General features: G+C 39.8%; 1 gene segment (V, D, J or C); it reads left to right on the forward strand.

The window, feature by feature from the left end:
• Nucleotides 1-32,756: 32,756 nt before the first annotated feature.
• Nucleotides 32,757-39,312, forward strand: LOC132646046 (immunoglobulin kappa variable 4-1-like). The segment is given in 3 exon segments: nucleotides 32,757-32,805; nucleotides 33,002-33,321; nucleotides 39,265-39,312. Coding segments are annotated over 3 exon segments (417 nt in total).
• The last annotated feature ends 32,777 nt before the right edge of the window (nucleotides 39,313-72,089 follow it).

A 72,089-nucleotide genomic window follows, 5' to 3' on the forward strand; every position in this document is an offset into this window, starting at 1 on the left:
GAGCCAGAAAACCATGAGCCTATTGAGCAGTAGGTCTCTGAGGCTGAAATATTGTATGTAGGCCTAGGTTAGCAGATTGAGGGTGGAAGCTGAAGCCTTCAAGTCTGGGCTTGCAGAATATCAGTTTGTACAGAGGCTAGAAGCTTCCAGGCCTAGGATAGGGACAGCCACAACACAGAAAGAAATTCTCTGGGCTCATCCCAAGCCATGTGTTTGCACAGATTGGGTAAGGCTTTCATCTCATTCCCACTTCTTAGGAAATAAACACATTTTCATCTGGCCCAGAAGTTTTACATACATCCATGCATTGTTTATGTAAATTATTGGGGGAAAATATCCAGAACTAAAATCCAAGAGCTACAGGAAAAAAATAAAATAAAATAGAAATAGAGAATAATACAAAAACTCAATGTAATTAAGAGTGGATTGTTTAAGAAAATCAGCAAGACATCAGCAAGACAGACAAAGACATATCAAAACTAACAAAAACAAACAAACAAAAAAAGAGAGACTGTCCAATTTAACAAAATTGGAAATAAATATGGGGACCTAACAAAAGACACCAAAGAACTCTGGAGAGTCATAAGAACATATTTTTAAAACATACTTTAACAAACTGGAAAATCTAAGACACACTATCATAGTGGGAGTGGTCATTCCACTGGGTTTTATTAGTTGTCCATCTCTTACCTGTTATTCTTCTAGTGGGTGTAAACAAGAATTTAGGATCTACATTTTATTATCACAAGGTATATTATTCTCAAGGTTTTTGAAAGGGTTACATAATGCAGACTGGGTGAAGTTTTAAAATATTAAACTCAAAGCTTAACTTAAAAACATTTCTTGGAGGTAAGGTAAAAAGAATTAACAGAAAAAATATTAAGGGATTCTACCTAATAAACTTACAGGCAAATACATCTCAGTTAACACAGAGGTTTAAAAACATAATAGAGTAGGAGAGCTGACCATTTAGTTAGATATGATTTACTCTATACACTTCACACATTACTTTGAAATTCTGAAGGATATTATTTTTCTTAAGTAAAGAAAAACTTTGGCAAAGAATAGTTGAGAACCACTAGTTTCTTTGAATAACTTTTTTTTACTTCCTAATACTGTAACCCTTTAAGTATAGTTCCTCAGGTTGAGGTGACTTCCAACCATAACATTGTTTTCTTAAACTTCATGACTGTAATGTTCCTATTGTTTTGAATCATAATGTAAGTGTCTGGTAATTCAGACGGTCCCAGGCAACCCCTGTGAAAGCGTCTTTGGACCTCAAAGGGGTTGGAATCCACAGTTTGAAAACCTCTTAAATAAACCCATTATCGTTAATCAGAATCTTTTAGTAAAGCAAGAGTTTCTACTAATTTTCCTTTAAAAATCTTTCTGTGTCTACTAATTCTTGTCATATCTATTGGGTCATAATAGCCACTCGTACAGAGAATAAAAGATTCTAAGTGCTGGAACAGAAAAGCTCTGTTCAGTCTCGTACTGTCTCAGGATAATTTGCGTCTCAGACTGATATTCCCTGGTTCTCCAGCCACAGTGGTGTCCATGGAAGAGGGTGCTGTGTTCCAGGAGCTGTAGGCTATCAGCTTCAGACTTCCTGATTACAAAGCTGAAGGCATATTAATCAGGAATGTATTCAGCTAGAAGGTATATAGTCCATTTCTAATCAAAGCTGCCTTGTAATCAATTGATTAATAATACACATTTTTGAGAGATTGTCTCCATGTATAGATTAGATTGGCCCAAAAGTTGGCATTTACTCCAGGCTGGCCTCAAACTCGTAAGTCTCCTTGCTTTTGTCACTCCAGTTCTAGGAGTACAGATGTGAATCTCACTCCTTCCCATGATATTTCACGTATTTATGTTTTTCTTGTACTTTACACATAATTCTGGCTTCATAATTTACATCTTATATATACTTTCAGATTTCAGTAAAATGAAGTCCAGGCAGGTTCTGTGATTTCTCTTATTGCTATTGATTTTTCGTTCTTAGCCAAACCAGTTTTTCACCATTTGGATAGCAACAAGCGCTGATGTACTGTTCTATTGGTGTCAATAAAGTTGTTATGTACATTATTGTGGCTGTGCCCACTTCTGGAGAGACTTGCCTGTTCATGATGTCAGAAGCACCTCTTAATCCAGTTTGAATACTGCTAATTTCTAAATTACATTAGCATTTGAATTTCTTGAATAAAAACTCATAGCACTGTTGGTGTACGGGAAAAATTATGAAAAATATCTTTTTCCCCTTTCATTTCTCGAGATTTAAACTCCTCTTTCAATTTCCTGAAGTTGTCGGGAAGATAATTGTAAGTTTTTGTGCATTTCATTTGCTTTGAGATTAAAGTTCCTCTGATCTCAGTTTTAAATTAATGTCTACCAGGATTTCCATGGAGTAAAGTCTGGGCTGCTCTTTTCATTCTAGTCCCTTGTTTATCTAAGAAACTAGAACCCAAAAGTTCGAGTCCCAGTCTGCGTCTTCAGTACAAGAGTGGCTTTGGAGATTAGTAATATTGAACACATTTAGCCTCAATTTTCTTTTTTTCCTTTCATCTTTTCTTTTTTCTTTGGTGTCATGTTTTCTTACTGCTTCTTTGTTCTTGTTGTTTTTGTGATATTTTTGAACGTACCCTATCATTTCCCTTAGACTCTAATTCTGAGATAACTCTACTAATGTTTCTACAAAAGTCAATTGATTTAAGTATGTCTTGGATTTTAACCCAGGCCTCCTATTAGAGCACCTAGTTATTTCCTGTTGGAGAACTATAAGGCAATCTTTTTCAGTGATTGCTCATGCTCCCCGTAATACTATTTTTGACTGTTGACTGACACCAGCTACACTCACAGACACTGCACAGGCATTTGCTTATGTATTTGCTGACCGCTTTGCATGGGCCTCCATAGCCCAGCCCAGTTGCTGAGAATTTATAAACCAACCTTTGCAGTGAGAACTGAACTGCATCAGACAGCAGGGGGAGCAAGATGGAGTCACAGACCCAGGTCCTCATATCGCTGATGCTTTGGGTGTCTGGTATAAAACTCAAATTATTTTATAATCTTTACAGAGTCACTTCTTTGCACAACAGAAATTTGAGTGTGTTAGGCTCAATATTTATTATATAATGATACTCTGATACAATAGTAGTGCAAAGTGCAAATGATAAATTTCAACTGTTTTACAATCTGTGTTTGTGTTCATATGCATGTTCATATGTATTCCTGATTGCAGGTGCCTGTGCAGTCATCGTGATGACCCAGTCTCCATCCTTCCTGGCTGTGTCAGCAGGAGAGAAGGTCACCATTAGCTGCAAATCCAGTCAGAGCCTTACTTTAGGAGGCTTAAACTTCTTGTCCTGGTACCAGCAGAAACCAGGGCAGTCCCCTAAGCTGCTGATCTACTATGCATCCACTCGGCACACTGGGGTCCCTGATTGCTTCACAGGCAGTGGATCTGGCACAGATTTCACTCTCTCAATCAGCAGTGTGCAGGTTGAAGACCTGGCAGTTTATTACTGTATGCATGGTAAAAGTACTCCTCCCACAGTGCTTCAGCCTCCAACACAAACCTCCTTGAGAGTCTCACCAGCTGCCTGCACCACACACAGCCCTGGCCCTGCACACTTCCCCCTCTGTGTGATAGAGGGTATGTCTGAGAAAATGATGAATAGTTTGCAGAGCCCAGTACAAATTATGGGTTCAAAGTCTCTTATATCTTTTGATATGAAAATACCTCATATGAAAATGCAAAAATGAACTCAGTATTTTCTTTATTTCTTTCCCTTCTGTAGAACTTGGAAGACATAAAAGAGGCCATCAAATCACTTTAAGAAATTTGGAAGCAGATGTAGATGTTTTTAACATTAAACTGCTCTTAGAGCACAAGGAGAATGACAAAGATAATCAAGATACTTAGTCTATAGAAATCCAGGGAGAGCAGGCTTTAAAGCAAAGTGGGCAAGACTCAACAAAGAACCAAGAAGGACCAAAAAGAGATACAAGATATTTTGTAAACTTGGTAGAAGCCTCAGAAGAAAAATGAGGCTGTTCAAGCAGAAACCCAAGAGCAGAGAAGAAACATATGCCAAAAACTCAAGAGAAAAGTTTTGTACTGAAATAGACGAAGTGCAAACTCCTTCCCTAGACCCCTAAAGAACCCGCTGTACCAGCCGCATGTCTTTACTGAGTCCCATATTTCACAGGTTTTATAAGAAAACTTCAGATTGAGAAATGAGCTAGAGGTAATGATTTTAGAGAAAAAAAAAGCTGAAAAGGGGATTCTAAAGCATCAATATATCAATTTGAAATCACTACAGATGTATCAAGGATGACACATTGAGCCCCTCAAAGCATTTCATCAAAAGGAAATGAAGGAACTCCTTTCCCAAAATTTCTCTTCTAAAGTGGCTAAACTGAGTTGCAAAAAATCACAACTCAATGAGTACTTATAAAATATTTCCACTGGGGCTGTTATGTTTTTAGGGGAGGGGAAGCTGAGGTGGTGGTAGGGTTTGTCACAGAAGCAGTCTATGTCCATCTTTCTCAACTGTAATTCAGTTGGACACTGATCATCGACTTCCCCTTTTTATCTGGTGGCAGTATGAACGATGAACATCCTCATGAAATCTTGGGTCAGTACAGGGCATGGGCCTCAGCATGATCTCCTGTACACAGCAAAGACACCAGCACTGCCCTCTGCCACAGTCATGTGCCACAAACACCATCAGAGCCCTTGGCAGCAGCACAGCTGAAGAACATCAACATGTCCTCAGTTAGCAGTGCAGACCACTCATGTCAATAGGTCCCCTGGCAGCAGCATTGAGGATGGGCATTAACATGGATACATGTGGGAGCTCAGACCATGGACATTGCCTTGATTATTCCCAAATAATCAAAAACAACAACAAAAACAACAACAACAACAAAAAAACAAAAAAAACCCCACAAGATCAAAATAATGAGCTGCAGGGTAAACAAGATCCCCTTGCAGTTTAATCATGTTCAGGAAGAAATCTTACAGAAGGAGATTACAAAACTCACGGAAGAATTGAAAGAAGAAAAAACAAAACAGACCCCACAAAAATATACTAGAAATGCAACATTTCATGAGATTAGAAAGAAAAATTATACAGGAGGAAATAAAGTATGCATAAACAGAGACATAGAAACAGGCAGAGAGAGAGAAAGAGAGAAACAGGCAGAAAAAGAGAGAAATAATGCAGGAGATTATTGAGCAAACATTACAAGTAGTAGTAACTGAGTAAAACAAAAAAGTTGAGAAATGGAAGAGCCTTGTGCAGTTAAAGAATTGGGAGTAGAACAAGTTCTGCACATCATTAGATTTCACACTAGACGTTCTGCTGTAGATGCACTGAAGGGCAGCATTGCCAGTTGCTTTTGCAGATGAAGGGAAAACATTAGAGTTTTAGTCTCAACTAGGATCTGAGTGACCTCATTGGAAGACAAATGAAAACATGCCACTCTTGGGACAGATTTTGAAACATAAGGTTCCACCACACAGCCATGTGCAAATACCACTGGAGTAACATGCCAGAATAAGCTGCTCTGATCCAAAAAGGAAAAGAACATACATTGTGCTGTATTTTGCTGAAAAACATTAACTAATCACATTCAAGATGATTTATGAACAGGCTCTATTATGTCAGAAGACCATGACTAGCAGGGTTTTCTGCAAAAGGACTGGTTCTCAGACTAGAGTGAAAGAAGAGAGATGCCCATCCTCAGTCACCTTTTATGGATTAAATGTGTATTTTCCATTTCCTGTTCGACAGAAAAATCAGCTCCTTTTCATGAGACTGGTGGTGAAAATTAAGTCTCATGCTGGGGACACTCATCAATTATCACCTGAGCTTCAGAGTAATTTAGATGACACTGATAATTTTTGAATAGGAAAACTACAAATTTTCCTGGGATTATTGGAGCTGATATAAAATGACAGCAATGACATAATGTATCTGGTACTGTAGGCCCAAATGAATGTCATAATTTTTGGCAGCTCTAACGTTATAAACAGTGTAAGAAGTTTAACCTTTTCTGTTGAAAGGGCAATATTATGTCCATTTACAAAAACAAAAATATGCACAAAAATGGCTAATTTAATTTTACAATACCAGTGTTTAAAGTAGATCACAAATGTGAGATACAAAGCTGCAGCCAGGTGGTTTTTAAGTTCCTCTCCCACTCTTTCTTAAAGCTCCTTGCTGGAGAGTGATCTGTCCATGGAGATACACATGTGTTCTGCACTGAGTGCTCCTGGCCATCCACGTGGAAGAGCCAGGTGATGTGAGGACACCTGGTTGCTCTTAGAAGCATGATAAGAGCTGCATAGGACATTGTAATTTTTAGCTGCTTTAAAATGTACTTAGAAACTATGAACTAAATCTTTAGAATGTATGTTACACTAAAAGCACAATTTTATATGGACTGCATTTTAATTGCCTGTGCCAATGAATGCAATTCTAAGCATCTGGACAAAAGGCTAGGAAAGTGTACCCTATGAGACTGGACCAGGATTTGATTCTGAGAAAATAGCTGGGAGAGAATAGGAGGCTCTGGAGTAGTCTGTGGTTCATTTGAAATCTCCTGGAACAAAGTTAAGCAGTTTAGAAAACAAAATTCTATCTTAGGTGTACATTTGAAACTATTAGGTTCAGTCCCAAGCACAGGGAAAGGGGAAGATATCCCATTTTTCAGAGTAGGCAACAGGCAGGATAATTTAGGCAGTTGATTGTCAGGAGTACTTATCTGGAATCTATTTGATAGTTCTTATGAGGAGCCATGAAAATTTAATTTGGCTATATAATGTTGATTTGGGAGCAACTGTAATCTGAAAGCAGGGTCTGGTTGTGTTGGGGAGAATATAATTTGAGAAGCTCTGGTTGTATCAAAATAGTCTTTTGCGGGTGTTGTTCAGGCAGGTTCTTAAATTGAGATATTTTAAGAACATTGGAGATTGGGGAGGGTCTTGACAGACAGTAAGAGGAACAGTCAGTAACAGTTTGGGGGAGTTTGGTGTGGACAGGTTGAGAGCACTTTGTTTTTGTTCCTAAGGATGTCCTTAGATGGTCAAGGATGCAAGCAGCCAGTACTGAGGATAGGGCATTGTTGCTATGGTATTGGTAGTGAGAGGAACTATACTTAACCAACGAATTTGAAGATGAAGCAGAAAGAAAACATTGGGAGGCATTTAAGTAGTTGTCAGAAGAGTTGAAGAGAGTTTGGTGGATGACCTTCACCCAAGTGAGGATTTAATCATGAGTGGTGTGTGTGTGTGTGTGTGTGTGTGTGTGAGAGAGAGAGAGAGAGAGAGAGAGACAGACAGAGAGACAGAGAGACACAGAGACACAGAGAGAGGAGATGGTTTGGGTTTGGTTACATCTTGTAATTGGGTGTGTAGGATTTATGGTTTCTTTAGTGTATCTGATGCCTGAGAACATCTAAACAGTTAAGTAATTTAGGGGAGTCAGTTGGCAGTAGATGTTTGGCAATCATTTGGGCAGAAGAAAAGTATGAGTGTGAAAAGAAAAAAGAGTTTTGTCGGAATTGATTATCTCAAGAGCACAGGAGCCTGAAGCTGAGGATGAATACTAAAGGAGAGGACAGTCTAATGTGCCTCTTTGAGAGGAAAGAGCTGACAACCATATAAAAATTGTAGCAGAAGTAGCTAGAAGACCATCTTGTGTGTGAAAGGGATGGGATAGGAGCTCTCTTTGTTCAGGGGTGTAGAGGATTTGAGAAATTTTGAGGCAAGGAGATTAAGTGTGGAATGATTAGGACGAGGACAGTAAAGGAATATTACTGGTGAATCTCTTATAAGAGAAGTTTAGAGAGAAAAAAAAATCGGAGAAGGTGAAAGGGGTGGTAGATTCCATTGTAAGTTAGGAGTTTAGAGCAACTGTGATGAAAATAGATTTGGAGAGGGGACCCTGGAGCTTCTGCCTTTACTCTCAGCTTTAGCAGCTGTGGGGTGGGATATTAGTACTCTGAGGAACCATAGCTATTTGCTAGATTTAGAGCTAAGCAGAGAGTCTGTGACAAGAGTGTGCAGGCAAAAAGATCATCTGTGGACTGTGTTGTTTAGAGTTGTGAAGAGATATGCGATGGGGCAAGGAGCAGTGTTTGTGTATTTTGGAAGTCCAAGAATGGAAAGGTTTCTATATATCTGGGATGCAGAAGGCTGGAGTAGAAAAGAGAATGTTTAATGCTTGAGGAATTGTTTGTGGACGGGAAGCAAGTGGCTATCCAGAAGTAACATGATATAGTGAAGAAATCAGGAGTATGTAGGGATCTATGATGGAGGAGGCTGTCTGAGACTGTATGGGGAGTGGAGATGGGCAAGGTGGTCTTAAAGTGAGGTGTCTATGGGTGGTGTGACTTGGGGAAAGGAGAGTTGTGCTTTGGAAGGTGAGAGCCAGAAACCTCTAAAAATGAAGTAATTGAGGAGTGAGTTCAAATGGGCTATTAGAAATAAAAGGACTGTGAAGAAGGAGGCTATTTATATATTGAAGCAGGCAGGAGGAAAAAGGAGAAGGCCAGCTAAGTCCATAGTAATGCTTGGCCAAGAGGATGGGGACTGTCTTTGAATCCCTGGGAAAGGACAGACAAGGTCAGTTTTTAGGATTTTTGAGTATAAGGATCCATATATGTGAAGACAAAGTGCTTTGGAAGTGGACATCCAGGATTATTAAGACTATACTGTCCTTAAGATTTGGAACTGAGCATATACTGTGTGTGTCTATCTGCTTCTGGGATATCTCACTCAGGATGATCTTTACAAGATCCCACCATTGCCTGCTCACTTATAAGTGGATACTATATATAATATAGGGTAAACCTACAAAAATGTGTGCACTTAAAGAAGCTAAGCAAGAAGGAGGGCCCTGGGTAAGATAATCAGTCCTCACTCAGAAAGAAAAATATTTTAAGAAGGAGAAAACAGGGAACAGGACAGGAGCATACCACAGAGTACCCCTGAAAGACTCTATGCAGCAGAGTATCAAATCAGATTCTGAGACTCATAACCAAACTTTGGGTAGAGTTCAGAGACTCTTATGAAAGAATGGGGAGATAGTAAAACCTGGAGAGGACAAGAACTATACAAGGAGAACAACAGAACCAAATAATCTGGCACAGGTTCTTTTCTGAGCCTGATACTCCCACCAAGGACCTTTTGTGGCTCTAACCTAGTACCCCTACTCAGATCTAGCTCATGGCAGCTCAGTATCCAAGTGACTTCCCTAGTAAGGGGACAGGAACTGTCTCTGACATGAACTCAGTGGTGGGCTCTTTGACCACCCCACACGAAGGTGGGAGCAGCCTTATCAGGCCACAGAGAAGAACAATGCAGCCAGTCCTAATGAGACCTGATAAGCTAGGGTCACATGGAAGGGGAGTGGACCTCCCCTATCAGTTGAAAGACTCCCTGGAGCCTATCTAGACGGGGAGACCCCGCTTCCCAAGGAACAGCGAGACCAGCCTTCGGATGCAAGCCGCAAGAGGTTTATTTTGATACACGGGTACCCGGGGCGACCAAGCCTATCGGAGGACTTGTGCGCCTCTCGGTTGGGGTGACAGGTTTTTATAGGGCTCGGGAGCAGGAGGCGCGGTTACAGAAGCGAGAAGCATAGTTACAGGGGTCTGATTGGGTGGTTGGAACAAAGCCGTAGTTAAGTCACATACCCAGAACAGGGAAGGCGGGAAGGCAGATTGTGAGCCCAGTCACGTACCCACCCGGAACCGGAAGGCGGGAAAGAATGCAGCGAGGTAGCTCTTGCTATACCGCACCTACTCTACATAGTGTTAACAATCGCTGCTTATCTTTTGGTCTTTCATTTCCCCCTTTCCTATGATCATTTGAAGACCCAATCTTGGGTCTTCCAGATATGACCCCTTGTTTCTTATAGATTTATTTTTTTATAATGGGATCTGGGGTTCCTTCAGGGTGGATATAGGGGTAGTAAGCCAAGGAGAACTATTACAGGATCTCTCTAGGCTTTTAGCCCAGTTGCTGCAATATTAGTGTCCATTTCAGCTAAGCAGATGTCCAAGACAATAGCTAATGCCAGGGAGCCCCTTTTGACTTAGCATTTCAGCCTGCTGGGGGGGATTTGGGCGTAGATCTGTCTTCTGGAGCTTCTTCGAGCTGACCGTTGGACCGTAGGCATCAGGGGCTAGGAAGGCTGAAATGCCAGTCAAAGGCTGGGCAATGGGGAAGTCCCAAGCATCTGCTTCGTTGATCTACCCAAAGAGGCAGGGAGCAATCATGTCAGTTTCCAGGAAGTCCAGATCTCAGCTTGCAGTCCACAGCTAATCCCGGACAGAGTTAAACAGGTGAAGATCTGCTGAGACAAATTCAGACTGGAGACAGGAGTTAAAATTTGTCTATTAAATGGGAAAGATCAGGGAAAATCTCATCTGCGATCCTTTTGAGCTATGCCAGATCCAGGTCACATCCATGAAACTCATATGAAATTTTAGTACACAAAAGGAAATATACATAATTTTAAATACTCAGAAAAGTAACATATCAGCAAATCAAACATTTTGAGAGGAACAGGTAAAACTGCATCCCACTGAATGAGTATCAGTTAGCTGTTTGTTTTATAACCTTTATACACAACCTAAGTGTGTCCACAGTAACATTTTTTTTGTGGGCATAGCTGTTTGTAATTAGTCATGAATGAAGCTTGGCCATTTTTATACACTCAGCATATACTTTTAGTTTTCACTTTTACTTTTATGTTTACACTGGAAAGTTAGGCAGAAATACATTACTGGCTTTTAGTGCTAAACCCTGGATGCTTGGACTTTCCTTAACAAAGCAACTAGAAGGAATAGGTTTAGGATATTTCTGTGTCAAAATCTACCCCAGAAATGGCAGATATTAAGAATACCATACTAAAAGCTATGACTTTTGGGTCAGATACACACATTAAACAGATGTTTTTAAAATAACGAGAAGCACCTTTAGTCTATCTTTAGAAGCCAACAAAGGAAATTAAAATCTTAACCTGGTGACTGAATAATAAGCAGTTATTGCTCCATCAACTTATCAGAACTCTATTGATCAATGCCAAAACTCTGAACTTTTAAAATTTTATAACATAAGCACAATAGTAGCAAAGAGGGGAGACATTTAAAATATTTCCCATTTTTAATCTGCTTTAAAATATTTTTATCTCTTTATAATAAAAAAAAACTACTTAGACTCTCCAATCTTTTGTATTTATCAACCCTGAAACATTTTTTAAACTAAATAATAACACTCTAGATTTTTACAACCTAAACTCCTATATTCTCAGACCCTATATAAGCTCCACTTATTTATCTTAAGACATGAGTCCTGTGAGCAAGGCAAACCTGTCTTTTTTTCTAAATAAGGTATCTAGTACTCTGTGGTTCTAGCTAATGAGCTGATCAATGAGCTAACAGTCGATCTAATTGTCTTTTCTCTAGCTGCAAAGCTACCGTAAGCTTAGCATAGCCGTCAAGGTGTTCACAGACCTGAGAAGGATAAATTATAAGCTAAATAAATACCAATCCATGTGCCAATCAAAATGACAGGGATGACTAGTTAGCCCATTACCTAGGCAGTGTCCCTGGCTCCTGTGTTTCAGCATCCTGAACAGACGCAGTTCTGCCAGGCACATAAGATGAGAGACTGTTTCTGTGGAGAAAGAAACGAGAGAATGGCCTCACCTCGCCCTTAGCAATGTGAAACATTGACTCCAGGTGTCCACAGTTTTGGCTGGGCCCTAACAGTGGGCCAGTTGAGGCAGTATTGCCCAGTGGTTAGCATACCACAATCCAGAGTTGCAGTCATCTGTCGTTGTGCCCAAATCTTCTCGGAGACTTTGGGGGACCTACTGCCAGGATTGCGGAACTTCCTGTCACAATAAGCTTACACATGTTAAAATGCCTAATTCAGATTTCTGACAAGCTTGAGGGCCAGCATATCCGAGTTACTCTGTTTTTATCATCTGCTCTAAACTGTGTCCTATAAAACAGAATGCTATGATCTCTCATTCTAGCATATTTTCGAGATGCATGTCCTAGAAGTATATATTTTAAGACAAATGGACAAGAGACTAGGTAAGGCTCAACTGCCGTATTTAGCATGACTTTAAATCTGTTCTTTCTGAACTAAAATCAAAGCAAACCTTTTAATCGGATACAGTTTATAGAGAGGCTAGCTAATCTTGCTGCTCCTACCACTTGCATTAAAATTGAACATTAAAAAGCTTTGCATTTAGCACTAATGACTAAACATATCTCTGGACCAGCATGGCAGCTGGCCACGTGTAACTGAACTGAGCTGGAATCCCTAAACAAACATGGCAGCCAAACTACAGCTTCACGCGCTCTCTATTGCTGAACCATCATGGCAGCTGGCCACGTGTAACTGAACTCAGCTGGAAGTCTTAAACAAATATGGCAGTCAAACTACAGCTTTACGAGCTCTCCATTGCTGAACCATCATGGCGGCTGGCCATGTGCTAGCATTTGCACAGGCTGTGACTGACAATACCAAACATGGCCATTAGGTGCTGATGATACAGCAAATACTTCGGAGCTTCCATAATCCCCCACAACCAAAAGTTCCCAGTAATCGAACAAGCTTTAGAACCAACTGCATAACAGAACAATTTTAAATTTAAACTGTAATTATTTTAGCCATACCAAACCTATCAGCTAGAATTTTTTTTCCTTAAAAGAGCATAAAAAAACATTTTGTAATGAGGAATCACCAGCCTTTTAAATGAAGTATAACATTTTAAAATACAGTTTTTTTTTTTTAAATCATATTAACTCTCTGGCTTTTTATAACACATCCACTAACCTTCTGCAACATGCTATATACATTCAGATTTCTAGCTTTTCTTTTCTGGCTTAACCAGACATGCTTACTTTTTTGCTCTCTTTCTTGCTTTTCAGACAACATAAAAACTCTCACTAAAATCCTTTCCATTCTGACATGATCCTGCTGAAGCCCAGAGTCTACGTACAATTTGCTTTTTATAGGCAAAGCAAAAGCAAGTTACATTACTATAAAGAGGAGTTCTGAAACTGCCAATTTTTTTTAAAATAACTTTCCTGCATCTGATAACATAAAGGTAACAACCAAACTCTAAGGAACTTAGAACGAGCTTTAAGGAACTTGGTGAAACTTCCCCTTTTCTTTGTCTCAAGATAAAGAACAGGGTGTAAACATGTTTTTTTATAAACAAAGCAGCTCATCAAACAAACAGCTCTCCATAAGATACATTTCAAAAACTGCAATTTTCTCAGTCATAGTCATACCCAAATGTCGGATAAACTTTAAACAATTTTACAGCCTTAAACATTTTTTTTAAAACCCGTTTTTGCGATATTAAAACAAAGTACCCCTTTTGTAGGAGAGAAGTCACAAGGCATAACCATAATCTCTAAAATCAAAACCAGATTTTAAAACCAGAATTTACCAGTGCAAGCAATTTAATTTTTAAAACCAATACCAATTTAAAATAAGCTATCCTTTTAACCTAGAAGGAAATGAGAATTATTTGACCAAGGTTTTTCTTTTTCTTTTTTTCCCATACCAAGATGGCGGTTACATTATAAAATCACATGGTGAAGTCAAGATGGCGGCGAGACACTGAGACACTTTAGACCACGTGGCAGCCTATACAATATGCGCTTATGGATCTAATAAGGCGCATAGGCACACATTTTAAACAAATTTCGTGAGGCCTTTCAGAACAGAAAACAAAAGGTAGACAGACAAACAACACTCACTACACTTATGACAAAAATCAGGCAGACAGAAGACAACACAAACCGCGCGGTACGAGATCGGCGCCAAAGCGAACACAAAAGTTCAGATGGAGACCGTGTCGGAGGTCCGGTTCCTCCGTCTCCCAGATGAAGCACGAAGCCTTCTCTCAGGGGCGTCGCCCCAAAGAGTCCCACTCGGCTCGTGTTTCCAGACAGGAGGGAACCCAAGAAGGGTTACCTTTCAGACGGGGAAGCAAATGATTCCCCTACCAGGCACTCCTCTCCCAGGAGGCACGGAAAAGAAGTCCGAGCCCGTCGGCTCCTTCTAGTTTCCGTCTGATACAGATGACCTGGCCAAGTCCAGACCACAGGGGGACTCGAACCCCCTGGAAAAGAACTCACACAAAGACAGACCGTTTAACACAACCATACACAAGACTCACAGAACAAAAAGCCGGCAGGTCTTACCTCCCGACGCTGGGTCGATGGTCCCTGGGCGGGGGTCTCAGATCTCGGTGGGACCTCCAAATGAAAGACTCCCTGGAGCCTATCTAGACGGGGAGACCCCGCTTCCCAAGGAACAGCGAGACCAGCCTTCGGATGCAAGCCGCAAGAGGTTTATTTTGATACACGGGTGCCCGGGGCGACCAAGCCTATCGGAGGACTTGCGCGCCTCTCGGTTGGGGTGACAGGTTTTTATAGGGCTCAGGAGCAGGAGGCGCGGTTACAGAAGCGAGAAGCATAGTTACAGGGGTCTGATTGGGTGGTTTGAACAAAGCCGTAGTTAAGTCACTACCCAGAACAGGGAAGGCGGGAAGGCAGATTGTGAGCCCAGTCACGTACCCACCCGGAACCGGAAGGCGGGAAAGAATGCAGCGAGGTAGCTCTTGCTATACCGCACCTACTCTACATAGTGTTAACAATCGCTGCTTATCTTTTGGTCTTTCACAGTGAACTTGGAAAGGGGAATGGTAGGAGATGAGGGTGAGAGGGTGTGATTGGGAAGAAATGAGAGAGGGGGCTACAACTGAGACACAAAGTGAATAAACTGTAATATAAAATTAAAAGAAATAAAAAAGTTTTAGAAGTGAAAAGTGAGGGGAGGAGGGGCAAGATGGCGGCGCCGGGAGGACTCTCATTCTGAGCAGCAGCAGCAGGATCAGCACAGTGACCAGTAATCAGTACTCGCGGCCATAAAACACAGTCATTGTGTTTCCCAGGTGAGAGGATACCCCACGGTGGGGGATTCAATCAGCTTTTAACTCCCCCAGCTAAACTGCGGAAGAGATCCCGGTTCCGCCAGACGCTTGGCTGCCGGCCGCCAGCCCCAGCCCCAGCCCAGAGCCACAAGCCAGTGTCTCTAGTCATGGTCCCAGACTGAACCGTGCACACCACACTATCAGAGACTAGAATTTTCAGTCAAGAGATAACCCCAGGGTACAGAAAACGACTGGGACTGGCCTTAGGTCACCCAGACATCCCCTGGAAAAGACTCGGGGTCCACAGGCACCCCAGGAGCCAGCCTGGAGCCAGAGCTGGGGACCCAGGTTCCTGCACTGAGCCCTGCCTGCCTGCGCGCCTGACTCGCCGCCTGAGATAGAACTGTGGGCACCAGGGCACCAGCGAATGAGTTTCACTGTCCGGTGCAAACACACAGGGAGGGAAACGGCTGGTCTGATCTCAGAGCACTCAGCCGACATCCCCAACCTGAAAAGGTCCCCGGAAAATTACTCAGCTTAGGGAGGCACCCAGGTTCCTAAAGGCCGCAAAGGCAGACATAGGCAGTTTTTGCGCAACAGACAGCTGGCAGAGACTGAGCTGCCATCACACAGCTGTGCTCCAGGCACAGGCAGTTTCTGCGGCCAGTCAGCTGGCGGACACTGAGCAGTGTGCACCAGGGCAAAAAAAGACACTGGGAGTCCCTGTCTCCAGAGAATCCATAGGGAAGGATGGAAACTGTACTGACCTAAATCACCCAATCCTTCCCTAGAAAAAGTCTAGCAGACTAGTGGGGCCGAGGCACCAGCACTCAGCTATGCTCCAGACACAGGCACAAACAGTTGCTGCTCGCCTGATGTCCAACTGGGTCACTGCAGCTGATCATTAAATTTACAACAAGAAACCCAGAAACAGGGCAGCTGCCCTCAGGACTTCCCTGGGTGAGAGGAGAACCCTTTCGACTAACAAAGACCACAGTTACCACTCAGGTCTATATCCCTGAGGTGAACAACTCCTGGAAAAACACCAGCCATCCAGGGACTATACCCAAAAAGCTGAGAAGACATCCTTCAGGAAAAACCAGCTTTCTGCAAAGGGGATTCTCTCCACCACAGGATCCCCAGGAACCACCAGAAAATAACCCCAAACTCCTAAGATAGCACAATGGGTAGAGGCCAGCGTAAAAGCTCAAGCAACAAAAGACAGAGCAATATGGCATCTCCAGAACCCAGTTACCCAGGGGCAAATAGCCCTCGACACCCCACCATAACTGAAATCCAAGAAGATGACCTAACAAGTATGCTCACGAAGATGATAACAGAGGAAACAAATAAGATTCATAAAGACACAGAGGAAGATAAACTCAAACAGAATATTGCCATCCGTAAAGAAAAAGAGGAAGCTACAGCCAAACAGTTTATGGCCTTTAGAAAGGAAATGCTTAAAACACTGACTGAAATGAAAGAAACAGAGTTGAAGGAACTAAAAGAAAAACAGGAAAGTACAATCAGACAGGTGAAGGAAGTAAACAAAACAACTCAAGACCTGAAGATAGAATTGGAAAAATTAAAGAAAACACAAATGGAAGAAATAATGGAAAGGAAGAATCTAGGGAAGAAAACAGGAACTACAGAGGTAAGCATAACCAACAGACTAAAAGAGATGGAAGAAAGAATCTCAGGTGTAGAAGATACAATGGAAGAAATCGATGTATCTGTCAAAGAAAATGTTAAATCCGAAAAATTCCTGACACAGACCGTCCAAGAAATGCAAGACAATATGAAAAGACAAAACCTAAGAATAATAGGTATAGAGGAAAAAGAAGACTCCCTTCTCCAAGGCCCAGAAAATATTTTCAACAAAATCATTGAAGAAAATTTCCCCAAGCTAAATGAGAGGCCAATTAGAATACATGAGGCCCACAGAACACCCAACAAATTTGACCAGAAAAGAAAATCCTCCCGCCACATAATAATCAAAACAGTAAGCATACAGAACAAAGAAAAAATACTAAAAGCTGCAAGGGAAAAAGGCCAAGTAACATATAATGGCAAACCCATTAGAATCACACCTGACTTTTCAACAGAGACTATGAAAGCCAGAAGGGCCTGGACAGATATCATGCAGACCCTAAGAGAACACAGATGTCAGTCCAGGCTACTATACCCCGCAAAACTTTCAGTCCTCATAGATGGAGAAAACAAGATATTCAATGACAAAAACAAATTTCAACAATACCTACAAACAAATCCAGCATTACAGAAGACACTGGAAGGGAAAATACAACCCAAGAAAGCTAGCTACATTCAAGAAAACACAGGAAATAAATAACCTCACTTCAGTAAAACAAAAAGCAACCAAGCACACAACCTGATGACCACAGCCAACATCAAAATCAAGAGATCTAACAGCCACTGGTCATTAATCTCTCTCAACATCAATGGACTCAACTCTCCAATAAAAAGACACAGATTAACAGAATGGATACGTAAACAAAACCCAGCAATCTGTTGCATACAAGAAACACACGTAAGACACAAAGATAGACATTACCTGAGGGTAAAGAGTTGGAAGACGAATTTACAAGCAAACGGACCCAAGAAGCAAGCAGGAGTAGCCGTTCTAATATCTGATAAAATAGACTTTCAACCAAAATTAATAAAAAGAGATGGGGAAAGACACTTCATACTCATCAAGGGAAAATTCCACCAGGAAGACATCACAATCCTGAACATCTATGCCCCAAATACAAGGGCACACACATTTGTGAAAGAAACATTGATAAAATTTAAAGCACATATAGATCCCCACACATTAATAGTGGGAGACTTCAACACCCCACTCTCAACAAAGGACAGGTCATCAAAACAGAAATTAAACAAAGAAACAATGTCTCTGACAGAGGTCATGAATCAAATGGACCTAACAGACATTTACAGAACTTTACACCCAAACACAAAAGAATTTACCTTCTTCTCAGCACCTCATGGAACCTTCTCCAAAATAGACCATATAGTGGGTCACAAAGCAAGCCTCAACAGATACAAGAAGATTGAAATAATCCCATGTATCTTGTCTGATCACCATGGAATAAAGCTGGACCTCAACAATAACAGAAATAACAAAAAGCCTACACACACATGGAAACTGAACAACTTGTTACTAAATGACAGCTGGGTCAGGGAAGAAATAAAGAAAGAAATTAAAGTCTTTCTAGAAATCAATGAAAATGAAGACACAACATACCCGAACTTGTGGGACACAATGAAAGTAGTGCTAAGAGGAAAGTTCATAGCACTGAGTGCCTTCAAGAAGAAATTCGAGACAGCTCATTCAAGCAACTTAATGGCTCACTTAAAAACCCTAGAAAAAGAAGAAGCAGACACACCAAGAAGGAGCAGGCGGCTGGAAATTATCAAACTCAGGGCTGAAATCAATCAATTGGAAACAAATAAAACAATTCAAAGAATCAATGAAACCAAGAGCAAGTTCTTTGAGAAAATCAACAAGAGCGACAAACCCTTAGCCAGGCTAACTAAAAGGCAGAGAGACACCACCCAAATCAACAAAATCAGAAATGAAAAGGAGGATATAACTACAGACACTGAGGAAATCCAAGCAATCATTAGGACTTACTTCAAAAGTCTATATGCCACAAAATTTGAAAATCTAAATGAAATGGACAATTTTCTTGATCAATTTGACTTACCAAAGCTGAATCAGGACCAGGTAAATCAACTAAATAGTCCTATATCCCCCAAGGAAATAGAAGTGGTCATCAAAAGTCTCCCATCCAAAAAAAGCCCAGGACCAGATGGCTTCAGTGCAGAATTCTACCAGACCTTCAAAGAAGAGCTAACACCAATTCTCTTCAAACTATTCCACAAAATAGAAACAGAAGGAATATTACCAAATTCATTCTATGAAGCCACAGTCACCTTGGTACCTAAACCTCACAAAGATTCAACAAAGAAAGAGAATTTCAGGCCAATCTCCCTTATGAACATTGATGCAAAAATACTTAATAAAATACTTGCAAACCGAATCCAAGAACACATCAAAGATATTATCCACTATGACCAAGTAGGCTTCATCCCAGGTATGCAGGGGTGGTTCAATATATGGAAATCCATCAATGTGATCCACCATATTAACAAACTGAAAGAAAAAAACCACATGATAATCTCCCTAGATGCTGAAAAAGCATTTGAGAAAATCCAACATCCATTCATGTTCAAAGTATTGGAGAGATCAGGGATACAAGGCACATATCTAAACATAGTAAAGGCGATATACAGCAAGCCTATAGCCAACATCAAACGGAACGGAAAGAAACTTAAAGCAATCCCATTGAAATCAGGGACAAGATAAGGCTGCCCACTCTCTCCATATCTCTTCAACATAGTGCTGGAAGTCCTTGCTAGAGCAATAAGACAGTTGAAGGAGATCAAGGGGATACAAATTGGAAAGGAATAAGCCAAATTATCACTATTTGCAGATGATATGATAGTATACGTGAGTGACCCCAAAAACTCTACCAGGGAACTCCTACAGCTGATAAACACCTTCAGCAAAGTGGCCGGATACAAAATTAACTCAAAAAAATCAGTAGCCCTCCTGTATACAAAAGACAAAAGGGGTGAGAAAGAAATTAGGGAAACAACACCCTTCACAATAGCCACACATGACATAAGGTACCTTGGAGTAACCCTAACCAAGGAAGTCAAAGACTTGTATGAAAAAAATTTCAAATCTCTGAAGAAAGAATTAGAAGAAGATATGAGAAGATGGAAAGTTCTCCCATGCTCATGGCTTGGCAAGATTAACATAGTAAAAATGGCCATCTTACCAAAAGCAATCTACAGATTCAATGCACTGCCCATCAAATTACCAACACAATTCTTTACAGACCTGGAAAGAAAAATTCTCAACTTCATATGGAATAACAAGAAACCCAGAATTGCTAAAACAATCCTCTACAATAAAAGATCTTCCGGAGGTATATCCATCCCTGATTTAAAAACTGCATGGTACTGGCATAGAATCAGAATGGTGGACCAATGGAACCGAACAGAGGACCCAGAAATAAACCCACACACTTATGGATACCTGATATTTGACAAAGACGCCAAAACCATACAATGGAAAAAAGATAGCATCTTCAACAAATGGTGTTGGTCTAACTGGATGTCTACATGTAGAAAAATGAAAATAGATCCATACTTGTCACCCTGCACAAAACTGAAGTCCAAGTGGATCAAAGACCTCAACATAAAACATTAAATCGGCTTGAAAAAAAAGTGGGAAATACCCTAGAACTCATTGGTACGGGGGAAAACTTCCTGAACAGAACTCCAACAGCACAGGCTCTAAGAGCAACAATCAATAAATGGGACCTCATGAAACTGAAAATCTTCTGTAAAGCAAAGGACACCGTCATCAAAACAAAGCGACCACCTACAGATTGGGAAAGAATCTTCACCAACCCTTTATCTGACAGAGGACTCATATCCAGTATATATAAAGAACTAAAGAAGCTGAAAAGCAGCAAACCAAGTAATGCACTTAAAAAATGGGGAACAGAGCTAAACAGAGAATTCTCAGTAGAGGAATACCGAATGGCCGAGAAGCACTTAAAGAAATGCTCAACCTCACTAGCCATTAGGGAAATGCAAATCAAAACAACCCTGAGATTTCACCTTACACCCATGAGAATGGCCAAGATCAAAAACTCAAGTGACAACACATGCTGGAGAGGTTGTGGAGAAAGGGGAACCCTTCTGCACTGCTGGTGGGAATGTAAACTTGTACAACCACTCTGGAAATCAATCTGGCGCTTTCTCAGACAACTAGGAATAGTGCTTCCTCAAGATCCAGCCATACCACTACTGGGCATATATCCAAAAGAGGCTCAAGTACACAAAAAGGACATTTGGTCAACCATGTTTGTAGCAGCTTTATTTGTAATAGCCAGAAGCTGGAAACAACCCAGATGCCCCTCAACTGAAGAATGGATGCAGAAATTGTGGTACATCTACACAATGGAATATTACTCAGCAATGAAAAATAAGTAAATCATGAAATTTGCAGGTAAATGGTGGGATCTGGAAAGGATCATCCTGAGTGAGTTGTCCCAGAAGCAAAAAGACACACATGGTATATACTCACTCATATAGACATACAACATAGGACAAACCCACCAAAACCTGTGCATCTAAAGAAACTAAGCAAGAGAGAGGACCCTAACAAAAATGTCCAATCTCCATCTGGAAAGGCAAAGAGGATGGACATCAGCAGAAGAAGAAAATAGGAAACAACCTAGGAACCTACCACAGAGGGCCTCTGAAAGCCTCTGCCCTTCAGACTATCAAAGCAGATGCTGAGCCTGATGGGCAAGTGTTGGGCAGAGTGAATGGAATTTTAGGTAAGAATTGGGAAATAGTAAGAGCTGGAGAGGACAGGGTCTCCACAAGGAGAGCAACATAACAAGAAAATTTGAACACAGGGAACTTCCCAGAGACTCATACTCAAACCAAGGACTATTCATGGAGATAACCCAGAACCCCTGCACAGATGTAGCCCAGGGCAGTTCAGAGTCCAATTGGGTTACATAGTAATGTGAAGAGGGACTGCCTCTGACATAATCTGATTGGCCTGCTCTTTGATCACCTCCTCCTGGGGGGAGCAGCCTTACCAGGCCATAGTAGAGGACAGTGCAGCCACTTTTGATGTGAACTGATAGACTAAGATCAGAAAGGAAAGGAGAACCTCCCCTATCAGTGGACTTGGGGAGTGGCATGCAAGCAGAGGGAGGAGGGAGGGTGGGATTGGGAGGGGAGGAGGTAGGGGCTTATGGGGGGATGCAGAATGAATAAAGTGTAATTGAAAAAAAAAGAAAAGTGAGTGGTGTGGTCAGCGATGATAGAGGACAGCTTAAGGATGTAAAGATAGAGCAGTTAAAGAAACAAAGATATTAGACTAGGTGTAAGGTTTTGTTAGGGTTTTTTTGTTTATTTGTTTGTGTTTTTTGCTGTTAATATGTGTACATTGTACGGTGAGGAGGTAGAACATAAAAATGATTGGTATGAGGCCTAGTTGAGGCTGATTAAGGGTAGGGAGTGTCTAGTTTGGAGGTGTATGCAGAAGGGTCTGTGAGTATAGTAGAGAAAGGTTTATTATGTTCAACAAGGGAAGGAGAGGTGGCATCCCATACAGTGGGATTGACTAAAGAAGTGGGCAGAGGATAAGAAGGGCTTGGGGATTGAGAGACTGGAAGTGTACAGAGTCTGAGGAGGAAGAGAAGGTTACACGCATTCTCTTGGGAGCTGTTAGTCAAATCAGGGGCAGAAAGGCAAATATATGTCAATTCTGCAGAAGACATCTTTTTTAGGAAAGGAATGGTACATGAGACAAAAATGGGAAATGAGACAAAAATCCTTGAAAGGAGCAATTTAAGGGAGAAGTATGGATGGGTCTGGAGGACTGGTTGTGAATTATGACTATGGGTGACGGAGAGGGGTGAGTGGAGCCCCAACAGTAGCATAGAGAGAAGGAGCAAAATCTGAAACAACTCTTTTACAGTTTGAATTACTCTCCCAGATGTATAAATCACTATCTCAGGCTTTCATATCTTCAGATCTTAACACAGTTTCTTGTCCTAACTTGAGACAGACCTATATGTCTTGGACCTACATAACTTGTTTCCTCTGGTTTTCTCTTGACATATATAACTTAATTGTATTTGTCCTATTACCTTTAGAAACTCACATCTTTCTTAGTATGAAGCTTGTCAGCAAGGTAAACTGGGCTGACCAAGCAGCTGGATGTTTGCTGCTGTTAGAGCTACTTAACCATCAAGGTCATCTGAGATCTAAGGAGGATGAATTTGAGTAGAAAGTAAAATTTAAATGTTCTTTTGTATCACTTAAAATGACAGAGATTTACTTAGACAGTTGGTTGAAGCATATCAAGTCTCATCAGGAATCTTCCTCTCTGGCCTGACAAGGCTGCATCACCAGGGAAAGTGATCAAAGAGCTTGCAACCAAGTTCATTACAGAGGCAACTCCAGTTCTTACTCAGGAAACCACATGGAGACTGAGCTGCACATTGGTACATCTGAGCAGGGGTGGACACTCTCAACAGAACAAAACAAGTCTACAAACAGGGAAAAGTTCTTTTCCAACCCAACACTGGACTGAAAGCTAATACCTAAAATGCATAAAGAACTGAAGAAATTAGAAACCAACAAACTAAATAATCCAATTACAAGTGAGGTACAGAGCTAAACAGATAATTCTCAACAGAGAAATATAAAATGATGGAGAAACAAACAAACAAAAATGCTTAACATCCTTAGTCATCAGGGAAATGCAAATCTAAACGACCATTGAAATTCTACCTCACATCCAAAAATATGGCTACGAATAAAACTCAACTTTAAATACATGATGGGGAGCATGTAGAGAAAGGGTAACCCTCCACCATTGCTCGTGGGATGCAAACTTGAACAACCATTTTGGAAATCGACCTGGTGCTTTCTCAGAAATTTGGGAGTAGTGGTGCTTCAAGATCCGACTATACCCTTCCTGAGCATAAACCCACAAGATGATCTACCATTCAACAAGGACATTTGCTCAACTATGGTCATTTCAGCTTTAGTTGTAATAGACAGAATCTGGATATAACCTAGATGTCCCTCATCCTAGGAATGGATATGGAAATTGTGGCACATTTACACAATAGAATAATACTCAGCAATTAAAAACAAGAAAATCATGAAATCTGCAGGCAAACAGATGTGTGAAGTACCCCAGAAGCATAAAATTTCTTTTTAAAGTTTAGTTGTGAGGGTTGAACGTGCTCCTGCACCCCATGCACTTACTGCAGAGCCGTGGCATGGAAGCTCAAAATAATAAACATGATGATTTCATAATGCCAGCCACGAAATCATTGTGATGCACTTAAAATACTTTAGGGAATTCTTTGCTAATCCTAACTGCCCCAGAGTGACACAAGTGCAGGTGTCCTATGAGCAGTAAGTCAAGCTGTTCTGAGCTGATTTGCATGTTGAGATATTAGCCACAGTATATATTGTTCAAGACCTCTTTACAGGCCGCATTCCAATGCCTAAGAAGCAGTCTCCAGTCCAGCTCTCAGAGATGGGGTCAACTGCTCTCCTGCTTTGGAGACTGCTGCTGTGGGTGTCAGGTGAGAGGGTCCAGTTTTGGGAACAACTCCTGCAGCCATTGCTGTTTTCCATGCTTTGCTGTCCTGATCATCAAAATTATGGCATTTAGGCAGTGCAGGCACAGGTCCTACTAGGATGAACAAATATGTGATGGAAAGATTAAAAAGGTAGCAAAATGGAGCATAACCTGCGCTGCGGAGAGAGGCAGGATTGGGTTCTTGCTGGCAAGAGGACCAGCCACGCTGATATGAGTGGTCTCCACAATCCCCTAAGGCTATGGTGATGTTTGGACCCGTGCTGCCACTAAGGGCCATGTCTTGGTTTATGGTACTACTGGAGCCTCATTCTGTGTTTATGTATGTGGCCACACAGAAGTCTGTGGTCTATGTCACAGCCTGAAGCCATGTGGAGGTCTGAGGGCTGAGAGCAGCTCAGAGTCGCATTAATGTGTCAATCCTGTACTGCCTGTGCTGCGATCTGAGCCCATGGTGATGTACATGCTCTGGTCTGCCCCGATGATATTGTCTAGTTTTGTGGTCCTACTACAGATGGATTGTGTTCGTTATCATTATTGTCTCCCGAATCATGTTGAAGGCCATGATCCATGCTCCCGCTGATTGTAAAGATCAAGAAACTCTACGTTTGTTTGTAGTTAAATGGATAATTGCAAATCGAGGAGAGAAAGACAAATGAAAGGCTGCTGTGACAAGCTCGACACCATTTGAACCCACACACCCCCCAAAAGCAGTAGCGTAAACAGGAAGCCAGTGAAGCAATCTCATTCCTTTTGGTTTTGTTGTTGTTGTTGTTACGTACACACTACAGTTTTTTTTTTCTCTGTCCATTCCTTCTAGGTGCCTCTGCCTTCCTTCTGCCAACCCCCCCCCCCCAACCATTCCTCCTCTGTTTCTCTTCAGACAATGGCAGAACCTTTTAAAAGTGTGATAAACATGCTAAAGTTAGATCTTCACAATTCATGGTTTCTGGTCGAGTCTGCAGGAAGCAGCGACTTTGTTCTCTTTAAGAGAGAACTTAAAGGTCCTCTGCCCACCAGTGTATTGAAGGAGACATTGAGACTCATACCCAAACTTTGGGCAGAGTGCCTGAATCCTTATGGAAGAAGAGGGAGATAGAAACACCTGGGGGGGGGACAGGAACTCCACAAGCAGAACTACAGAGCCAAAATGTCTGATTCCAGGGGGCCTGAGGAGACCAATATTACAACCAAGGATCATGCATGAAGAGGACCTAGACCCCTCTGTTCAAAGGAAACCCATTGGCTGTTCAGTTTCCAAGTGGCTTCCCTCGTAAGGTATACAGGGGTTGTCTCTGACAAGAACTCAGTGACTAGCTCTTGATCACCTCCTCCTCCGGGGTGAGGGCGGGGGAGAAGGGTGCTGCCTTGCCAGGCCACAGAGGAAGATGATGCAGACAGCCTTGATGAGACTTGATAAGCTAGGGTTAGAAGAAGGGAAGGAGGTACTCCCCTATCAGGGGACTAGGAAAAAGGCATAGGGGGAGAAGAAGGAGGGTGGGTGGGACTGGGAGGAGATGAGGAAGAGGCCTGCAGAGGGGATACAAACTGAATAAAATGTAATAAATGTATAAAATTAAATTATTTCTAAAAAGGGAGAACTTAAAGGGAAGCAGGTCACTGAGAGTTTGCCCATGCTCCAGTGAATATATAGAAAACATTAATTAAACTTGATACTAGTTTATTTTTCAATTTTAATTTTAAAGTTTTGGGGAAGTAGGTCACGATGGTGGAAGACTGGAAGTATTGAGAAATAAGTGTGTTTGGGGTACATGATATGAAATTGCCAAAGATTCAATAAAAATATAATGTTGAAAAGTTGTAGCATTTAATTGGTGCCATGTATTTGTGTTTTTGTTTGTTTGTTTGTTTTAAAGGCTTCTCAGAGTGCAGCTCATGGCTGCTGTCCTATATTCCAAATACAAATGTTCTATACTGGGATGCTTACAGTATATATGTGACAGTAATGTGTGTTTAACATTTCAGGTTCTACTGGTGACATTGTGCTGACCCAGTCTCCAGCTTCTTTGCCTTCTTTCTCTAGGGCAGAGATACACTTTCACTCATTTAACTACAGTTTTATGCAGTGCTATCAACAGAAACCAGGACATCCCCCTAACCTCTTCATGTATGCAGCATCCAACCTAGCATCTGGGGTCCCTGCCAGCTTCAATGGCAGTGGGTCTTGGACAGACTTCAGCCTCACCATCCATCCTGTGGAGGCTGATCCCGCTACAGCCTATTACTGTCAGCAGAGTAGGGAGTTTACTCCCACAATGCTCCAGGGCTAAAGAGAATCCTCCTGGGGTTGCTGCTCACTGAGGTTCAGTCTCTGAACTGTCTCTTACATCTTTACTATGGGATGTTAGAAATCATGTTTGTAATGAGTTGTAGGACAGAGATTTTTAAAATGATATGTATTTATCTCACTATATAAACTTTACACTTTTTCAGTCTCTTACTTAATAAAGAACTCCATGATACAATTTTCAAAGCATTTTAATGTTCAATACACTGAGCAAACAATTTTTTAAAATTTGCAGGAATCTATCCTCAGCCCTCCCCCCCCAAAAAAAAACCCATAATATTAAACATTGAAGGATGGTAGTGGTTTTACAGACATAAGCTAATATTTTCAGCCTATGTTACATTTCCACTTCTATTTGTGTGATATTTCACAAGTTCTTCTTCAGCACATCACACAAGCAAGCCTCCTGCAGCTGATTCTTCTGCTCATCTCTGATCTGTTTCTCTGTTTCCTTCCCAGATGCTCATCTACAGTCTTAGAGTGACTAACTGTTCTTTCCTCCTTATTCAATACTCATATCTTTCTCTAGATCTTCAACAATGTCATAGATTCTCTTCTTGTATTCTTTGACTTTTAGCTGTCTTCTCAAGTGGCGGAGTGCAAAGTCTCACTGTGTGTCTTGACCTGTAAATCCCTCTGTTGCCAAGTGACCTGGAGTCTGCAACTCACGTGCCCCTTTCGATTAACTGCTGGTTTACATGACACTATTCCCAGCACCTTTTCATTTTCTACAAGTTCTTCAGTGCAGGTGCATGAACTCTAGAGGACCAGGCATGCTGAGCCATGATCATGAAAGGTTTACTTTTTCATATCCTCCACTTGAACATGAACCTTCTTTGGGCTTTTGTATCCTTCCCATGAGACTGAGAAAGCTCAATAAAATGATACTTATTATGTTTTTCAGATGAATATTATTAAGATTTTTAAGTTCACAGTCCTAAGTCACAACAATGAAACTTTATTTTATCACTTTCTTAGTGTTGCACAAGAAGTTAGCACCAATTCAATGGCTTATAAGCAGAACACTTGTAATCTGGGCAGGTTATGTCTGGATCCATTCCTCAGGCTCTCATAGGACACAGTCAAGGTATTATCAAGGCTGCATTCTCATCTGCTGACTCAAGAAAATCTTTTTGTAAGACCAATGTGGGTGTCGGTACAAATTTCTTTTTATTTTCATTAATTTATTTTTCTTGTTTTTTTTTTTTTTTTCATTTTGCTATAGGCTCTCACTTGAATCTTAGTCAAAAGCTGCGAATCTGAGGAAGTCCTGACTCAACCACTCATGTTGTCATGAGTAGAAGCCTGATCCTTCCTGTCTAAAGGTTTTCACACTTGCTGACAGAGCATGCATTAAGAAAATCGCCAAGGATATGGATGATTTCAAGACTACTACTAATCTGCCTGGTCCAAGAGAAGTTGGCTGAACTCTATCCCCAAACATGGAATAAAGGTTCTAATTCAAATGTACAATAAGCCTTTTCTGAAACAAATCTATGTATTGAGACAGGGAGAAAATTTTAACATATTATCTTATTTCCATTTTTATTATCACTGAGTAAATGTCTTTGCACATATACACCTTTTTATTTTGTATACATTTGTTGACAGACACTTCATTGACTTAAGTTCACACTATTGTAAATAGTGCAGCAGTAAATGCGATATGAGGATATATCTATTTTGTGCTGGTTTATATTTATTCAAGAACATACCTAATGCAGGAGCTGAATTACATTCCATGTTTCTTAATTGCCCTCCACATTTATGTACCCAGGGGCTGTACCACTGTGTGGTCCCTTTAGAAGAATATTCTGCTTCCTTCATCTGTATACATTTTCCATTATTTATAGTTCCTTTTATGATTAGTTTTTTATTAGTTATTCAGATGAGGTGATTTTTATGGTTTTACTTCAGTTTCTGTCTCACTCAAAAATGAGATGAATCTGAAAACTACAACGGATCATCTAGAACACTACCCATCTTCAGAAGAGCACATGATTTTGATATCCTGGAACTTTACTTACCTTTACTCACATCTACTCATTTAAAAGAGAATGGACAATGCATGTTCTTCTGTTCCATATTGTCAGGCTGAGGATGGTGCAGCTGAAGGAACATTAAGGCTTTTCCTGGATGAAACTGTGTTTCCAACGGTCATAGAAATCATCTGTAAACAGTTTATCTATTTTTATTTATTTCAAACAAGTTCAGAAAAATTTCAATGATGTTCCAAAAACAAGTAACTTATGATGGTTGTTGGACCATCTAAGTAGTGAGGTTTTCATTTTAGGTTAAAACACTGAATGAGGAGACTATGTGCCTTTTGCACAATAATAAATGATGAACACCCCTGCCTCCATTCTTCTTATTTTGAGGATGAAAAATGCATGTTTCTTAACCTATTGCCATGGAGGCTGTCAAAATCCCTTGGGTACAATCTGAAAATGTATGGATCATTATCTGTGGCCCATGCCTAGTGTGATATCACCTGTGAAATGTTCAATGCAACATCAGGCACATAGGTCTATAAGCTTGGTACAGAAGACAAACATTAATGCATGAATAATAAGAATATTATTTGAATCTTATTTGAAGCTATTTGACTAGTCAGGAGGTATTCACTCCAGGTATTCATGTGCAATATTATTTACAGTTCATGGGTAGGAGTAAAGATCAGTGTGTTTTTCTTAAGCCACAACAGTTTTAACCTTTTTAATCTGGATTGCAACCGCAAAGTCCACGTGATAAAATGCTGGCTCCCCATGGCCTAACATGGGGAAAGTGACTGGGACAAAGAGGCATAAAAGATGTTTACGTTCTCATGGGGTCCTTCTTCTACAGTGCAGCACCAAAGCTAATTTTTGTTTATCTGAGACAGGCCTTGAACTCCCTCCATTGATTTTCTTTTTAAACTTCCCAGCAGACCATTTATGTCTTTTGATCACCCTTGTTTTCCTCATGACTGCAAAGGCTAACCTGAGGGGCCATTTAGCTGAATACATTGTACAATACATCATTAGTGCAGTATCCCTTTTTGGATGGTCATTTATTCTTTGCTGGATTTGGTGAGAATGTATGATAGGATCTCAAGTACATGTGGTGAGGATCATTATTGACAAGGAATAGAGACAAAAATCAATGAGTGGAATGTTATCAGCAGAAAGATTAAATTTTGCTGTTCTCTTAGTAAAGTGACTATAGTTATCAATGAAATATATTTAAATTTTACTTTGTGACTTTAATTCATGTACCACAAAATGGTAAATGAACTGTGCTAGGCTGTATGATAATTATATATACATGCACACTTGTTTTGAAACATCACAGTGAGTGTAACCTGATAAACCTGTCAATTGTATAACAACAGGCTTCTTTCATTTCTAAATATTAAAAAAAAACATAATGGAAGAGATTCATAACATACCACTTCCTCATTAACATTTCATTGTCATTAAGACTACAGTGGTTGGAATATTTGGTGGAATCCAGTAGCATCTAGAAGATAAGCCTCTGGGAATACTGTGAGATATCTACATGAAGGTTAGCCTTTGGGAATGTCATAAAGGATCATCTTGATTAGCTGAATTTACATAGGAAAACCCTTATAACCCCAGGCAGGACAATACCCAGCATGTGGATATTGACCTCCGTAAAATGGAGAAATTGGCCTGAGCTCTAGCATTCTTCACACCCTGCTTCTCAGTTGTGTATGTGATGTGAGCAGCTGCTGCCTGCTCCTTCCAGTTTGTCTTCCACAGTAGAGTGAGTTGTATGCTTGAACTGTCCCCAAACAAACCATTTCCTAAACAAGGAAGAGTTTCCCGACTTGCTATTTTCAGTGTAGTTTATCACTTCAAAAAGAGAGATTAGGACCCATTCCTCTTAAACTGAAAGTAGTGTCTTTACTGATGTGGTTCTTTAGGAAATAGAAATTATCCTGCTCTCCAGGCAAGGTGGAGAGGAAGGTTGGATTTTACATAATTATGACATCCCAACTGAACCCTAGGCTAAGAAGAAGGAAAGGTAAGATTAAATACAAATACTGACTTGTTCCCACAATTTTCTCTTACTACTCATATCAAATGAAGGTATTTTCATGTATAAGTAATTTCCTTTCTATCTTAGTTTCAAAGAAACACAGACTTTACAACTGACAAGGAACTTTAGGAATCATTTACACATCCCCCTCTTTCCACTGTACTTCTCTTCCCAAGTCAGAGGCTTCAGCAGCACATAGGACTTTATTTTTTCGTGGATCTCCCTCACTCTCCATCATGTCTATTTACTCAGAGGCTGTTGTTGGATAGATATTTGTCTAATAGTTTATGAGTCCTGGCCGCTCTTCAAAGGATCTGGGTTCAATTCCCAGTACACATGATAGGTGACAACGATCCATAACTCCAGCACCAGATACATACTTCGTGCCCAGATGTAATTGTCACAGACACAAAAATGTTAAAAAGAAGACCTCATGTCATCTCCATTTTTCTACCAGCATGCTGTCCACAGCTCTTGAAGCTGTAGGGTCACCAATGGGTTTCTCTTTAGTACTTCTAGGGACAGGTGTCAAAGATCACCAGTAAACATCAATGGCATATGACAACTTGTTAGACACTGACAGGAGCACAGCTCAGTGTCTGTCATAGTCTAGACCTTGAGATTAGGAAGTTCCTGTATCCACATACGGTCTACCTCTCTCATATGATGTTGTGTTAGTGGTTTACAAAGGAGATCTGCATGTGCTTATCAGAAATTAATTAACATTTTATACCTGAAAAGTTGATGTATAAAATATATGTACTTCAAATAGAAGGAAATGCATATTGGATAAATGATTATTTTTCAATAATATTTGTGGATTAATGGTGAAACATTAACATCAGATAAACCATTTGTGTTGGGTATATAATGCCATAAACTGCCTTGTAATCAGGTGACTGATGATACACGTTTTTGAGAGATTGTTTCCATGTGTAGATTAGATTGGCCCAGAAGTTGGTATGTACCCCAGGCTGGCCTCAAACGCATGAGTCTCCTGTTTTTCTCTCTCCAGTTCTGGGAGTACAGATGTGAAACTCCAGTCCTTGCCATGTATTTGATTTATTAATTTTTCTCTTGTATTTTACACATAATTCTGGCATTATAATTTACTTCATAAATATATTTTCAGAGTTCTGTAATATGAAGTCCTGGCAGCCTTTGTAATTAATCTTATCACTATTGATTTCTTTATACATACACAAAATTTTCTTTTTCACCATTTGTATAGCAGCAATCGCTGTTGTATTGTTCTATTGGTCTCTACAGAAACATTATGTAGATTAAAGTGGGTGTGCCTCCTTCTGGAGAGACCTATGTCTTCATGATGTCAGAAGCCCATCTTGATCGAATTTCAATACTGCTAATTTCTAAATTACACAAACATTTTTATTTCTTGAATAAAAACACATGACACTATTGCTCTACAGCAATGACTTCATGAAAAATCTATTTTTTCCTTTGTCCAGATTTAGGGCTCTCTTTCTATTTCCTGAAGTTGTGGGGAGGATGCTTGCTGGTTTTTGCTAGGTATCCTTTGCTTTGAGATTAAAGGTCCTCTGATCTGTCATAAATTAATGTCCACTAGGATATTCACAGTGTTTATTCTGGGCTTCTCTATGCATCTGAGTCCCTAGTTTATCTAAGAAACTACAACCCAAAAGTCTGAGGTCCTGTTCCCTGTCATCAGTATAAGAGTGGCTTTGGAGATGAGTAACATTGAACACATTTAGCCTCAATTCTCTTTAATCCTTTCATTTTTTCATCTCTTTTCTTCTTTTTTTATGGCATGTTTTCTAACTAATGTTTCTTTTGTTGTTGTTATTTTTTTGAACATATCCTATCATTTCACAAAAACTGGCAATCTGAGATAGCTCTACTAATGTTTCCACAGAAGTCAATTGATTCGAATGTCTTGGATTTTAACCCAGCTCTGCTATTAGAGCACCTAGTACTTTTCTGTTTGAGAGCAGTAAGGCAATCTTTTTCAGTGATTGTTCATGCTCCATGTAATAGTATTTTTGACTGTTGACCAGCTACACTCACAGACACTGCAGAAACATTTGCTTTTGTATTTGCTGACTGCTTTGCATGGGACCCCTACAGCCCAGCCCAGCTGCTGAGAATTTATAAGCCAGGCGTTTGCAGTGAGAGCTGAAATTCATCAGACAGCAGGGAAAGCAAGATGAAGTCACAGACCCAGGTCCTCATATCCCTTCTGCTTTGGGTGTCTGGTGAGAAACTCAATATGTTATAATCTTTGCAGACTCAATTTTTGTAGATAGGAAAGTTAGAGTATACCTGTCTCAATATATCTTATGGACTAATACTCTGACAATATAATAGTATAAAGATGTTAAATGACAAATTTCAACCGTTCTACAGTCTGTTTGTGCTACATTTATGTTTATTGTCTATTCATAATTGCAGGTGCCTGTGCAGACATTGTGATGACCCAGTCTCCCTCCTCCCTGGCCATGTCAGCAGGAGAGAAAGTCACTATCCGCTGCAGGTCCAGTCAGAGTCTTTTACACACTGTAATCAGAGAGAACTTTTTGTCCTGGTACCAGCAGAAACCAGGGCAATCCCCTAAGCTGCTGATCTACCAGGCATCCAATCGATACACTGGGGTCCCTGATCGCTTCACAGGCAGTGGATCTGGGACAGATTTCACTCTCAGCATCAGCGGTGTGCAGGCTGAAGACCTGGCAGTTTACTACTGTCAGCAGCATTATGCCTATCCTCCCACAGTGCTTCAGCCTCCAACACAAACCTCCTTGAGAGTCTCCCCAGCTGCCTGCACCACACACAGCCCTGGCCCTGCACACTTCCCCTTTCTGTGTGATAGCAGGTGTGCCTGAAAAAGTGATGAAAAAGTTCACAGAGCCCTATATTAAATTATGAGTTCAATGATTCTTTCGTCTTTTTTTTAAATTATTGATTACAGTTAATTCACTTCATATTCCAGCTGTAGCCCTCTAACCAATCCCTTCTGAATTCCACCCTCAGTCCTCTTCTTCTTTTTCTATGGGCCTCCCCCAGTCCAATGATAGGGGAGGTCCTTCTCCCCTTTCATCTGACCCTAGTCTATCAGGTCTCATCAGGACTGGCTTCTTTGTCTTCCTCTATGGCCTGGTAAGGCTACTCCTCCCTCTGGTGGAGGTGATCAAAGATCCAGCCCGTAACCTTTAGATGAAAATGCAAAACAGAACTCAGTATTATCTTTGTGTTCCTTCTCTAACACATAACTACAACTCTGCTGCTTCAATATAACAGATTTTCCATTTTACAGTATAGGAGTTCTGATATCCAACATAGCGATGGTGATAGAAAACTTTATTTCAATTAGGAGGTTCTAGACAAGGGTATGTTCTTGGTTTTTCTAGATTTTATATATCACTTCGCTTCCTTCCTTCCTTTCTTCCTTCTTTACCTCCTTCCTTTCTTCCTTGGTGGTGCCCATATCTGCTTGTTTATTCTTTTTCTTTCCATAAACCCTTTAAATTTTTATTACATTTTAGTTTATTATGCTTGTCTGCTTGCATGTGAGTGTGCATTAGTGTGTCTGCATGTGCATATTTATAGGTGCACATATGACATGGCATACTTGTGGAAGTCAGAGGACAATTTAGACCTGAATCTCTTTCCATTTTGTTTCTGGGGTCAAACTCAGGTTTGACATTGGGCTTGGAAAGTGTCTTTGCTGTATGAATTATCTTGCTGCCCCTTAAAGTCTTTTATGGGTGTTAATTCATTGAACACAATTTCATGAAAGCCATGGGTTTCCAATATAACATGTATTTTGAACATATGCACTAACCTTCATTTTGCTTTCACTTTCCTGGTATTTCTTCTTTCCTGTCAGGAGGCATTCAGGGAAAGGGATTCAGGGGACATCTGGGATTTCTGGAAGCAGCTTAGTTTTTATTTTTCTGCAAGTATTTTATTATTCATTCATTATAATTCATCTTATTATTTTATTTTTCATTGCTGACTAATATTCCATTGTGTAGATGTACAACATTTTCTACATTCATTTGTGAACTGTTGCTCAATGTAAGGACTCAAAATTAGGCTAGGAGACACATATGTAAACTGCATGTCTCCCATGTAAAAAACTTTTAAATGCTGACTAGATAAATGTGCCACACTGCTCTGAAAGCCAGCTTATCCTTTCAAATGTGAGACATTTCCCAGGGGGGAGGGCAAATGTCAGCCATGCCTGATGCAAAAATGACACAGGGCACCTACAGGTGGCAAAGTACAAGCCAGCCTATTAAAGTCCTAAAACTCAAATATTACAATTCCTATGTTTAAAAGGCTGAACCATCCATCCTATATCAAAAAGGGGGCAAGCCAAAAATAGCCACAACCAATGTAAAACTCCAGGTACAAGATGCCTAGGGTATGCTGAGATGATAAAGTAAAGGAGAGCTTACGTAAAGTGTGGCTACAGAGGCATAACTGCACATTCTGTAGAGAATAGGGGATAAGACAGAAATAGTCACAACATATATAAAAACCAATGCCTAAAACTCTAAACAAGTACAAGATGCCTAGGGTATGCTTAAACTCTAAACTAAAAAGGAGTTTATATAAAGTTTACATAAAACATATCTTTTCTATTGCTCAAAGCAACCAGCCAGTCTCTCTAAGGGGAGGCTTTCTCTCGGGAGATAGGTAGCAGCTTGGACAAATACAACAGGCCCCCAAAAGTCTAAAAAAAGATATTTTGACCGATATAATCTTATTTTGATTTCAACATGATAATGACTGTATGTTCAATAATAACAGTAACTTATATTGCTGATCCCTTTACATGGGAACAACTCTGAAACTGGCTGAGAAATTAAAAATGTCTCTAGCCTGAACTCCAACAACCCATGACCAATAAATCCTTGGCTATAGTATCCTCAAAATTTATTATGCCATTCTTTTAATTGTCATAGATATAGTTGGTTTACAGTTTAGTTTCATCCTGAACATCTCATACATTTATAATTTCAGAACTGTATAATGTCTGTGAGAAGTTGTATGTTTGCAGAACAAAAGGACTGAACACCAGACATGCTGGATCAAAACTGAAAGAAATCCTCCTTCCAGCTGGTATATCTGTTCCAGCATTTTGTATGTTCCAGCATTTTGCTTGTTCCTTCGTCAACTGCTTAAACTTCTGTTTCTTATCAAAGCCTGCTCCCAAGAGACCTTTGAAGAAAGCTACTAATCTCAATTGGTCCAGCATTTTAGACTGTTTCAAACAGGACTTCTATTAAGCCTGAAATTTCTCAATTAGACTGGAATTAACCATTTTTCCCAAATATCTTTGGACATCCTAACAGCAATTCTGCATGTCCAAAATGTCAGCTAGAAGAAATCCATGAGAATGATGTCCAGTTTCCTTAAAGGGGGTTGGGTAGGTTTTTGGTTGTTTTCTGTGGCTATGAATGCTTGTTGTCATTGGGAGATGGTTTTCAATTATTAATGGTCTAATTCAGAGAGAAAACATTATCCTCAGGGATTTCTCTCTTTTAGTTTTTCTTTTTCTTTCTAAAATGGAGAGAAAAGGGGTGAAAAGAAAGAAAAGGGAATACAGGACATATTCTCGGAATAATAAGACAAAAGGTAGATTATTGAATCTACTCATTTTAAGGTTTTATTTGTTATTCTCAAATAAGATTAATTTAACTGTGGAATAGGATTTTGTATATTGATGCCAAAATAAGTCTAATTTTAATACCTTGGTAAATTTTAGAATATTGAAACAAATTAAAAGTTACTTCCAATACTTTCACTGCTATTACCAGCTGCTTAGGGTATTAGGTAATGCAAGTTAATTGCTAGGTACTCAACTCAATAATCATGTAAGTCACTAGTCTTAATTTGTCATAGGAGTACACATCCTAGTTTTAACAGATAGATATGATTTTTGTAGACAGAAAACTTAGGTAAATATAGGTAAGTCTTCAGAAACTTCAGAGACCTAGAGAATATGACATTCAAAAATATCTTTATTATTTTAAAGATTCTTTGACAATGAGAGAGGTCATCTCCTGGCAGCACCCCACCTACCTCAAAGAAGATGATGTGCATTGAAGAACCTCCATGTAGACATGATTTCAAACGTGGCAAACGAGTCAACAGGACAAAAAGAAAATGCCATTGTTTCCTGACAGACAGAATTCTGCCAAAAAATGAGCAAGCTTAAATGCAGGACAAGTCAGCTGCCAAACTGCCATGACAGGGTAAGCAAGTCCTAAATAGTTCCTGCTTTATATATACAGCTATCCAATATTCTGAGCCAGAAGGTGAAGATGATGTTCCAGTGTTATAGAGAGTTTTGGGTGACTGTTCTGGCTGCAAACTGTCTGTGTCAATTTTTTTTTTGAAAGCTGCTAACATGCACTTCCTATTTATTCTAGTAACTAATTTTATTCCTTCTCAAGTCTCTCTGCTGGGGTTGAAGACCAAATAGTTACAGTTCCACAATTAAGCTTATGTTGCTTAGAATTTAATAAAATGATATTATATAGCTAATACCATTGAGGCTAATAGTTAATTTAGGTATAGAACACTAAATTAGTCAAGATAGGATAGATAATCAAACACTTTCTCATAAGTTGCCAAATGCAAGAGAACTGGACATTGCACATGTAAATTTTACACATTAGTTTTCATAACTTTAATAGTTATTATTGAATTGAAAGGAAAGGAGTGTTTTCTTGGACTTGAAGGGGAAATGTTGGTACAGTGTTCTTTGGGGATGTGTACCATGTACCCTTGCTCATTCAAATGCTGATTTCTCTGCCCCACTATCTGTTTTCAATAAAGACATTGCATCGTGATGTTTATTCTAAGTATCACCTGTCTCAAGGGTGTGTAAACATGCCACCATTTGTGCTCTGTATTTTCAATTAAATGACCAACCAATGTTGTACAATGGAGAGAATCAAGTGGAACAACCTGGTCAAGAAGAGAGGAGAAGGAAAGGAGCGGAAGGAGTGGGAGAGTAGAGATTGGCAGGACAAGACTTGGAACCACCAAAAGAGATGAATCAGACCTAAGGTGTGACTGAAAGTATAATGGGTAAAATCTGAATGGTAGGAAATTACACGGGTTTGCAGGTTTAGTATGGAGTAACTATTCCCCAGCATTGTACTCTAGGTTAATTAAATAAATCCTAGCTTCTTTGTGGTGATTTGGGTATACAGCAGGTTTAGAAATAACTGCTGCTGCTTAACTAAAAGACAAATTAATAATAAATATTAATATTCAACAACATTGAGGTATCCAAGAGGCAGAAAGACACACGTGGTATATACTCACTTATAAGTAGAAATTAGAAATATAAAATACTAAACATACTAAAATCTGAACACCTAAAGAAGCAGAGCAAGAAAGAGTACCCCGGGTAAGATGATAAATTTTCGTGAGGAAAAGCAAAAGGGACAGACATTGGAGAGGGAGAAAACAGGGAACAGGACAGGAGCCTGCCACAGAGGGCCTCTGAAAGACTGCCCAACAAGGTATCAAAGCAGATGCTGAGATGCAGAGCCAAAGAATGAGCAGAGTGTAGGGCATTGTGTGAAAGAAGGGGAAGATAGAAAGATCTGGAGGAGACAGGAGCTCCACAAAGAGAACAACAGAACCCGAATATCTGGGCACAGGGGTCTTTTGTGAGACTGATACTCCAACCAAGGCCCATTCACGGAAACAGCCTAGAACCCCTGCACAGATGTAGCCTTTGGCAGCTCAGTCTCCAAGTGGGACTGTCTCTGACATGAACTCAATGGCTGGCTCTTTCTTTGGTCATCTCCTACCGAGCAGGGAGCAACCATACCAGGCTATAGAGGAAGACAATGCAGCCAGTCCTGATGAAACCTGATAGGGTAGGGTCAGATGGAAGGGGTGGAATAACTCTGCTATCAGTGAGTTTGGGAAGGAGCATGGGAGGAGATTACAGAGGAATGGCAGGTTTGGGAGTGGATGAGGGTGGAATACAAAATGAATAAACTGTAATTAATAAAAAATAAATAAATTAAAAATGAAAAAGAAAAAACATATAGTGAGCTTTTACTGAAAGAAATATATATATATTGGAGTAGAGAGAAAATTTAACACATTGTGTAGTTTCCACTTTTAATAGAGCTGAGTAAATGTCGTTGCATATATGCATCTCCTTTTGCTGTCTATTCATTTGCTGACACACATTTCATTGATAAGGTTTATGCTATTGTAAATAGTGCAGCAGTAAATACGGGCATGGGAATATACACATGTTGTGCTGTTTTTCTTTGTTCAAGAACATGCCTAGGGCAGGGTTAGATGTATTATATAGAAGTCTCAAGTTTAACAATCCTCCACATGATGTCTCCAGGGGCTGTGCTAGTGTGCAGTCCTTTAGAAGCATACACTGCTTGCTTTGTCTTTATAGGTTTACCATTATCTATAGTTGCTTTTATGATTTACTTTTTATTAGTTACTCAAATGAAGTGATTTTTATGTTTTTTTCTTTGGTTTCTATCTCACTGTCAAAAATGAGAAGAATCTTTAGGCCACAAAATGTCATCTAAAAGCACTACCCATCTTCAGAAGAATACATTATGTTGATATCCTGGAACTTTCCTTACCTTTACTCACATCTGTTCATTTAGAAGAGAATGGACAAAGTATGTTCTTCTGCTCCATATTGTCAGGCAGAGGATGGTGTAGCTGAAGGCACCATTAAGGCTTTGCCTGGATGAAACTGTGATTCCCAAAGGTTATAGAACTCATCTATAATTATCAATTTTTCTTTCACACAAATCCAGAAAATTTTCAGTGATGTTCAAAAGACAAGTAAAACATGATGGCAGTTAGACCTTCTAAGTATGGAGGTTTTCATTTTAGGTTAAGGCACTCTAAGAGGAGATAATTTTACACCATAATAAATGATGACAACCTCAGCCTCCATTCTGCTGATTATGAGAATGAAATATGCATGTTTCTTGACCCATTGCTACAGAGGCTGTCAAGATCTCTAGGGTCCAGTTTGGAAATGTATGGATCAGTATCTGTGGCCCATGCCTGGTTTGTATGTTGGAAGTGTAACATCCTCTATGAAATGTTCAACACAATGTCAGGCATATAGTTCTATAAACTTGGTGTAGAAGACAAACATTAGTGCATAAATCATAAGAATACTATTTTAAAACATTTTGTATTGTGTAAATTTATAACCTTTATAAAAGAAAATCTGCATGTTAATAACATGGATGTGGCTGCTTATTTTTATAGAAGGATTTCACCATGTCTCATATTTGATTTTGTACTGTGTAGTTCAAATTTAACATATATCAGAGTAGATAGGTAATGTGAATGTAAAGTCAACAATGCTAAGATTGCTGCTTCACCTAAACATACTGAAGAAAATGGCAGAAATATGTTTAGGCGCATTTCAGGACAAATTGGAAATTCTGATGTTTCTCCATGCATATCTTCCCATATACACATATGCCCACATTAGGAAAGCTGAGAACCACTGTTCTAGGATTTGCTCATATCATCCCACTCTTTCTGTGTGACAATCTTCATCAGAGCACAGGTCCTTCTTGTCAGATATCTCAAAATATAGGTCTAAATCCACAGGCACATCTGCATTGGAACTAACCTGAGCAGCAGCAGTGTCCCACAGCTCCCCACATATACCCATTCACGTCATTGCTTGCTCCCATCCCTCCTATCAGGAGCCCATACAGAGACTGAGCCTTCCTTCTTGCTACATCTGTGTAGGGGACCAAGTTCCAGTCAATGCAATATCCTTGGTTGGTGCTTCATTCTCCACAGGCCCCGGTGGGCACTTGTTAGTTGGCTCTGTTACTCTTCTTGTGGAATTTCTATACCCTCTGGGTCCTTCTTTTCTTATCCCACTCTTCCACAAGATTCCATGCATCCCTCTCAATGTTTACTTGAGGGTCTCTGCATCTTTTCCATCAGGTTCTGGGTGGAGCCACTCAGTGGATAGCTATGCTAGGCTTCCATCTCTAAGCACAGGAGAGTTTCATTGATGAGGTCAGAGGATGTCTGTCTCCCATGTGGCAAGTCTCAAGTTCATTGGGCCAGGCATTGGTTGGACATTCCTTCAATCTCTGCTTTATTTTTGCTCCTACACATCTTGTTTTTGTGGGTGTGTTGGTGTTTCCCACCCTCAACTAGGAGTCATATATTTACAAGGTATTCTCTTCAGACTCCATGAACCCTTTTACTAGGAATCTCAGCAGAGTCACCCTCAATACTCTCCCAGGAGACTACCATCTCATAGGTCTTCAGCATTTCACAAAGGTGCCTCCACCCAAGGTTTCTCTTCTCTTTGAAAGCCCTCTTATCCTCCTGCTCCTGCTCTCCACAGGTTGGATACCAACCTTCATTTCTCTCTATGGTCCTTCTCTTACCCGGTTCCCTGCCTCCAACCACTTATACTATCTATTCTGTTTCACCTTTTGAATGAGATTTAAGCATCCTCCCTTGGGTCCTCCTTGTTACTTACCTCCTTTTGGTTTGTGGATTGTAGTATGGTTATCATGTACTGTACAATAAAATCAATTTATAAGTGAGTACATACCATGTGAGTTTTTCTGGGTTTTGGTTACCTCACTGAGGATGATGTTTTGTAGTTCCATCCATTTCCCTGAAAATTTGATGATTTCCTTGTTTTTAATACCTGAGTAGTATTCCATTTCACAAATGTATCACAGTTTCTTTATTCATTCTTCCATTGAGGGATAATTAGGTTGTTTCCAGCTTTGGGCTATTAAGAAAGAAGCCACTATGAATATATTTGAGCAAATGTTCTTACTGTATGGAGACACATCATTTAGTTATACACTCAGGAGTGCCATGGCTGGATCTTGAGGGAGAGCTATTCCCCGCCCCCCCCCTTTTTTTGAGAAAGTTCCAGATTGATTTCCAAAGTGGTTGTAGAAGTTTGCTCTCCCACCATCAGTGGAAGAGTGTTCTCCTTTCTCCATATCCTGTTCTTCATGTGCAGTCATTTGCGCTTTTTATCGTAGCTATTCTGATGGGCATAAGATGGAATCTCAGAGATGTTTTGATTTGCATTTCCCCGGTGATTAAAGACATTGAACCTTTAAGTGCGTTTCACCATGTTGATATTTCTCTGTTGAGAAATTTCTGTCTAGCTCTGTTCCCTATAATTCTGATTATTTTGCCTGCTCTTGAGAACCTGATACTGGGTTGACTTGTCTACTTTTGATATCAGAGTCTATGCCTAGTCTTATTGTAACTTATTACCCACTATTCTGTTGGCAGAGGGCTGTTCTTTACTGAAAGGAAAAGAGGAGGACTGTATCTGGAGCAGAAAGAAAGAAGCGGAGGAGAAAGTAAGGACTGAAGAAAGGGAATATTAAGGTCCAGGTGTAATGTATGACATAAGAATTAAAATTACAAAAAAGGAAAACTATACCTATAAGAAGATAAAATGAAGTAATAAATTAGGATATGGAATTTTATCTTCCAGAAATCCAGGTAGGCTGCCAGCAGATCTTCTCTTCTGTTTACACAGACCCAGTTCCCAAATCTTGTTCCTAGTGTTGCAACATAGTATCGGCTGGACCCTCCCCTCCCACTACTCCTGTAGAGTCCACAAAGCATCCTCTCCTACTCCTCACTATTGCTTTGTGTTAGATCCCAACTCTAGGAGGCACCACCCCTGGCAATCCAAGACCTACTCCTTCCAGTAGGATGAAGGCAGACCCACACTTCTCCTACTGCTCCTGACATCCAGTCCCCACAGTTTCACCCCCACGTCTGTAGCTGAGAACATGGTTGACTCTTTGACCTGATCCCCCAAAATTACAAACTCCTTTTCTCCAATATTCTTATCCCAAATGATGCAAGTTATACAGCCTCCAACACTGGTCTGCATTCCCTGTGAACATACCAGTGGAACAGGTCAGGAGAACAGGCAGCACATGGCCAAGACACTTTGAAAATGAAGGGATGAAACAGAAACCAAGGAACAAAATTTCAACATAGGCAAGTCCAGAAATCAGCATCTAGTCTTTTAATCACCCCACATAGACACCAAGATGCCAGTGTGAAAACACATTGAAAAACATCTAGGACTCCACTAGAGTCCAGCTATCCTACCAGAGCAGGCCCTGAATATCCCATCATAGCTGAAGCACACTTTAAAGACCTTCAAACAGTTTTATGAACACGATAAAGTTTCTTAAGGAGTATCTGGATACAGTTATCAAAACCATCGAGGAATATAAGAACATTTTAAGAAAATGATAAAACTATTCCAGACATAAAACTGGAAATAGAGTCAATATAACTCCAAACAGATCAAAAGCTGTAAATAAAAAATTTAGGAATTCAAATAGAAAGTATATTGGCAAGATTAACTGACAGAATACTAGAGATGAAAGACAGAATCTCATGGGTTGAAGATGCAAGAGAAAAAAATAGATATATCAGTAAAGAAAAATGTTAAATTTATAAGATTCCTAATAAGAAATATCTAGAAATCCAGGTAACTTTGTAAAGACCAAATGTAAGAATAATAGTTTTAAAGGAAAGAGAAGACATTCATCTCAAAGGCTCAGAAAATACTTTCAACAACATCGTAGAAGAAAATTTTTCAAATCCAAAGGAGATGCCTATTAGAGAAAAGAAGCATACAAAACATCAATTAGACTTGGCTATGAAAGAAAGTTCCATCTGCACATAATAATCAAAACAATATGCATGCAGAATAAGTAAAGAAAACTAAAAACTACAGAGGAATAATTCCAAGTAACATATAAAAGCAGACCTTTTAGAACCACACCCGAGTTCTCATTGAAGATATTAAAAGCCACAGAGAGGCCTAAGTAGATATGCTACAGAGTCTAAGAGACCATATATGCCAGGCCAGATTACTATATACAGCAAGACTTTTAATCTCCATAGACTGAGAAAAGAAGACATTCTATGAAAAGGCAAATTAAATATATTTTTGTACAAAGCCATCCCTACATAATAACGTTTGTAAAGGAAAATTCCAACTTATAGTATTAATTATACCTTTACAAATACAGGATATATGTGATCTCACACAAGTCCAGACTACTCTACACAAAAATGTTCATGTGTAGTATATGTGTATATGTGTGTGTGTGTGTGTATTACACATACTAGTATATATCTACTATAGCTGCTATATCTAAAATAGCTACTATCTAGTATGTATATATATGTACTAGATTATAAATGCTAGACATACTAATCTATCTAGTATATATATATCTACACTATATATACTAGTATATATATCTAGTAGATATATACGTATATATGCATATACATCTAGATAGTATGTATATATATATGCCAGATATCCTGTTATATATATATATATATATTAGCTAATAGATATTTTTAATATCTAACAAATTAGATTGAAACTAAACCTAATCATTAGAGATAAGACAGATACTACATACTTAGCAATGTATGAGCCCACCAAAATATGATTCCAATTTTTAATGCCTATGCCTCAAACAGAAGGGCACCAAACTTTGTAAAATAAATACTACTATAGCTTAAATAACACATGGACCTTCATACATTGGTAGTGGAAGATTTTAAAACCCACTTTCACCAATAAATAGGTCATTGAGACAAAAATTTATTGTGGATGTTTTGTTTTATGATATATAAACATGTTTTTTTTTTTAATCTCCCATAATAAAGGTTTTAGTTTGTCCATACCTGCTAAGTGTTTTCTGTTGAGCGTGGTCTTTGAAAAATGGAATTGTTGAATTCTGAGGACTTTGAGGGGTATAAATATGAGAGCCCAGAGGCAGAAGGCATGGCTGCTTGGAGGAGGACTGCTAGCTGCTGGTTCATCCTGCTGCTGCATTTGCTGTTAGCTGATTTGCTGGTTACCTGGAGTTCTGTATTTCTGGAGGATTGGTATTGGCATTGCCCCCAAAAGAATCTTATGACCTTACTCAGCAGAAAGTCCCTACTCAGCGGAAAGTAGAAGAGAGAGCATAGCTCTCTCTTCCCAATCACTTTCTTTCGCTCCTACCCTCTGTTGACAAGTTCGAAAAGAGGTAGAAACATTTTATAACCCTAAATAAAGTAGGTTTGTTGAAAAATCAAGGTCATCATGTGGCTCCCAATGTTGCTTATGCACAATGGGTAACTTCTCTTCTAATGTAGTGGAAGAATCATCAAGTTTTGATAAGTTGGCAATGTTCTTTAAGGAGGTTGGCAATGCAGTGGCTACTTCCACTGTGTCATCTCCTGTTTTGCCCCAGAGGCGTTTTCTTGTTTTGCTTCATAGTCTTTATATATTCTATGTGGAAAAAGGTTGGGAGGAAAGCAGAAAATTCAGAAATTTCACTCAATTCTCTGGTGTTAGAAAAGATTGCAGAGCTGGTTATGTGCCTAGAGAGTTTACAGAAGTGGTTGAACTGCTTGGAATCAAAATGTGCCAGTGGAAGAGGATGAATAGTGTTCAGGCCAGATGTCTGTGATTGGAAATTTTTCACAAGATGAAAGAGGAAACCAAATTAGGCTAGAAGGCAGATTACCACCCAACCCTGCTCCATTCACTGGTGCTGTCAATGCCCACAATACCTGTGTGAGTCCAGAGGCCAGGGAAAGCAGAAGGCAGTACAGGGAAAACAGGTTACTACTGTGCCAATTACACTACCAGAGGAGTTGTTTGGGAGTACAGAGCACACTCAGGTTCCCCAGTCTTTGTGCACTGTGTGCCTGTACTAATGGTGGTGTAGCATATGATAAGAGGACATGGCATCCAGCAGAAATGCTAGATTTAAAGCATTTTAAAGAGTGCATTGTAAAGTATGGAATACATACATGTTTTAATAAGCAAATGTTAAGCAAGAGGCCTACCCAAAATAGACTTATTCCCCAATATTGGAAGAGATTGGTGTCAGCTGCGTTAGAAGCTGGTTAGCAGTTACAATGGTTATCATGGTGGAGAAATGAATCCACAAAAATAGAACAATGAAATATAACATAGGTGATAAATGTTGATAAGGATCAGCTGCATGTTGAAGGCCATTGTGCTGATGTACCAAAACAAATTCAATCTGATGATGTAGTAATTGAAAAATGTCATGTTGAAGCGTTAAGAGCATGAGATATGGTTATGAAGCCTGGTAAAACAACCAACTCATTTACTAAGGTAATTCAAGACCCCAAGAAAGACTTTACCAACTTCTCTCAGAGACTGGGTCAGCTCTACATAGAGCCATACCAGGCAATGAGACCAGACAAGTGCTGATAATGATCTTGGCATGTGAGTGTGCAAATACTGAATGTAAAGGAGCACTTAGACCATTAAAAGCACGAGGAACCCAATAGATGAATGAATAAGAGAGACAACTGATATTGGCACTCAGGTGCATAGCCATAACATATGACAAATTATAGCTAGAGGTCTCAGTTATCAAAATACCCCGCTTATTAATTGTGGTAAATGTGGTTATTTACAAGGAAACTATAAGGTTAAATGCCTTAGAACACAAAATAAGAGGTGTGTTAACTCTGAGGAAATGGTATGCTTACCTGTAGAAGCAGATTCTGACTACAATCAAATACAAAAGCTCCCAGTGGGATTTCAGTGGGATTGATTTAACTTTCTCTCTGTTTAGTTTGATGTTGGCTATAGGCTTGTTGTATGTTGTCTTTAATATGTTTAGGTATGTGCCTTCAATCCCTGATCTCTCCAAGACTTTAAACATGAGTGGGTGTTGGATTTTATCAAATGCTTTTTCAGTATCTAAGAAGATTATCATGTTTTTTTTTTTCTTGTGTACATTTTTTTAAATTTTTCTTTATTAGTTACACTTTACTCAATTTGTATCTCCCCGGTGATTCCCTTCCTCCTCCCATCCCAATCCCTCCCTTCCTCCACCCTCTGTATGCATGCCCCTCCCCAAGTCCACTGATAGGGGAGGACTTCTATTCTTTCTTTCTGATCCTAGTCAATTAGGTCTCATCAGGAGTCTTGTCCTCTTCTGTGGCCTGGTAATGCTGCTTCCCCGTCAAGGGGAGGTAATTAAAGAGCAGGCCAATCAGTTCATGTCAGAGACAGTCCCTGTTCCTATCACAATGGAACCCACTTGGATACTGAACTGCCATGGGCTACATTTATGCAGGGGTCTTAGGTTATCTCCATGCATAGTCCTTGGTTGGAATAGCAGTCTCAGGAAAGACCCCTGTGCTCAGATTTTTTAGTTTCTGTTCCTCTCCTTATGGAGTTCCTGTCCTCTCCAAATCTTACTGTTTCCCACTTCTTTCCTATGATTCCCTGCACTATGCCCAAAGGTTGTCCATAAGTCTCAGTATCTACATTGATAGTCTGCAGGGCAGAGATTTTCAGAGGTCCTCTGTGTCAGGCTCCTGACTTGTTCTCTCTTTTCTCCTTCTTCTGATGTTCAGCCTCTTTGCCTTTCTGGATAGGAATTGAACATTTTAGCAAGAGTCCTCCCTCTTGATTAGTTTCTTTAGGTGTACAGATTTTAGTAAGTTTGTCCTATATTATATGTCTATATGAGTGAGTATATACTGTGTGCGTCTTTCTGCTTCTGGGATAGCTCAGTCGGGATGATCTTTTCCAGATCCCACCATTTACCTGCAAATTTCAAGATTTCCTTGTTTTTTTATTGCTGAGTAATATTCCATTGTGTAGATATACCACAATTTGTGCATCCATTCCTCCACTGAGGGGCATCTGGGCTGTTTCCAGCTCCTGGCTATTACAAATAAGGCTGCTACAAACATGGTTGACCAAATGTCTTTATTGTGTACTGGAGAATATTTTGGATATATGCCTAGGAGTGGTATAGCTGGATCTTGATGAAGCACTATTCCTAGTTGTCTGAGAAAGCGCCAGATTGCTTTCCAGAGTGGTTGTACAAGCTTACACTCTCACCAGCAGTGGAGGAGGGATCCCCTTTCTTCACAACCTCTCCAGCATGTGGTGTCTCTTGAGTTTTTGATTTAGCCATTCTGATGGGTGTAAAGTGAAATCTTAAGATTGTTTTGTTTTGCATTTCCCTGATGGCTAATGAGGTTGCGCATTTCTTTAAGTGTTTCTCTGCCATTCGATATTCCTCTGCAGAGAATTCTCTATTTAGCTCTGTTCCCCATTTTTTAATTGGATTACTTGATTTTTTGCTGTTTAACTTCTTTAGTTCTTTATATATACTGGATATTAGCTCTTTGTCAGATATAGGGTTGGTGAAGGTCTATTCGCAATCTGTAGACTGTCGTTTTTTTCTGAGGACATTATCCTTTGCTTTACAGAAGCTTTTCAGTTTCATGAGGTCCCATTTATTGACTGTTGCTCTTAGAGCCTGTGCTGTTGGTGTTGTGTTCAGGAAGTTGACTCCTGTGCCAATGAGTTCAAGGGTATTCCCCACTTTTTCTTCTAAGCGGTTTAGTGTGTCTAGTTTTATGTTGAGGTCTTTGACCCACTTGGACTTTAGTTTTGTGCAGGGAGATAAGAATGTATCTATTCACATTTTTCTACATGTAGACATCCAGTTAGACCAGCACCATTTGCTGAAGATGCTGTTTGTTTGTTTGTTTGTTTTGTTTGTTTGTTTTTGTTTTTGTTTTTGTTTTCCATTGAATGGATTTGGCATCTTTGTCAAAAATCAGGTGTCCATAAGTGTGTGGGTTTATGTCAGGGTCTTCTATTCGATTTCATTGATCCACCAGTCTGTTTCTATGCCAGTATCATGCAGTTTTTAGTATTGTTGCTCTATAGTTCAGCTTGAGATTAGGAATGGAGATACCTCATGAAGATCTTTTACTGTAGAGAATTGTTTTAGCAATTCTGGGTTTCTTGTTGTTCCATATGAAGGTGAGAGTTTTTCTTTCAAGGTCTGTAAAGACTTGTGTTGGTAATTGGATGGGAATTTCATTGAATCTATAGATTGCTTTTGGTAAGATGGCCATTTTTACTCTGTTAATCCTGCCAAGCCATGAACATGGGAGATCTTTCCATTTTCTGATATCTTCTTCTAAGTCTTTCTTCAGAGAATGGAAATTTTTTTCATGCAGGTCTTTGACTTGCTTGGTTAGGTTCACACCATGTCCTTTGTGGCTATTGTGAAGGGTGTTGTTTCTCTAATTTCTTCCTAGGCCCTTTTTTCCTTTGTATACAGGAAGTCTAATGATTTTTTTGAACTAATTTTGTATCCAGCCACTTCGCTGAAGGTGTTAATCAGCTGTAGGAGGTCCCTGGTAGAGTTTTTGGATTCACTCAAAAGCTATCATATAATCTGCAAATAGTGATACTTTGACTTCTTCCTTTCCAATTTGTATACCCCTGATCTCCTTCAATTGTCTTATTGCTCTAGCTAGGACTTCAAGAACAATGTTGAAAAGATAAGGAGAGAGCCGACAGCCTTGTCTTGTCCCTGATTTCAGTGGGAATGATTTAAGTTCTCTCCATTGAGTTTGATGTTGACTATAGGCTTGCTGTATATCGCCTTTACTATGTTCAGGTATGTGCCTTGTATCCCTGATCTCTCCAATACTTTAAACATGAATGGATGTTGGATTTTGTCAAATGCCTTTTTAGCATCTAAGGAGATGATCATGTGGTATTTCTCTTTTAGTTTGTTTACGTGGTAGATCACATTGATGGATTTCTGTATATTGAACCATCCTGCATGACTGGGATGAAGCCTAATTGGTCGTATTGGATGAGGTCTTTGATGTGTTCTTGGATTCAGTTTGCAAGTACTTTGTTGAGTATTTTTGCATCAATGTTCATGAGGGAGATTGGCCTGAAATTCTCTTTCTTTGTTGGGTCTTTGTGAGGTTTAGGTACCAAGGTGACTGTGGCTTCATAGAATGAGTTGGGTAGTGTTACTTCTGTTTCTATCTTGTGGAATAGTTTGAAGAGTATTGGTGTTAGCTCTTCTTTGAAGGTCTGGTTGAAATCGGCGCTGAAACCATCTGGCCCTGGGCTTTTTTTGCATGGTAGCCTTTTGATGACAGCTTCTATTTTCTTAGGGGATATAGGACTATTTAATTGGTTTACCTGGTCTTGATTCAGCTTTGGCATGTAGAATCGGTTAAGAAAATTGTCCATTTCATTTAGATTTTCAAATTTTGTGTCATATATACTTTGGAAGTAAGACCTAATTATTGTTTGGATTTCTTCAGTGTCTGTGGCTATGTCCCTCTTTTCATTTCTGATTTTGTTGATTTGGATAGTTTCTCTCTGCTTTTTAGTTAGTTTGGCTAAGGGTTTGTCTATCATGTTGATTTTCTCAAAGAACCAGCTCTTGGTTTCATTGATTCTTTGAATTGTTTTATTTATTTCTAATTGATTGATTTTAGCCCTGAGTATGATTATTTCCAGCCGTCTACTCCTTCTTGGTGTGTCTGCTTCTTTTTTTTTTCCTAGGGCTCTTAAGTGAGCCATTAAATTGCTTGCATGAGATGTTTCTAATTTCTTTTTGAAGGCACTTAGTGCTATGAACTTTCCTCTTAGCACTGCTTTCTTTTTTTTTTTTTTTTTTTCAATGCAGTTTATTCAGGAACATTGAACAATCCTCGGACCCCGGGGAAAGCCAGCCCCCACAGCTTAAATAGCCTCTGGGTAGCCAACCCAGGCGTGCCACGTGGGCAATGCAGATAGGTCCACATACATGGAAGCAAGCCAGATCCTCGGCCTTAGCCAAATGTGGAGTTGTTCGTGACAGAGAGCACTCACCATCGGGAAGGTGGAAGGCGGAAACCAGCTCCATCTTTAAGGCATAGCATTCCGCAGCTCTCTACAGTTCCCCCTTTTTGTTTTAGACGCATCAGGCAAGAGTAGAGGTCTGATCTCTGATATTAGAAATAAATTGGGTCTTTGTACTGATGTTCATTTAGGTGTCATCCACCCAAAGAGCATCAGACCCGTCCAATACCTTTTTCTCAGAGGCGGGACCTGGGGCATCAACCCGCATGCAATCAGACACGCTCTTCTCTGGGTCCAAAGCGGCTGACCCTGAGTGCAGTAGCACTGCTTTCATTGTGTCCCATTAGTTTGGGTATACTGTGCCTTCATTTTCATTGAATTCTAGGAAGTCTTTAATTTCTTTCTTTATTTCTTCTCTGATCCAGCTGTCATTTAGAAGCAAGTTGTTCAGTTTCCATGTCTGTGTAGGCCTTTTGCTATTTTTTGTCATTGAGGCCCAGTTTTAGTCCATGGTGATCAGATAGGATACAAGGATTATTTCAATCTTCTTGTATCTGTTTACAATTGCTTTGTGACCAACTATATGGTCTATTTTGGAGAAGGTTCCATGACGTGCTGAGAAGAAGGTAAATTCTTTTGAGTTTGGGTGAAAGGTTCTGTAGATGTCTGTGAGGTCCATTTTGATTCATGACCTTTGTCAGAGTTATTGTTTCTTTGTTTAATTTCTGTTTTGTTGACCTGTCCTTTTTTGAGAGTGTGGTGTTGCAATCTCCCACTATTAATGTGTGGGGGTCTATGTGTGGTTTAAGTTTTATTAAAGTTTCATTTACAAATGTGGGTGCCCTTGCATTTGGGGCATAGATGTTCAGGATTGTGATATCTTCCTGGTGTATTTTTCCCTTGATGTGTATAGAGTGTCCTTATCTATCTCTTTTGATTTATTTTGGTTGGAAATATGCTTTATTAGATATTAGGATGGCTACTTCTGCTTGCTTCTTAGGTCCATTTGCTTGGAAAACCGTCTTCCAGCCCTTTACTCTCAGGTAATGTCTATCTTTGTTATTTAAATGTGTTTCTTGTATGCAACAGATTGTTTGGTCTTGTTTACACATCCACTCTATTAGTCAGTATCTTTTTATTGGAGAATTGAGTCCATTGATGTTGAGGGAGATTAATGACCAGTAGCTGTTAGATCCTTTGATATTGATGTTGGCCATGGTAGTGTGTTTGTGTGTTTGGCTACTTTTGTTTTGCTGTAGTGAGATTATTCATTTCCTATGATATCTTGAAAGTAGTTAGTTTTCTTGGGTTGTATTTTTCCCTCTAGTATCTTCTGTAACACTGGATTTGTGTGTAGGTATTGTTGAAATTTGTTTTTGTCATTGAATATCTTGTTTTCTCTGTCTATGAGGACTGAGAGTTTTGCTGGGTACAGTAGCCTAGGCTGACATCTGTGTTCTCTTAGGTTCTTCATAATATCTGTCCAGGCCCTTCTGGCTTTCATAGTTTCTGTTGAGAAGTCAGGTGTGATTCTGATGGGTTTGCCATTATATGTTACTTGGCCTTTTCCATTATAGCTTTTAGCATTTTTTTTCTTTGTTCTGTATACTTACTCTTTTGATTATTATGTGATGGGAGGATTTTCTCCTCTGGCCTAATTTATTAGGTGTTCTGTAGGCCTCTTGTATTCTTATAGGCTTCCCCTTTAAGTTGGGGAAATTTTCTTAAATGATTTTGTTAAAAATATTTTCTGGGCCTTGGAGGAGGGAATCTTCTTTTTCCTCTACTCCTTTTAATCTTAGGTTTTGTCTTTTTATGTTGTCTTGGATTTCTTGGATGGTTTGTGTCAGGAATTTTTTAGATTCATTATTTTCTCTGAGGGATACATCGATTTCTTCCATTGTATCTTCCACACCTGAGATTCTTTCTTCCATGTCTTGTAGTCTGTTGGTTATGCTTACCTCTGTAGTTCCTGTGTTCTTTCCTAGGTTCTCCCTCTCCGTGATTTCCTTCGTTTGTGTTTTCTTTAATTCTTCCAATTCTATCTTCAGATCTTGAACTGTTTTTTTGATTTCCTTCATCTGTCTGACTGTATTTTCCTGTTTTTTCTTCAATTCCTTCAGCTGTTTGTTTGAATGTCCCTCTGTTTCTTTTATTTCTTTCAATGACACAGACTGTTTGGCTGCATCTTCCTATATTTTTTTACGGATGACCATAATCTGTTTTATTATATCTTCCTCTAATTCTTTACACATTTTATTTACTTCCTCCATTAACCTTTTCATTAGCATAGATTTAAGGTCATCTTCTTGAATTTTACTTATGTTAGGGTGTCCAGGGCTACTTACCACTGGATAACTGGGTTCTGGGGTTGCCATGTTGTTTTCCCTTTTTTTGGTTACACTTTTTCGCTGGCCTCTACCCATCTCTCTGTCTCCGGAGTTGTCTGTTAATTTCTGGGGCCTGCTGAGTCCTGGGAAGGGGAGAATCCATTTGGTGGGGTTCTGAAGTTCTCCTCTGCTTTTTTGGGCATGGTCAACTGAATAGTGGTGCTTCTCAGGAATTGTCACAGTTTACTTCAGGTGTATGGACCTGTATGGCAACTGTGGTATTCAGGAAGGCTCTCCTCTCATCAGGAGAGGTCCTGGTGATAGCTGTCCTGCTATTGGGTTTCTTGCTCTGAATTTAGTGAGCAGCAGCTCTTGCTCTAAGGTGTAATTTTTGGGTGCAGCCCTCTTGAAGGACCAGGGATTCCCACAGTTTTGTCAGTCTAGCTAGGGACAACTGGTTGATCCTTGGCACAGTACCTAAGGGCTGCTGTAATGGCTCTCTGGCTTTTGTAGGTCTGAGGATGCAGCTGTGTCCCCCAGTGCCCTAGCGTTACTCAATAATGGCAGGTGAGCACAGCACTCTTGCCTGCAGTAGAAGGCTAGAGCCTGGAGTCTGTGTGAATCCAGAAAGTCTTTTGGTGCTGGGTGTCCTGAGTGTTAGACCTGATGATACTCCCTCTGTGGGGTTTCCTCCTGACAGGGACACCCAGTCTTTGCTTTGGGGACCACCATTCTGTCTGGGATGGCGAGTAGAACCCACAGGCACAGATGTGCATGACTCTGCCTTTCGGCATTTAGGAGCCTGGGCGTCTGCCTAAACTGGATAATTTTTCCCAAGACCTTTTTTGGGTGGTGGTATCAGCTGAGTGCTCTGAGATTAGACCAGCTGTTTCCCTCCCTGTGGGTTTGCACCCAACAATGAAACTCAGTCTCTGGTTCCATGGGGCCCACAGTTCTATCTGAGGCAGCGAATCAGGCACTCAGGCAGGGTTCTATGCTGGTACCTGGGTCCCCAGCTCTGGCTCTGGGCTGGCTACTGGGTAGCCTACGAAACTGGAGTCTTTTCCAGCAGATGTCTGGGTGACCTAAGGTCCCAATCGTTTCCTGCATCGTGGGGTTATGTCTCAACTGGAAATTCTAGTCTGTGATGTTGTGGTGCCCACAGTTCAGTCTGGGACAGTGACCAGAGCATGCTGGCATGTGGCTCTGGGCTTATGACCAAGTGCCTGGCAGAACCGGGATCTCTTCTGCAGTTTAGCTGGGTGAGTTAAAGCTGATTGAATCCCCCACCGTGGGGTATCATCTCACCTGGGAAACACAATCACTTGTGTTTTATGGCCGCGAGTTCTGATTGCTGGTCATTGTGCAGATCCTGCTGTGCTGCTGGTCAGAATGAGAGTCATCCAGGCGCCGCCATCTTGCCCCGCCTTCTAGAATTGACCTTGTACTTAGATGTGAACTTATTATCTCTATATACTTTATTCATTTTTTGAATTTCTGTAGGATATTATTTTTAATAAGTAAAGAAAATCTTTGACAATGAATATAAAGTAAGTTCTTCATGTAAACCAGTGGTCCTCAGCCTTCCTAATGCTGAAACTTTTTAGGTATAGTTCCTCATGATATGGTGACTTCCAACCAAAACATTTGCATTGATACTTCATGACTGAAATTTCCCTATTGTTATGAATCATTATGTAAATATCTGATAATTCACATGGTCTTAGGCAACCCCTGTGGCAGTATCATTTGACCTAAAAGGAGATGGGTCCTGCAGGTTGAAACCCTCTTAAATAAACTCATTATTCTTAATCAGAAACTTTTCATAAAGCAATATTTTTTTGCTAATTTTTCTTCAAAAATCTTTCTGTGTCTACTATTTCTTGTCACATATTGGGTAGACATAGCCAGTTATCTAGAGAATAAAAGATTCTTAGTGATGGAACAGAAAAGTTGAGTTCAGCTTTGTACTGTCCCAGGATAGTTTGCAGCATATCAGACTGATATTCCCTGGTCCTGAAAACACAGTGGCACCCATGGAAGAAGGTGCTGTGTCCTAGGAGCTGAAGGCCATCAGCTTCAGACTTCTTGTTTAAAAAGGTGGAGGCATATTAATCAGTATTGTATTCAGCCAGCAGGGTTATAGTCCATTTCTAATCAGAGCCAACATAATCAATTGCACTAGGACATACTGTTTAAACTTGATAAGTAACTAAGGACTGTTGGGCTGTTTATATTATATATAATATAACTTGAAATTTTTACCTCTTTAGAGCACATACTCTCCACTGGCATACTGTGAGAAACACATGGAATCTTTGGATTTGTAAGATCCCTGTCTCCATTTGTCCAATCTGAAAGAGCAGCTGTGAATGTCGCACATTCTGAGCTCACTGCTACTGTCACAAGAAAAATGTAAAGTTTAGTGGAGATCAAAGGCATACGAGAACTTGTTAGACCCTGACAGGAGCAGAGCTCCTTGTCTGTCATATTCTTGACCTTGAGATTAGGAACTTCCTGTATCCACATAAGGTCTACCTCTCTCATATGATGTTGTGTTAGAGGTTTTACAGAAGAGATCTGAATGTGCTTATCAGAAATTATTTAACATTTTATACCTGTAAAGTAGATGTATAAAATTATATATTTAATTCAAAATAGAAGGTTATGCATATTAGATAAGTGAATATTTATTTTCCAATAATATTTATGGTTCAATGGTGAAACATTAACATCAGATAAATAATCTGAGTTGGGTAGATAATGCCATGAGCTGCCTTATAACAAGTTGATTAATGATACTATTTTGAGAGATTGTCTCCTTGTATACATTAGATTTGTATAGAAGTTGGTATCTGCCCAGGCTGGCTTCAAACTCATGAGTCTCTGCTTTTGTCTCTCCAGTTCTAGGAGTACAGATGTGAATCTCCACTCCTTGCCATGACAGTTCACATATTTATTTTTCTCTTTTGCTTTATGCATAATTCTGGCTACATAATTTACTTCTCATATATACTTTCAGATTTCAGTAATATGAAGTCCTGGCAGGTTCTGTCGTTTCGCTTATTGCTATTGATTTTTTTATTCATAGCCATAAGTTTTTTTCACCTTTTGGATAGTAACAGTCACTGATATAGTGTTCTATTGGTCTCTGTGAAATCATTACATAGATGAGGATGGCTCTGCCCCTTTCTGGAGAGATTTACCTTTTCACTTTGTCAGAAGCCCATCTTTTCTTTTTATCCCCCCTTTGGTTCTCGCCCTCCTCCTGTCCCAATCCCTCCCTTCTTCCACTGTCTGCATGCATGCCCCTCCCCAAGTCCACTGATAGGGGAGGATTTCTTTTCCTTCCTTCTGATCCTAGTCAATTAGATCTCATCAGGAGTGGCTACCGTGTCCTCTTCTGTGGCCTGGTAATGCTGCTTCCCCCTCAGGGGGAGGTAATTAAATAGCAGGTCAATCAGTTCATGTCAGAGACAGTCCCTGTTCCTATTACAATGGAACCCACTTGGATACTGAACTGCCATGGGCTACATCTGTGTAGGGGTATTAGGTTATCTTCATGCATAGTCCTTGGTTGGAGTATCAGTCTCAGGAAAGACCCCTGTGCTCAGAATTTTTGGTTCTGTTGCTCTCTTTGTGGAGTTCCTGTCCTCTCCAGATCTTACTGTTTCCCACTTCTTTCCAGAAGCAGAAAGATGCACACGGTATATACTCACTCATATAGACATATAATATAGGATAAACCTACTAAAATCTGTACACCTAAAGAAACAAATCAAGAGGGAAGACTCTTGCTAAAATGCTCAATTCCTACCCAGAAAGTCAAAGAGGCTGGACTTCAGAAGAAGGAGAAAAGAGGGAAAAGTCAGGAGCCTGACACAGAGGACCTCTGAAAAGCTCTGCCCTGCAGACTATCAGTTTAGATGCTGAGAATTATGGGCAACCTTTGGGCAGAGTGCAGAAGCCCATCTTACTCCAGTTTCAATTACACTAGTAATTTAGTATTCCTTGAATAAAACTTACGGCAGTGTTGGTCTACAACAATGACTTCATGAAAAATCTGGTGTTTCCTCTTTTATTTGTTCAGATTTAGATCTCTCTTGCAATTTGCTGAAGTTGTGGGGGGGATACTTGTTAGTTTTTGCTGGATATCCGTTTTTGTTTTTTTTTTTTTTTTGAGATTAAAGTTTCTATGATCTCAGACTTAAATTAATGTCTGCCTGGATATCCACAGAGTGAATTCTGGGATGCTCTTTCCATCTTAGTCCTTTGTTTATCTTTGAAACTAGAGCCCAAATATCTGAGGCCCTGCTCTCTGTTTTCATTATCAGAGTGGTTTTGGAGATGAGTAATATTGAACACATTTAGCCTCGATTCTCTTTTTTCCTTTCATCATTTCTTCCATCTTCCCTTTCTTTTAGCATGCTTTCTTACTCTGTTTCTTTTGTTGTATTTGTGATGTTTTTGAACATAACCTATTATTTCCCTAGGACAGTCAATCTCAGATAGCTCTACTAATGTTTCTACAGAAGTCAATTTATTTAAATGTCTTGAATTATAAGCCAGGTCTGCTATTAGAGCACCTGGTAATTTTGTGTTTGAGAGTTGTAAGGCAGCCTTTTTCAGTGATTGTTCATGCTCCCTGTAATATTTTTGACTCTTGATTTATACCAGCTACACTCAAACACTTCACAGGCATTTGCTTTTGTATTTGCTGCCTGCTTTGCATGGGCCCCTTACAGCACAGCCCAGCTGCTGAGGATATATATATATAAACCATGCCCTTGCAATGAGAACTGAACTGCATCAGACAGCAGGGGGAGCAAGATGAAGTCACAAACCCAGGTTTTCATGTTCTTGCTGCTTTGGGTGTCTGGTGAGAAACTCAAAGTATTGTAACCTTTACACAGAGTCACTTCTCTTGTAGATAAGAACTTGGAGTCTGCCAGGCTCAATATTTCATATTTCAATAATAATACTCTGACAACATGATAGTACAAATATGTTAAGTGACAAATTTCAACTGTTTTTCAATCTTTGTTTGCTTTTATATGCGTATTCATTTTGCATTCCTGATTGCAGGTGCCTGTGCAGACATCGTGATGACCAGTCTCCATCCTCCCTGGCTGTGTCAGCAGGAGAGAAGGTCTCCATCAGCTGCAGGTCCAGTCAGAGTCTTTATTATAGTGACAACCAAAAGAATTTATTGTCCTCGTACCAGCAGAAACCAGGGCAATCTCCTAAGCTGCTGATCTACGGGGCATCCACTCGGCACACTGGGGTTCCTGATCGCTTCACAGGCAGTGGATCTGAGACAGATTACACTCTCAGCATCAGCAGTGTGCAGGATGAAGACATGGCAGTTTATTACTGTCAGCAGAATTACGATTATCCTCCCACAGTGCTTCAGTCTCCCACACAAACCTCCTTGAAAGTCTCACCACCTGCCTGCAGCACACACAGTCCTGGCCCTGCACACTTCCCCCTTTTGCCTGATAGCCAGTGTGTCTGAGAAACTGACAAATAGTTTGCAGAGCAAAGGGAAAATTATGGGTTCAGTGGTAAGAAAATCCTTTATGAAAATAGAAAAAGAACTCAGGAGCACGCTCTCCATCTGGAAGCTGTGGAGAGGGCCATGGGGGCTCTGCTCTTTCTGGTATCTATGTGTGCGGAGGGGACCCATGAGGGGGTTCACTCTTTCTGGAATTTGTGGGACTTGTGTCCAGTAGAGGCTGGTCAAGTTCTGGTATTTGAGTATTCTGTTTACTCCAAGGTGACAATGTTGGATTTCTATGTTCCTCAGCTATGTCACTATGTGTGTATGTGTTTATTTGTGGACACTATTTTAAAAGCTAACTGACGATATTAATATTTTTAGACATGAGACAGTTTGAATCAACACGTCTGAGTTTGGTCCTGGACCATAGGAGTTAAATTCTATAAAACATTTTAAAATTTATCAGGTATTTTAAAATAATAACCCTTGGACAAAAAACTTAAAACAGTTTCTCAACTCTTTTGGGGGAGGTCAAAAGACCTTAGTATTTATTTTATTAATTTTAGGAAGTGAGGGGAACAAGGACTATTTCTAACAGGAACTCAAATGACTGGCTCTTTGGTCTCCCCACCCCCGAAGGGAGGAGCAGTCCTGTTAGGCCACAGAGGAGGGCTTTGCAGCCAGTCCTGAAGATACCTGATAAAACAGGATCAGATGAATGGGGAGGAGGTCCCCCCTATCAGTGGACTTGGAAAGGGGCACGGTGGAGATGAGGGAGGGAGGAAGGGACTGGGAGGGAATGAGGGACCGGGACACGGCTGGGATACAGAGTTAATAAAATGTAACTGATAAAAAAAAAAGAATTGCTATACTCAGTCCACAAGTAGTGATCTGAAGACAAAGCCTGTTATGTAATTATTCCCATATTATATATCAAGTAAGTAATTAAACTGAAATTTCAACCAAAAAAAAATTTAGAAAGTAAAATCAAGCCATGCTGTTTGAGCCAATTAAACAAAAACTGCAGTTATTACAATATATCATGTAAAAAAACCTATAAAATATGTTGTTCTTCATTTAAAAAGGCTGGATGTCACCGGCCAACAGTGACACCTAAATACTACCTGAGAGAGGTCTAGGGAGAGAGAGAGACAGGGCTACATAGAGAAGGACACCAAGTCTACATGCTGATCAAAGCGTCGATAATGGGTGTCAGGTTAACACTTAAGTAGGCAAAAAAGTACAGGCAGTTTCTCACGCAGACAATTTTACTTAGCCAAAACATAAGAGGGCTCACTCAAGGTTACACAGAGCCTGCTTTCTGGTTACTGTGGTTGCACAGAGTTTCTCAGGGTCAGAGAGGTCTGCTGTGGGACCACCAAGGTCAGTCTGTGAGAGACTGGACTTTGGAGGATGGCCAGAGCCGGGAGGCCGAGCTCCACTGTGCAGATGCCATTGACTCTAAATTTGCCATTAACTCCAAAAAGGCTGCCACAGCTGGAAATTCTTCAATGCAAATGTTTGCTTATGCTCTTTTACAGGAGAAAAAGGACTACATTTTCATGTTAGCCCTGGTTTTTGCAGGATTATATTCAGATCATTGTTAACCATTACATAAAATTTATGCCTGGCTGCCAGTACCTAAATAAATGATTTAATTTATTTAAATCATTCTGGCCTATAGATTTGGTATGGCCAGAATAGTCCGTTTTTGCTGAGGGCCGCAGGCTAAGTTTAGTTCTCTGTTTAATGCTAAATAAAACTTTTGTCCTTTAATTTTTTGCTGATAAGTTTTAATACAGTGTAATAGGATTAATAAGATTTGCTAGCCCTTTTATAAATTATGTTTAATTAAAAGTTTTGCTTTGATTTTAGTTTAAAAAGAGCAGATTTAAAGTTATGCTAAAGATTATAGTTGAGTACAAGATTGAGTTTTACCTAGTCTCTTTGTTTAGGTTATTTTTTTAAGGTTAAATCTAAAATGGGTAACCATAAAGTTTGCCTATATAAATCTACCTAAAATTTGTTTCTAAATCATACATTTAAAAAATATGCCAAAATTAGAGATTATAACATCCTGTTTAATAGGATATAGTTCAGAGCAGATGATAAAGCTAGACAAAGAGCAACTCAAATATACTGGCCTCAGACTTGTCAGAGATCTGATAAATATGGCATTTTAACATATCTAAGCTTATTATGACAGAGTCCAACCTGCTGAGGCACAAAAAACAAATTAATTCAGTTTGTAAAGGTACAACCTATAGTTTTTTCATTTAAAAGAAAAGTTATTCCAATCGTTGATGCTTTAATGGTATTTACTGATGGTTCATTATCTGGTGTTGCTGCCTATGCTTATGAAAAAAAAAAACAGTTTCTTTTCAAGTGTCTAGCATATCTGCGCAAATAGCAGAGTTATCTACAGTATTGGCTGTGTTTCAAAGTTTTAATAGGCGGTCTTTAAACATTTTTACAAATAGTGCATATGTAGCTCAGTCTTTGCCTAGGTTAGATTTGCAGGTCAAATTCAGACATCTTCTTCTGCTGGAATTTTATTTTTACAAATTCAAAATTTGATACAAGAAAGAAACTTTCCTTTTTTATTATAGGACATTTGAAGGCTCATTCTGATTTGCCAGGACCCCTGTCTGAAGAAAATGCATTGGTAGATAAAGCCACCAAAGTTTATTGTTCACAGTTAAAAAGAGCCCAGGATGCCTATAATATGTATCATCTTAATAGTCAAACCTTGAGGCTTAAATATGGTTGACTAAGGAATAAGCCCGTAGTATAGTCGAGGCTTGTAGTACTTGTCCTCCATTTCACCCTGTTCCTCATTCGGGAGTCAAGCCTAAAGGATTGCTTCCAAATCAAATTTGTCAAATGGATATTACTCATATTCCTGAATTTGGAAAATTAAAATATGTACATGTTTGCATTGATACCTATTCTGGATTTAGTTTTGCCACTCCTTAACCAGGAGAAGCTGCAATAATGTTATTGCTCGCTGTCTGCAGGCTTTCAATGTTCTGGGTGTTCCTAAGCAGTTTAAAACTGACAATGGAAGAGAATATGCTAGCAAATCTTTTCAAAGGTTTTGTCAACAATTTCAAGTTTCTCATATAACTTGAATACCTTACAATCTTCAAGGACAAGGCATGGTAGAACGTGCCCACGTACAATTAAGATTTACTTGCAAAAAGCAAAGAAGGGGAGCTACTCCTTGGACACTTAAGGATCATCTGAATCATTTTCTTTTCATTCTGAAGTTTTAAAACTTGGATAAGCATGGTAAATCTGCAGCACATAGATTTTGGCATACAGATACTAAAAAAAGCTTTTGCTAAAGTGAAATAGAGGGATCCTTTAACAAATCAATGGCATGATCCTGACCCTGTACTCATATGGGGACGAGGAGCTGTCTGTGTTTTTTCATAGGAAAATGATGCAGCTCAATGGCTACCGGAATGGCTGGTGTGACAAGTGGATGAGGATTTTTCTCCTGACAATGATAATGATGTCAACTGGGACCCCTCCAGTCAAGATGACTGCTTATTGGATGTACGTTCCTGATCTACCTTTACTACATCCAATTTCCTGCGATGATCCAGAAGTCCTTGTTTATGTCAACAACACTTGGCTGCTGGGTTGTCCTGCTTTTGAAGGAACGCAAGTAAAATAGACTTTAACTTTTCAGGAATGGGAAGGGGTCATCCTCTTCGTTTTACCAGAAAGAGTATTCATCAGGACTGCATACCAGTCTCCCCTGTCCAGGTCATAGGTAGGAATGCCTACCACTGTAAAGTTGGGATGGCAATTCAAGCCTCCCTTTGCAACCAGACAAAGTGGAACATTGGAGGGATATTATTGTCCCTTCCTACAGGAGTTAAGAATGACAGTCTTACATCTCCAATGAGTTAACCACCCTGTGGAAAAGGGGATCAACACACTTGTCCTTGACCAATGGTTCCTTGGACAAGATACATTGGAGAAACGCCCATTATCTACTCCTGGGACAATGACCCTGCATTTTCAGTCCTGGACTGGTCTATCATTAAGGGTATAAAGAAATTGGCTTCTGATAAAGGCAGTCAAAATTCTTTTGTTTTATAAAAAGCTGTTTCTGCTGGACTTTAGAGGACTTCAAATAAAAACTGGCAAACCTATGTATGGAAATTGGGGGCTACCTTGGGATACATAGGCATTCTCTCTGAGAATGCAAGTAATTTGCTAAACTAAGCAAGTATGCTTATGTTTTGACATGTATTAATCCTCCTTATTTACTGTTAATTGGAAACATTGTAATAAGATATTCTAAGAACAATGATACCTATTCGATTGAATGTGTACATTGCAATCTTACTAATTGTGTTAATGCTGATAATAATGCTCTTTCAGTTTAGTTGTTAAGCAACCTGCTTTTGTTATGATTCTGTTAGGGTTTCTGATTCTTGGTATGATGAAACAGAATTTAAATGGACTCAGGTTCAGAATCAATTTGCTGGTATTTGTTCTAGCAAAAACTTCTCATTGGACATTTTAATGATGAGAAATAAGATCCATCACATAGAATCTGACAAGGAAGCTAGGTTGAAATTGGCCAGTACAGCCTGGGCTATATATACTAGCCTCTGGAGGCACTTTCCATCCTTTGACTCTGCTTAAATGGGGACTGGCACTTACAGCCATGGCAGTTATGGGATTGTTGGTCTGTGCCTGCCTTCCTTGTGAGTTACAGTTTCTTCTTCAACAACTTCAATGCATGTAAGTGCAGTTGCATGAATTTAAATTAAAGATCTCTAACAACCTTGTTTGATATGGAGGTAAGTCAATGACAGAAAAGTGTGAAATTGTGTGTTTTCCAACCTAAGACAGAGGCTCTTGAAAATCACATCTGAGACCTTGATGAAGGATAAGTGAAAAATGCACATTTCACCAACCTAAGACAGGCTCTCTATAAAACAAAGAAGGGAGAACTTCCTGAACAGAACACCAACAGCGCAGGCTCTAAGAGCAACAATCAATAAATGGGACCTCATGAAACTAAAAAGCTTCTATAAGGCAAAGGATATTGTCATTAGAACAAAATGACAGCCTGCCGATTGGGAAAGGATCTTCCCCTACCCTATAGCTGACAGAGGGATAATATCCAATATATATAAAGAAATCAAGAAGTTAAAAAGCAACAAATGAAGTAATATAATTAAAAAACAGGGTACAGACCATAACAGAGAATTCTCATTAGAGGAATAGCGAATGAGAGAGAAACACTTAGAGAAATGCTCAACATTCTTAGTCATCAGGAAAATGCAAATCAACATGACCCTGAGATTTCACCTTGTATCCATCAGAAAGGCTAAGATCAAAAACTCAAGTGACAACACATGCTGGAGAGGATGCAGAGTAAAAGGAACCCACCCCCATTGCTGGTGGGAATGTAAACTTGTACAACCTCTTCTGAAATCAATCTGCCGCTTTCTCAGACAGTTAGGAATAGTGCTACCTCAAGATCCAGGTATACCACTCCTAGGCATATATCCAAAATATGCTCAAATACACAACAAGGACATGTGCTCAAACATTTTCATAGCAGCTTTATTTGTAATAGCCAGAATCTGGAAACAACCCAGATATTCTTCAGTTGAAGAATGGATACAGAAATTGTTGTACATTTACATAATGGAATACTACTCAGCAATTAAAAACAAGGAAATCATGAAATTTGCAGGCAAGTGATGGGAACTTGAAAAGATTATCCTGAGTGAGGTATCCCAGAAGCAGAAAGGCACCCATGGTATATACTCACTTATAAGTGGATATTAGACATATAAGATAAACCTACTAAAATCTGTACACCTAAAGAAGCTAAGCAAGAAGGAATACACTGGGTAAAATAATCAATCCTCACTCAGAAAAGCAAACAGGACAGACATCGGAAGAGGGAGTAAACAGGGAACAAGACAGGAGCCTACCACAGAGAGCCTCTGAAAGACTCTAGCCAACAGAGTATCAAAGCAAATGCTGAGAATCATACCTGAACATTGGGGAGAGTGCAGGGAATCTTATGAAAGAAGGGGAAGATAGAAAGACCTGGAGGGAACAGGAGCTCCACAAGAAGAGGAGCTGAAGGAGTCTGGTATTTGGAATTCTGTCTCCTGGCCTTGGCAGATTCGGGTTTTAGCTAAATTCCATTTCTCAGAGACTGTCCTTGATGGTCTCTGTAGGCGGGGTGCTCTGAGCCTGAGAAATATAAAGCAAGCTCCCTGCTATCTATTGTGTGGCCTTGTGTGAATTCTTGGTTGCCAGGTGACATAGATGTGTTGCAACTGTGATAATTTTTCTTGTGCCCTTTGCTTTATAAGTGTTGTTTGCACGTTCAGTAAACTGAGACTTGGTCAGGAATCTGTCTTGTCTCCATTCTTCGCGTCTCAGTCCCCCAATTTCTACTCCCTCTTTCAGGTATATCTTGTTCGACTAGCCCATGGGACAGGTCAAGAAACAGATCCAAAAATTGTGGGCCCAGGGATCTTTTCTGAGACTGATACTCCAAGGAAGGACCACGCATGGAAATAACCTAGAACCCCGGCACAGATGTAGCCCATGGCAGCTCAGTCTCCAAATAGGTTCCCTACTAATGGAAACAGGGACTGTCTCTGAGATGAACTGAGTTGCCAGGTCTTTGTTCACCTACCTCTGAGGGAGAGGCAGACTTTCCAGGCCACAGAGGAAGACAATGCAGCCAGTCCTAATGAGACCTGATAGGCTAGGGTCAGAGGAAAGGGGAGGAGAACCTCCTCTATCAGTGACTTTGGAAGGGCCATGGGAAGAGATGAGTGAGGGAGTGTGACATTAGGAGAGTCTCAGGGAGGGGGGCTTACAGCTGGGATACAAAGTGAATAAACTGTAATTAATAAAATATATTTAAAAATGTAAAAACAAATTTTGATAATTCTAAAAAACTAAAAATGTTCAAGAAAACCTGTATTTGAAGTGAAAAAGGATGATTGCATACCTAGGTGAGAAAAAGGCACATGAAATGATGCTGTGATAACCTCTACACTCATTTCAACCCCCAAGGCCCCAAGAAGTAGCCTAAATAGGAAGCCATTGAAGTGAACTCATTCTTTTTGATTGTTTTGTTGTTGTTTTTGTCATTATTATTTACATACAGACCACAATTTCTCCTCCATCCATTACTTCTAGGTTCCCCTACCTTCCTTCTGCCACCCCCTAACAATTCCTCCTCTGTTTCTCTTCAGAAAATGGCAGAAGTTTTAAAAAGTGTAGTACATACGCTGAAGTTGGCTCTTCACAATTCATGGTTTCTGACTGGGTGTGTGGGAAAGCAGCAACTCAGTTCTTTTTCAGAGAGAATTTAAAGGTCCTCTGTGGAAGATTCAAACCACCAGTGTATCTAAGGAGATACAGAGGCTCATAGGCATACTTTGGGCAGAGTGCCAGAAACCTTAAGGAAGAAGAGGAGGATAGAAAGACCTGGAATAGACAAGATCTCCAGAAGGAAAACAAGAGTGCCAAAATACCTGGGCCCATGGGGCCTGCAGAGACCAATACTCCAACCAAGAACCATGCATGGAGAGGACCTAGACAACCTCTTTGAAGGAAGCCCATTGGCTGCTGAGTTTCCAAGTGGGTTCCCTCATAAAGGGTACACGGACTGTCTCTGACATGAACTCAGCAGTTGGCTCTATGACCAACTCCCTCTGAGGTGTGCAGGTTTGCCAGGCCACAGAGGAAAATGATACATCCAGCCTTGGCGGGACCTGATAAGCTAGGATCAGATAGAAGCTAAGGTTCTCCCCTATCAGGAGATCAGGGAGAGGGCATAGGGGGAGGGTGAGTGCAACTGCGAGGAGATGAGGAAGGCGGCTGCAGAGGGGATACAAAGCAAAAAAATGTAGTAAACATATGTAAATAAAATTAATTTTTTAATAAAAGAGAGAACTTAAAAAGAAGCAGGTCACTGAGAGTTTCACCATGCTCCAGTGAATGTATAGAAACATAGATTGAACATGATATTAGTTTCTTTTTAATTTTTAAGTTTTAGGGAAGTAGGTCACAATAGTTGGAGACTGGAAGGACTGGGAAATAAGTGTGATGGGGTTCATGATATGAAATTGCCAGAGAATCAATAAAAATATAAAGTTGAAAAATAATAGCATTTAATTAGTGGTACGCTTCTCTTCTCTTAATGGCTTCTCAGAGTGCAGCTCATGGCTGCTGTCCTATATTCCAAATACAAATGTTCTATACTGGGATGCTTATAGTACATATGTGACAGCAATGTGTTTTATCATTTCAGGTTTCACTGGTGACATTGTGCTGACCCAGTCTCCAGCTTCTTTGCCTTCTTTCTCTAGGGCAGAGATACACTTTAACTGCACTGCCAGTGAGAGTGTCAATTCATTTAACTACAGTTTTATGCAGTGCTATCAACAGAAACCAGGACATCCCCCTAACCTCTTCATGTATGCAGCATCCAACCTAGTATCTGTGGTCCCTGCCAGCTTCAGTGACAGTGGGTCTTAGACAGATGTCAGCCTCACCATTCATCCTGTGGAGGCTGATCCTGCTACAATCTATTACTGTCAGCAGAGTAGGGAGTTTACTCCCACAATGCTCCAGGGCTAAGGAGAATTCTCCTGGGGTTGCTTCACTGACACTCACTCTCTGAACTGTCTCCCTTTTTTTAAGTAATTAATCTTTTTATTAATTACAGTTTATTCATTTTGGATCCCTTCCCTCTCCATCTTAACCTTCGAATTCCACCCTTCTTCCCTCTTCTTCTCTCAGGACCCTCCCCCAAATCCACTGATAGGGGAGGTCCTCCTCCCTTTCCTTCTGACCCTAGCCTATCAGTTCTCATCAGGACTGTCTGCATCGTCTTCCTCTGTTGCCTGGTAAGGCTGCTTCTCCATCAGGGATCTGAACTATCTCTTACATCTTCACTATCTTAAGGTAGAAGTCATGTTTGTAATGAGGGTTAAGTTGTGAGACAGAGATTGTCTCACTATGTATGCCTTATAATTTTTTTAATTCTCTTATTTAATAAAGGCCTCCATGATACAATTTTCAAGGCATTTTTATGTTCAATACACTGAGTAAACAATTATTTAAAATTTGCAGAAAACTATCCTCAGTTCCCCAAAATAACCAGAGCTTTGTACAATGAAGGTTGTTAGTTGTCTTACAGACAAAAGCTGATATTTTCAGCCTATGTTACATTTCCACTCCTATATGTGTGATATTTCACAAGTTCTTCTTCAGCACATCACACAGACAAGCCTCCTGTAGCGGATTCTTCTGCTCATCTCTGATTTGTTTCTCTATTTCCTTCCCAGATGCTCATCTACAATCTTAGAATGACTAGCTGTCCTTTCCTCCTTATTCAATACTCATATCTTTCTCTATAATATCTTCCACGATGTGGTAAATTCTCTTCTTGTATTCTTTGAATTTTTGTTGTCTTCTCAGGCGAAGGAGTGCAAAGTCTCACTGTGTATCCTGACCTGTAAATCCCTCTGTTGCCAAGTGACCTGGAGCCTGCAACTCACCTGCCCCTTTCCTTTAACTTCTGCATTGCATGACACCATTCACAGCTCCTTTTCATTTTCTACAAGTTCTTCAGTGCAGTTGCATGAACTCTAGAGGACCAGGCATGCAGAGCCATGATCGTTGAAAGCTTACTTTCTCACATCTTCCATTTGTATATAAACCTTCTTAGGGCTTTTGTATCCTTTTCATGAGACTGAAAAAGCTCAACAATTATACTTACCATTTTTTCAGATGAATATTGCTGAGATTAAGTTCACAGTTCTAAGTCACAACAATGAAACATTATTTTATCATTTTCTTTGTGTTGTGAAAGAAGTTAACACCAACTCAGTGGTTTATGAGCAGAACACTTGTAATCTGGGCAGGGTATGTCTGGATCCTTTCCTCGGTCTCTCATAGGCCACAGTCAAGGTATTATCCTGCATTCTCATCAGCTGACTCAAGAAAACCTTTGTGTAAGACCAGTGAGGATATTAGTACAACCTTTTTCTTTTTCTTTTTCTTTCATTTGGGAATATACTCTCACTTGAATCTTAGTCAAAAGACTGCAACTCTGAGAAATTCCTGACTCAACCACTCGTGTTGTCATGAGTAGAAGCCTGATCCTTCCTGACCAATGGTTTTCACACTTGCTGAGTGAGCATGCACTAAGAAAATCATCAAGAATATGGAAGATTTCAAGACTACTACTCATCAGCCTGGTTCAGGAGAAGGTGGCTGAACTCTATCTCCAAACTCAGAAAAATAAGTTCTAATTAAAATATACAATGAGCTTTTTCTGAAACAAATCTATGTATTGAGCCAGGGAGAAAAAATTAACACATTACATGATTTCCATTTTTTATTATAGCTGAGTAAATGTCTTTGCACATATACACCTCCTTCTTATTTTCTGAACATTTGTTGATAGACATTTCATTGATTTAAGTTTATTCTATTGTAAATAGTGCATCAATAAAGATGGATATGAGGATATATCTATTTTGTGCTGGTTTACATTTATTCAAGAACATGCCTAGTGCAGGAGTAGCTGAATTATATGATATTTCCATGATTCTTAAGCATCCTCCACTTTGATGTCCTCAGGGGCTGTACCAGTGTGCAGTCCCTCCAGAAGCATATACTGACTTCTATGTCTGTAGAGTTTTCCATTATTTATAGTTGATTTTATGATTTCCTTTTTATTAGTTATTCAAATTAAGTGATTTTTATGGTTTTGCTTCAGTTTCTATCTCACTCTCAAAAATGAGAAGAATCTGAAAGCCTCAACAGATCAACTGTAACACTAACCATCTTCAGAAGAGCACATGATTTTGATATCCTGGAACTTTCCTTACCTTTACTCACATCTATTTGTTTAGAAGAGAATGGACAATGCATATGCTTCTGCTCCATATCGTCATGCTGAGGATGGTGTAGCTGAAGCAACATTAAGGGTTTTCCTGGATGAAACTGTGTTTCCACAGGGTATAGAACTCATCTGTAACTTGTTGATCTATTTTTATTTCTTTCACATAAGTTCAGAAAATTTTTAATGATGTTCCAAAGTCAAGAAACGCATGATGGCAGTTGGACCATCTAAGTAGAGAGCTTTTCATTTTAGGTTAAAGCACTGTATGAGGACACTCTGTGCCTTTTCCACCATAATAAATGATGACCACCCCAGCCTCCACTCTTCTGATTTTGAGAATGAAATATGCATATTTCTTAACCAAATTCCATGGAGACTGTCAAGATCCCTAATGTCCAGCCTGGAAATGTATGAGTCAGTATCTGTGTCCTATGCCCGGCTTGCATGTCAGAAGTGTGATATCACCTGTAAAATGTTCAATGTAACATCAGGTATATAGGTCTATATGTTTGATGAAGAAGACAAACTTTCGTGCATAAATAATAAGAATCTTACTTCAATCTTATTTGAAGCTATTTGACTACTTAGGAGGTATTCACTCCAGGTGTTCATGTGAAATATTATGTATAGTTCAAGGGTATGAATAGAGATCAGTGAGTTTTTTTCTTAAGCTGCAAAGTTTTGATCTTTGGATCTGGAATGGCATTCAAAGTCCAAATGATAAACTGCTGGCTCTCATGGCCTAGCTTGGGGAAAGTGACTGGGTCAGAGAGGCAGACCAGAAGCTCACATTCTCATGGGCTTCTGCTCCTACAATGCAGCACCTAATGTAATTTTTGTTTGTCAGAGATATAGGTCTTGAACTCCCTCCACTGGTTTTCTTTTTAAACTTCCGAGGAGACCTTTTATGTCTTTTGTTCAGCCTTCTTTTCCTCATGAAAGAAAAGGCTATCTATCCTGAGGGGCCATTTCACTCAGTACATTGTAAGACATATTATTACAGCAGTATCTCTTTTTGGATGGTCATTTATTCTCTGCTGGATTTGGTGAATATGTGATAGGATCTAAAATACATTTGGTGAGGATTAATACTGACAAGAAAAGGAGCCTAAACCAATGACTGGAATAGTACAAGCAGAAGGATTAAGTATTGCTGATCTATTAGTAAAGTAACTAAAATTACCAATAATATATATTTAAATTGAACTTTATTATTTTAATTCATGCACCACAAAATGGTAAATGATGTGTGGTAGGTTATATGCTCATTATATATACGTGCACTCCTTTTTTTGAAACATCACAAAGAGTGTAAACTCATTAACCTCTTGATTTTACACCACCAGGTTTCTTTTATTTCTAAATTAAAACAGAAACATAATTGAAGAGATTTGTAACATGCCACTCCCTCACTGAAATTTATTTGGCATTAGGACTACAGTGGATGGTATATTTGGAAGAATCTATATCATCTAGAAGATAAACCTCTGGGAATATTTGTGAAATATCTCTATAAAAGTCAGCCTTTGGAAATGTCTGGGATGGATCATTTTGATCAGTTGAATTCCCTTAGGAAAACTCTTATAACTTTAGGCAAGACAATACCCAGCATATGGATATTGACCTCCATAAAATGGAGAGAGTGGCCTGAGCTCTAGCATTCTGCACACTCTATTTCTCAGTTGTGTATGTGATATGAGCAGCTGCTTCATGTTTTTTCCAGTTTGTCTTCCATACTATAATAGGTTGTATGTTTGAACTGTGTTTCGAAACAAATCATGTTCCCAAATAAGGAACAAAGTTTCCTGACTTGCTTTTTTCACTGTAGTTTATCACAACAAAAACAGAGATTGGGGCCACCCATACAAATCTGGAGGCAGTGTCTTCACTGATGTGGTTCTTCAGAAAATGGAGGCTCGCCAGCTCTCCAGGCAAGATGGAAAGGAATATTGGATTCTGCATCATTATGATATCCCCACTGAACCCTGAGCTAAGAAGACAGAAGTTAAGATTAAATACAAACACTGACTTGTTCCCATGATTTTCTCTTACTCTTTGTATCAAATGAAGCTATTTTTATTAGTAGGTAATTTCTTTTCCACCTTAGTTTTAAAGCAGCACAGACTTTACAAGGCACAAGAAGTCTTTAGGAGTCATTTACTCATCCTCCTCTTTCCACTGCCGATCTCTTCCTGTGTCAGAGGCTTTGGCAGCATGTAAGTCTTTATTTTTTCATGGATCTCCCTCATTACCTATCATGTCTCTTTAATCAGAAGGCTGTTGCTGGATAGACATTTGGCTACTTGTTTATGAACCCTATCTTCTCTTCACAGGATCTAGGTTCAATTCCCAGCAGACATGGTAGGTGACAATGATCCATAACTCCAGTTCTAGGGGATCTGATGCTCTCACCTGGCTTCTGCAGCCACCAGGTGCATACATCGTGCAAAGACATGCATACAACCAATATAGTCACAGAAATAAAAATGTTAAAAAGAAGACCCTCACATCATCTCTATTTGTTTAAGACTATGCTTTCCACAGATGTTTAAGCTGAAGGTGTGCTAATGGGTTTATTTTTAGTGCATCTAGTAACAGATTTTGAGGAAAATTCAGTTCTGACAGGTTGCTTTGAGTTCTCTAACCACACCCTCTCCTACTAACTCAGAGAACCTGTACAAACTCTCCTGAGCGAAGCAGTACCTGTGGGCTCTAGGCACATAAAGCAGGACAGTTTTATTTCATTGCGGCCACTCTGTATGAGGACCTCCTGTCTCTTGCAAGCAGTAATAAACTTCTATATCCTCGGTACCATGCTGCTGATTTTAACTAAGAATAGTATGTCAATGTTTTATCTGAGTTATTGAAAATCTTTCCTTGTCTACTACTGTTTGTCACATATATGGGGTAGAAATAGCCACTCATCCAAAAAGTAGAAGGTTCTATGTGCTGGAACAGAAAAGCTGAGTTCAGCCTTGTACTGTCTCAGGATAATTTGCATCTGAGGCTAATATTCCCTGGTCCTCCATCCACAGTGG

The sequence above is a fragment of the Meriones unguiculatus genome, chromosome 18, assembly GCF_030254825.1.
Source record: "Meriones unguiculatus strain TT.TT164.6M chromosome 18, Bangor_MerUng_6.1, whole genome shotgun sequence".
In the NCBI taxonomy this organism is placed as follows: Eukaryota; Metazoa; Chordata; class Mammalia; order Rodentia; family Muridae; genus Meriones; species Meriones unguiculatus.